This window comes from Poecilia mexicana, unplaced genomic scaffold (genome assembly GCF_051168715.1).
Source record: "Poecilia mexicana isolate PSO_F unplaced genomic scaffold, ASM5116871v1 scaffold_9, whole genome shotgun sequence".
Taxonomy (NCBI): Eukaryota; Metazoa; Chordata; class Actinopteri; order Cyprinodontiformes; family Poeciliidae; genus Poecilia; species Poecilia mexicana.
In genome coordinates, this window is record NW_028263378.1 from 6,082,364 (window position 1) to 6,154,452 (window position 72,089).

The 72,089-nt window shown below is 38.4% G+C and overlaps 1 protein-coding gene and 1 long non-coding RNA gene across 2 annotated transcripts; both read left to right on the plus strand.

Moving 5' to 3' along the window:
* Positions 1-2,280: 2,280 nt before the first annotated feature.
* Positions 2,281-18,309, plus strand: prodhb (proline dehydrogenase (oxidase) 1b). Its single transcript, XM_014985699.2, has 14 exons — positions 2,281-2,744; positions 4,602-4,807; positions 7,651-7,685; positions 7,774-7,923; positions 8,099-8,163; positions 8,269-8,379; positions 10,089-10,162; positions 10,339-10,420; positions 11,834-11,926; positions 12,589-12,735; positions 12,904-13,079; positions 13,659-13,757; positions 13,879-13,967; positions 16,202-18,309. The coding sequence occupies exons 1-14, from the start codon at positions 2,379-2,381 to the stop codon at positions 16,390-16,392; spliced, it is 1,884 nt and encodes a 627-aa protein (XP_014841185.2). The 5' UTR covers positions 2,281-2,378; the 3' UTR covers positions 16,393-18,309.
* A 38,504-nt stretch (positions 18,310-56,813) lies between these two features.
* Positions 56,814-68,448, plus strand: LOC148157626 (uncharacterized). The gene is made up of 2 exons (XR_015764241.1): positions 56,814-57,516; positions 65,654-68,448. It is a non-coding gene; the product is annotated as an uncharacterized LOC148157626 (long non-coding RNA).
* Positions 68,449-72,089: the final 3,641 nt, after the last annotated feature.

Below are 72,089 nucleotides of genomic sequence, written 5' to 3' on the forward strand. Positions count from 1 at the left end.
TATAACAAATTTATATCAGTAATGATTTCTTGGTTAATGTCAAGTTGTCATAACAAAGACATTTTGAATAATGTCAACTTTGTATTAAAAGTGTCATAATTTACCGAATGACGCTTTATGACAACAGTCATAAATATTCATGAAGGCTTATTCATGTTCATGACAGGTGTTATGTCATGTTTATGACAGTGTCATGACAGTCTTATTCACCCACCTTCAAATAAAGTGTTACCCATATGTTTAATCCCACAACCCACAAAACACTTACATATAATTCAATGGGTCCATGAAGATACTGGTCTCCTCATGACAGTTAAAAGATTTTAATACCTGCTTAAAGGTTTATATTTGGGCAAACGACTATTATCAGAACACATATATCAATTTATTCAATGTGGATAATTGTGCCCAAGTTGCACAACTTTCCTGCAACTTTTAGACGCACAATTTCACCAATATTCAGAGGATGCAGGCCAGAATCATTAAGGGATAATTAAACTTGCACGTGATCATCATATGACATGTGTTGAGTTACTTACTGACCCTTCTTATGCACAATGAGCGGGTCAGGATGTGGACTAATTACGAATGCATTTGTCATGTTTGTGGTTAGTAAAGGACCCAAACGCAGAGACTGATTGACAAAAAGAGCAGAGATATAACAATAAAGAACAAGAAGAACTTACAAAGTTTCCCAAAATGAGTAGGATGTGGAGCACTGGCAGTATAATGGAAGGAACTATTACTAAACAATAAAAATCAGCGATAACGATAATGAATGCAGAGAAAAGAACTGAATACACCAAGACGTTTCCAACATAAATAAACAAAATGATCGGAAAAACAAACCAAATAAAAAACAAAACCCATATCCACAATTATCAGAACGATATAAGGGCTTCTTTTATTTTTCACTTGTTATTTTTGAGATCAGACATTTTAAGATGCTGAAAAATATTTTGTCTTATAGCCCAATTAGGGGAATTATCAGCATCTAGTAAAAACAATTATTTAAATGCCACCAAGATTTCAGCTTAATGTGTTCAACATGAAAGTCTTCTGTAATTATACCCAGTACAAAATGTACTATAGTGGAATTATTTTGCTCTAAAGTAAAGTGGAGTGGAAGTATAGGTTTGAACCAAAAGGACATGCTCAAGTGAAATTACGACCTCAACATTCTGACAAATCAATGCAAATGAGCCAATGTGTTTCATTGCTCTCTGCCATTATTTGAAACATATGCAAAAGGTATGCTATCACTATTTTCACAAAAGTTCCACAAAAAATAGCAAAAACACAAAAGGTTCTATAAAACAATATCACACAGATTTTGAATGATGCATTGTCAGTAATGCAGACGCTGTTCCTAGTCCACCGTAGTACCAAAAGCTAAGTTGAAAAGAAAAGCTCTCCACATTCCGGTGTGTTCACATTCCAGGCCAAACCTATGACAATAAGAGGTGGACCATCACTAAATGAATTCTGAATAAAAGCAGATGAAAGAGCTTCCTTCATAGAGCAGCCTGGCTCAGCCTTAGAGAGAGGCTGAGGAGTACATTGATCTGAGGAAAATTCAGAGTAGAGGTGCTGCTTCTCCACAATAAAGGGAATAAGCTGAGATAAGTTACATAGACATGGATACCTTCTGAGTTGTGCAGAAAACCCTGAGGTTGTTATTTTTCAGAGCTCATCCCAATGAAAGGAGAGTATAGTCCTAGAGCTTCCTGGAATTACTAAAATCTCTCTGGTTAATTCCTGGGATACCTCAGAATGAGCTGGACAGTCAAAGAGAATGGATGATAAAAGATTCAACCTGTGAAATGTGAAAGAAAAAATAAAATTTGAAACGCTTGAATTCAGATACAATTGCATTTTGCAGTGCTGTGAAACGGCTACTTAAGTAGAACATTTCAACAATATTAAATAAGTTTGAAGGTTGGGAGCTGGGAGCACTGGGAGAAGGCAGAAAATATGTTTTTTTTTCACAGATTTATATGTCTTACACTATGATGACACGATAAAGTGATCGATTTCACATAAACAAAAATATTTTATAAAAATCACATACTGTAGCTTTAAGGTGGTGGGAAAGCTATTCAGTTATTTTGCAGAACCAGTTAAAACTGCCTCTAGAACCACACCTGGTTATGTGATGAAAGTCTCTACAAGAGGAGTTCACTCATTGAATGCTCTTCTGAGAAGCTGGATCAGATGCATAGTTTTTGGGTGTGGGCATCGTCACGCCCTCTTTCCGCCAATCAGGTGATTCCTTTGACAAACCCACGTCCTGTTTATTTACACCGTCGCGTGCCAAGCTAAGAAGATGGTGTGCTGACTTTAAGACAATTATTTCTTATCTACGTTATCATTACCGGATGTTTTGTCTCAAAACCGTGAAAGCCCACACGTGGGTAAATGCAGAAATTCTCTTGAAGCGGTTATTATCCAACCGAAGACTGCGGTCCACCGTTACCTCCAGCTCGACGACCCGGCCGGAGAAGACGGACCATGGCAGAAACCGGAGCGGAGCTCAGCGTGCCTCTGCCCGGCTGCAGTCTCTTGGGAAGAGTGGGAGAGCAGGGAGAGACCGCACCAACTCTTCCTCCGCCGCTAACGAGATCTCCGTAGACTTTGAGCAAAGCAAGGAAGCTTACAGGAGCAAAGACTCATTAGAGCTACTCAGAAGTTTGGTGGTTTTCAAACTTTGTTCCTATGACTTCCTGGTTGATAAGAATGAAGAGGTAATGCAGACAGTAGTAAACTAACAAATAGGAATTGGAATATTTCTGGTGATGTAGTTGTTTGGGTTCAGAATTATTTAAATTAATACTATGATGTTGTAAACAGTATTTATCTATGGTAACAGGTTAGAAGAATGGCGATAAACTTAAAAGCAAGACACGCGATCCTATTAACTCTGCAGGCATTACCTTGTCACAGTAGCCTATGATTTATTAGTCAGAGCTGATAACCTTTACCCAAATATTTAGAGCTGTAAAAACCAATTAGTATCTTTACCAATTTTCATATTTATAAACCATAAACAGAAAACACAATACATTACAGACTATTGTGTTGTCCCTGACTGCTAACCAACCAAACATCCTGCAGTACACCCATGTCTCAAATTACAACCTGCTTTTGCAAGCTCTTTGCAACCTGTTGCATAATGTAAGCTAGCTACTATTTATAAAGTAGCTAAGCGGTTTTGTATGGACCAATATTTCTGTTCACATGCACAATGTTACTTTAAATGTGGCAGATTATAAATTTGCATATTAAATGTGTAGTTGGATTTAGTCATGTATATGTTCAGATATAACCACACTTTTCTAATCCACTAATTATTTAATGTTGTGACAAAGATACTTTCTCTACCTAGATGCACATCTATCTACATGCCAGAGAACTGTATCAAATCATTCTTAGGCTGTTGTCATCTTCACTCTTACTAGTCTGACTTTTGCTAAGAATATCACCTTGTGCCATTTCAATTTAGCCTGTATCATTATAAATCTTAGCAGATGTGTGAAATAAAAAAATGACCTAAGTGCTAAATCAGTACAAAAGACAGAGTAAATGCAGTTAAGTCTGCTCTGCTCAATGATAGCAAAATGTAATTTGCAATAATGTGTGTGAATGTCACAAAGTTGTTATCCATAAATTAATCCTTTATTGCATTAGATATGATGTTGTTTATGCAGCTACTGGCAAAATTTAATCTGCTTTTATTTAAGAATTATTGTTTATAGAAAATTAGTATTAACTTTATCTGTTGTTTTGGCAACAATTACCTTATTTTGAGTTTTTTATGACTTTATGAACCTACCATTCTAATAGCTTCCTAAAAGACTTTCTGCTAACAAAAATCACCTGCACAGTGTTTCTAGCTTAGAGAGTCTGAATGTATTGCACTTGTGTAATTAGCTGAAGTATTTGAAGTTATTGAAGTTATTTGCACTATTGACATTGGATGCTCTGATACTCCAGTGATAACAATATGGTGCACAAAGCTTAATTTTTAAGCATTATCTAAAATCACAAATAACTAGCAGTATAATATTTATTTCAAAACCACAGTTAAACAATACCTCTGACACCACATAAGTTCAATGACAGGGTCACGGTACAGAGATTGTACATTATGAAGTCTCTACTATTGTTAAATTAAATGTACCCAATAGAAGCAAACACATAAATACACACCTTAGCTTATTTTTCATTTACATTTTTGTACTATTAAAACCTAATTAAGGCCAAACTGCCAATTCATGGTAGTTTACGTTTATTTAAGCATTAGGATAAAAGCATACCTGCTACATTGCAGTGGTAATCTTTTACACTTTTTTGCATGCAGGTATCATGCACAATCCTGACCTTTACAGTAATTCACTGATGTTTCATTTTATTTTCTTGTTTTCTTTGCTGCTTTTATGTTTTTACATTGTCATGTACATTTAGAACATGCCAAGTAATTGTTTGTCATTGGGTGCTGTGAGTCATGTAGATTCAGTCCTTTTATGACCCAAATGAAGAGCCAAACTGTCATTGTCTCTTATACTCCAACAATATATCAATGTTTTCTCTTTTTTGCCTAGATAATGGATCTTGGTAAGACTATTCTAGGCCAGAAGGTTTTTGATCAGCTCATGAAGATGACCTTCTATGGCCAGTTTGTTGCTGGGGAGGATCATATATCCATTAAACCTCTGATCCAGAAGAACCAGGCTTTTGGCGTTGGCTCTGTCCTGGACTACAGTGTCGAGGAGGACATCAGCCAGAAGGAGGAAAACCAGAAAGAGAGGTAGTATAACATTTATTGCTTTTTATTTAACTTTAGAATTGATGCTGCATAAGACATGAATAATCATGTCTCTGATTTTGTGTTTTAGATGTTATTTCCATCAACTTTTATCAAATATATGGCAAATTACAAACAGTGCATTTTATTATTTGCAACTATTCATCTAAATTGGAAAAATTAGGATAAAAACTGTGAAAAAAATAAGATTAAGATAAAAACTGTGATTTTTTTTTTTTGGCATCTATTTTGATTGGCAGTATTTTGTCACTTGCCTGGCATCCAGTCACATGGACAGCACAAGGCAGCAGCTATCTGATCTGCCTCCTGATGTAAAGTAGGATGACAGTAAAATCCTTGTGCAACCACTGTCTCTAGACAGCAGCGATGTTACTTCACTCTCAGCTCTGGGCGTTCATGCATATGTGGAATAATTAGAACATTTTCACAGTCCAAGATTAAATATAGACAGCCCGGCCTGCTTCACAGTTACTTGAGTCAGTTGAGTGAATAAAAGGGAACATTTTGATGAGAATTTCTTAGAAGCAAAATAGAAAAATCAACTTGTCAGATTTATTCAGCATATTGTACTAAGTACAAAGACCCTTTATATCTTGTATGACATCTCAGATTTTCAAAAGGTCAAAAATGGTGAATGAAGTGTAAGGTTTTCAGGCAGTATAATTCTAGGTTGATGTAGAGTGACAGCTGACTACTGTGTCAAATCGTGCCACAAAGAAGTTCCTTAGTTTTTTATGTTTTGTCGAATGGCATTACCTTCATTATGACCTACTTATTCTATTTTACAGTGTTGAGAAAAAGCACATGGCTCTTACAGATTTTGTTTTGTTGTTTTTGTCACAGTTAAATGTTCTAGGTCTGAATAAAAACTAAATAAAAAAAGAAATGTGGGTAATTATAGTTAATTCAGTTATATTTTTACAGGACAAGGCTAGTTTTGATAGAATTTATTATTTAGATTTTGCATTTTGTATTATTCATTTTTGTCTGATATTAAAATTTATTTGATGATTTGAAACATTTTAAGTTTGACAGTTGCTCATTTTTAGACCAGGGGACAAAATTACACCAACTCCAGCTGATATGCTCTGCAGTGAGCTGGAAAAGCCAGACTACAAGGAAGAGAAACAAACACTGGATTAGTTTTAAGAGGGAGATGCCTACAGTAATCGCCAAGTGGCTTTGTCAGTGTTGTCATTGTTTTTTTGTTTTTTTTTTATTGCCTAATATAGATTATTAAAAGCAAATATTTAAAGCCTTATAGTTTGTAAGTGATAAAACAACAAATCTAATCTTGGTTTTAATGCTAGAAGTCATTACTCACTCATAATAAGTCTGAGTGGGTACTTATATCTTATTGTTAGTATTACTTAGTACTAACTAATACTAATGAATATTAGTTAATTTTATGAAACTGATGTCTGTTCCCATGTGACGTGGTTCTCTTATGACTTGGACAAACAAAAAAAAATGACTGCCCAAGGCCAGACATCACTTTAGTGAAATTTATTTAGCTTTTCTTCAGGTGAACAAAGATGGCAGGTGCAGGATATACTGTATACTAGGACGTCCAAGGTATATTAAAATCAGACAAACAGCAGTACCTTCAACGTAAGAGTCCATCACCTTCCATGTGACCTCTCAGGAGTCTAGCCACAGACTGACTCCCTGTGGAGCAGAGCCCTGCTTTTAAAGCCACAGGCTCCACCCACAGGAAGACCAAACAAGCAAACAAAAACAATTAAACAATTACTTCTAACTCAAGTAAACTCTTAAAGGATACAAAATAATAATAATAAGAGGAAAAAAATAAACTTGTAATCAAAAATACAATAATCAATTTAATAGAAAACACTCAATATGCTCCGATGACGTCATCGCATGACTCCCCCCCCCGTCGCGCCACAATCCGGAAATAACCCTGCTTGAAAACAAAACCGGGAAAATGTTTGGAAGTGAAAACAGGTCAGGATGGTATGCTAACTGAAGCAGGAACACCGCGTGTGCACCCATGATGAACCGCGTCAGTTTAAGCTGCAACAGAAGTAAGTTAGCGATTGTGTGTGCGGGCGTGCTGCCATGTTGACACGGACTTATAATTAAGTCCCGGCTCGTGACGGCTCCTCCGTCACATCCCATAACATGGGAAAATGTCTTGTTATAAATGAAATAATCTTCCAATGCAACTAGTACTTTTTCATCAGAATTAAGAAAGTATTTACTTAAAACAAGCTCCTGTATGACTGAAAAGTTAACTGTAAGTTACTTTTAATATTTGCACTAAGAACTAGATTGAAATTACAAAGACGTTGTGCTTTTACAGTGCAAACAATTCAAAATTTAGGGAACTGAGCTTACAAACTAAAACATCATGTAAAATTAGTTTTTTAAAAACGCTTTTAGTTCTATATGAATTGTATTGCAGCGTGATCCAATTTTCAACTCCTTCATTCTGTCAAAATGTTGCAGTGGTAAAAGGACACAACTCCCATCAGCTCTCCTGAATCTCTGATGACTGACTTGCTCGCTGTTAAGTCAGATGTTTGTTTACATGAACTTTGTCTGATACCTTATGATGAGAAGGGCGAATAGGTCAAGTGAAAAGTGACGCTTCAAGACCCCATGAGGGAGTCAGCATCAAACATCAAGGATGTTTCAGCATACAGTGTTTAAGGTCATCAAACACAATGACACTCTACGGCATGCCACAAGGCCAAAATGTCCTCAAAGAAATGTCAATTCGCAAAGTCTGATGCAACTCGCTTTTCTAACGTTGCCCCAATCCTGAGCAAATTAACTGCCTTTTCTCAACACTCCTATTTCAGCTCAAGCGTTTCCGCTGAAGGGAAAGGGAGCCTAGGTAAGCTGCCTTGTTTCGTTCTCATTTGTGTATACAGCACATGACGCAATTAGAAGAAATAGGCATGTAAATTTGTTTTCATCCCCAGGCGAGGGCTACAGAGAGAAAAACTATGAAGCAGGCAAGCAATTAGGTGACAGTCAGAGGGAAGTGATTGGAACCTGCACATATTTCTATGCTGATGAGGCCAAATGTGACCAGCATATGGAGACCTTTATGAAGTGTATCAAAGCATCTGGTGGGTAACCTAAATAAGTGATACATTTTGAAAATAAGCTGGTTTCATGCATTTTATTGAAGTCATGAATTTAAATAGGACCCCAGTAGTTATGCAATATGCTTTATTTACTTCTTTCTAAATTGTTACAAAGCAAATGTCTTTGCATCATAATCAAACAGTTTCCTATCCATAGGTGGGAGTTCTATAGATGGCTTTTCTGCAATCAAAATGACTGCACTTGGACGACCCCAGCTTCTGGTAAGATGTAAATGGTAATGTAAAGCTCAGTGTGACAATCTAGCTCGAGGAATAGCAGCAGGAGAGAAGAAGAATAAGATCTTTTGTTCTCTTTGTTCCGATAAGCTCCGGTTCTCAGAGGTCCTCGTGACATGGCAGCGATTTTTCACATTCCTGGCATCACAGCAGGATGGCATGGAGGCCTCAGAGCAGAGGCTGGAGCTGACACAACTGCAGGTAGGTTTTTTTCCTTCTTCTTTGAGTCCAGAGATCTTTTAATTCAATCTCATATGGGTAAATTTATCTCTCACAAACACTGCATAGACAGCAACAGGATATTCCTACATGTTGTAATGCAGGAGCTTATTTTTTAACCTTATACTACATGCCCAAAATAATGGGACTTGAAAGAAGCTCTGAAGTGGAGTCTGTAGCTGTATACAGATTGACTCATGTTTGAACATTAAGGACATTGAGAAAATTTGCAATTCTAACAGTGAGGAGATAAACTGGTGAACTGATGTGCAGCTTGTCTGCATGTTACAGTTGGTCTTGGCTTTTCTTGCAGAGTATGCAGGTCCTCTTTACAATCAATAGTCACCATCAGCATGTGAATGTGTGCATGAATAGGTGAACCAGTGGATGTAATGTGAAGGACTTTGGAGACTTTGTGAAGCACTATACAAGTACAGACTATTACTATAACCTAAAGACCAAACTTAGATGTTTGCTCACCTAGTGAGATGCTGTTTACATTGGAATTAAAAACATAAGACAACGAATTAGACAGTAAGAGAATACAAATAAAACAGGACATGTAACAATAAGATAAATTAATGTACAATAAATCAAACTAAGGTAAGATAAATTAGGCTAATCTAAGACAAGTTAAAAATCTCAGATAAGAGAAGATAAATTATTTTAAACTCAATTTCACTGGACACGGATAGACAATAAGCTACAATTATTTTATCCTACTCAAAGTAAAACAAGTAAAGATAAGATAAGGTAAAGTAAATTAAGATTGAAGGGAAGCTTGGTTAAACCAAACTAAGTTAAAAAGGCAGACATTAGAAAAGTCAAGTTTTAATCTTATCTGAATTATAATAAGCTAAACTAAGGTAACCTGACATAAACTATGTTAAGATAATATAAGCTGAAGTAAGATAAATTATCTTAAACCAAGATAAATGGTAGAAATAAGGTAAAAGGAACAGTTACTTTACCTAAAGATAAATCAGGTTTAGCAAAGTAAAGGTCAGCTGAATAAAGCTGATCTAAGGTAAGCCAAAGCTTGAGCTTATTAAAGCTAAGTTAGACATTTTATTGATTCCTACATGGTAAAATCTTACTGTCAACACAGCGACAAAAAGCAGAAGCAGTCAAAGCATAGCATAGCATATTGTCTGTTTAATCCAATTAAGCTAAAGTGAATAAGTTGTGTTAGTTGTTGAACATACATCTGTACAAGATATTGCTATTTAGCGTTCTGCAAGTTTAAGTATCATTTATCTTCTTTTAGACTTCTTCACAAATAAATACTCCTATTAGCTACTGCTAGAAAACAACATAAATAGAAGAATCAGAATTAAATAGCTTTTGACATATAGCAAATACTTGCCTGTTAGCACCTGAAATACATTTTTTGGTCTTCCTCTCAGCTTCTCTGTGCAGTCAGAAATCTGCAGGCACATTACTTCTCATTAGCATTCTTGAGCCGCTTTGCATTGATCATTAATTGGATATAAAGCCTAATCCAAGTGTGCTCATTTCCACAAGCACTGTGATTTATAAGGGGAGGATGTGCATATTTATTACATCTGCTTATTATGTCCTTCTGATGCTCAGCACATCTATGGATTTTGCGGAGTCACAATTTTATTAAGTATCCTCCACACAGATTTATTGAGAAGGCCCTAGAAATGTAGTTGTTTTTGTGATTACAGGAATTGATGATCAAACTGGGTGCGGAAGGTGACTTCCATGGCTGGTTTACTAGAAAGAAAGGAGAATCAGCAGGGTAGGCACAAACACATAATACTGCATGTCCATTGTACATCTACAATCTACTTTGTCTTTACATAACGTGTGTTTTGTTAAATTATTGACATTAATGAGAAATTATGCACATTGTTGCAAACCTTTATCATACTTTAGTGCACTTATGTAATGTCTTTCCATTTTTATCCCTAACAGATGCATTGACATCCTTGATTGGAACAGTCTAATAGATGACAGAGTGAACACATCAGACCTGCTTTTAGCTCCAAACGTAAAGGTGAGAAGAGCATAGTTCTTTAAAACATAACACAATTCAAATACAATTTAATGCATTTTATAAGTTACTGTTGAAATATTTGTTTTCATTAGCACCTGATGAATAATTTTAGGCCTGTTGCTGCTCGCATTTGGATTTATTTATAATTCCAAAGTCTTCAAAGAATGTACTTAAAATTAGCAAAACAATTGAAGTGATGCGATATAATTTTGCAGCTCTGAAAACAACTTGCTGCAGTTAATTTATTTAACATCTATGGACTTGAAATTCTATGAAAACCATCAATACACCATATTTTAAAGGTTAAGCACTGACTTTTATTTTACTTTTTCTTTATTTCACCATATGCAATATTCCACTAGACCAGTGGTTCCCAAACTTTTTCTCCTGGGCCCCCCAAGCGGTTTCCAAACATTTTCATGTTTTAGCTAACTTTACCTGCATCCAACAGCTTTACTCAACTCAGTCTGGGGGAAAAAACTGTGAAAAGTTCTTTGCGTTTTGCTGGTTTGCTGCCGTGATTCTAACACAAACCTACGTAGCTCCGCCCAGCAGCAGCAGGTCTCCTTCACAGGTGGAAACCCAGCGCGAGCGTCGTAGCGCTCATGTTGCGTTTAAAGGCGGCTCGGAAAAACAGGTTACGACATGTTAACAACGGATTAAACAGTTTTAACTGCTGATAAAAGTGACAGAGGACACAAATATGGGAAGTGTGGAAGCCTCTACTGTGTCAAATTGACATAGGAATAACAGAGTTGGCCATTCTAAGGTAAAAACCCAGCGCATACAGCGTTTTTTTTTTTTTTTTTCCCATCCAGACGGCTTCCCGCGCCCCCCCTGCAATGGCACGGCGCCCCCCTGTAGGGGGCGAGCCCCACAGTTTGGGAACCTCTGCACTAGACAATCACTCAATCTCATTTAGAAATTTTTAAGACCATTCTGATCAATAGTGATATAAAAAACAGAACTACAAAACACCCTAATAAAGAGTAGGGCTCATCAGAAGTTAAGTAAATAGCTTTTGTATTTTTTTTAAAAACCAGTGAAAGTTTATATGAGGCAGTAATTTAATGTGACATTATGTACAATTAAAACATTAAATAAAAAGTGACAAAGGATGAAAATAATTTACTGGAAGATTTATTTATTTATTTTTATCAAACCAAACCCTTTATATTTTTATATTTATAGAATTCCTAGAAATTGAAAATACATTTAAATTGTTTTAATGTATGAGTTCACAATTGAAAGCTTCCTGCAGGTATTCATAGAGCTACTAGTAGTAGCTCTATGAATACCTGAGCTACATAGAGCTCAGGTATAGATAGAGGTAAGGTAAAACGTATCTTACCTTCCCTTACCTTTTAGATCTGTTTTGGTCTGTAGTTTACTCTGTGCTTGTTGTTTCTATAGCTGGATAAACTGGAGCCTCTGCTGAAAAACTTCACCATAGAGGATGAGAATCAGATAAAGAGGACATTGGAGCGCCTTGATGTATTGGCAAAGGTAATCAGAAATCACATGGAACCACTAAATGTTTATTATGGAGTAGCTATGAACACAGTTTTAGCATAGTTGACATTTTTGACCAATATCAATGTGTAAAATTTTTTTGTGCCTTTTCTTACAATGTTTCTGTTTGTAATGCCTATATTGTACACATGTTACTGTATGGACAAATGAATACACATTAGTTAAGCAGCTCTGAAAACAACTTACTTTAGTTTTTTTATAATCACCTTATATTCCAGAAATGGAAATTGGTAGTCTAAATACTGCATCCAGCTGTGTCCATCCTTCCATCCACTCATTAATTCATCGGTCCATTAGTCCTTTCATTTCTTTGTCCATCCATCACCTTCCATCAATCCGTTTATTTATTTGCTGTCCTCCCATTCGTTTTTCCATCTCCTGTCCTTCCATCCATCTTTCTCCATTGCGTTATGTTTATTTAGTCTCTGTATTCAAACTTACATCGCCTTCGATATTTGGAGTAAATTGATAGTGAATTATTTTTGGTCTAGAAATGTATGGCATTTTGTATCAGAGAAATGTGCATTACCCGTTGTATTTAACAGTCTATATGTTAAATATGATTAATTCTAGAAAAAAAAAATTCTTCATTAGTACATCATTAAGTAATTTTAATTAAAAATATCATTTCACAGTGTGCCTTAGAAAACGGTGTTCGCTTAATGGTGGATGCAGAGCAAACCTATTTCCAGCCAGCCATCAGTAAACTTACACTGGATTCACAGAGGATCTACAACAGGGAGAAGCCTGTTGTTTTCAACACCTACCAGTGCTACCTAAAGGTTAGAACCAACAAAACCAAACAATCAAACTTATAAATTACCTGAGAATTGCAGAAATACATCAACTTTAAAGAATTTTATGTTGAAACGGCTAAAATATTAGATGTAGAGCTCCAGAGGTAAAGATGAATGAGAACATAAACGTGCTCTTTTCTTTTTATTTTGCAGGAAGCCTATAAAAATGTAACTATGGACGTAGAACTGTCCAGAAGGGAGGGTTGGTGTTTTGCTGCTAAGCTGGTACGTGGAGCATACATGTATCAGGAGCGAGAGAGAGCGAAGGAGTTCCGATATGAAGACCCTATAAACCCCAACTATGAGTCTACTAGCACAATGTACCACAGGTTTGAACCATGGCTTGTTTCTTCATTTATTATAATCTGACTAAATCTGATACGTTGGAACTGAATTCGTTATATCAAAACTAAGTTCACATTTTGCATTTTCATAAAAAGCTGACTATATGTGTTGCATGTTGTTGCCACCCCCCAATTTAAAAATAGCAAGCAATTTTTCTTTGGGTCCCAAAGCTATCATCTCTAAATCAATAAAACCTGTCTAATCACAAACATAGACTTGGAGAGCTTGGATGCGATAAGCTATTATATTTCTAGTGCTTTGCATTTAAACTGTGCTGTCAAATAAGATACAATAAATAATTACCCATCTAGTTGGACTCTCCCTACCTTTTGTGCCCACACCTGGTGTAGATGTTGGTGGATAACATGCAGAGGCTCAAGGAATCGGTAGGGCCATTGTGATGATGGAAAAGAACTAGGAGAGTGAGGAAAAAGTAGCTTAAACTCAATGGATATTGACATATTTACAATAAAAGACCCAACTAATACAATTTCACTTTTTCCTTGTATTGTGCAACCCTAACTGTGACCATATCTGCTTATTTTCATTTGTTCTTTGGAAAGGTGTTTGGACTTTGTGCTGGACGAGATTGCTCTTAACAGAAAGGCCAATGTTATGGTCGCTTCTCATAATGAGGACACAATAAAATACACCCTGAAAAGGTAAGATTAGATTTCTCACCAATGCACTATTTAAAGTAATAAAAAAAAAAAAAAACATTTCCCTCAGCCGCATGTGTCTCAGAAACTGAGCTAATGTTATTTGTTTGTCTCAATCACTCAGAATGAATGAGCTCGGTCTCTTACCAGCAGAGAACAAGGTGTTCTTCGGTCAACTACTGGGCATGTGTGATCAGATCAGCTTCCCACTGGGTGAGGAAAACACACAAAACACCCTGCCCACTCTCCTCCACAGTCACACAGGGACAAGGCAACAATCCTTCCTGCCTTACGTAACAATGATTTGAGAGTTCAGTCCAGCCTCTGCAGGATGTGCATTATCCGTCCTCCCCCCCGTAGCTCTCAGCTGCATCCCACGAGGCCTTCAAGCGACACTCAGGAACCTTACGGGCTATACAGACAAACATTTCACATGTCAAAGCCGGCCTCCAGCCTGCAAGGTGACATATGAACTGAGACACCTCAGTATTGACCACCTGTCTTAACGAAGCATCACCGTTGCTTCTCACCACTTTGTTTGTCAGTCAAAGACAGACACACTGGTGAAAGACAGCTGTCTGTCAACATGGGGCTCAGGATGAAATGGCCTGAACTGTTATGGAGGTAAACAGAGATACACCAGGTCTGTTTGTTGCTTTCTGAATAGAGAAAGAGGAGGCGCAGCCATACTGGAGTCACTGCCTTCCAAAATTATATTGGAGATGAGCTGAGATTTTTATTATTTGTCAGTCACCCAGAAAGTCAAAATGTACATATTTCTATGATATTGTCTTTTAGGAAAACTGTTAGCCAGGAGGCTTTTGTAGAAACTTTGTTTTTCTGCAACGTGTTTAGTTTGATGGATGTTTCTGGATGAAACATTTATCTGAAAGGTAAACACCAAGACAATCATAGTTGTTATGCTTAGCAGATAACCTGACAACTTCAAAGTCAGTGCAGCTGAGCAACAACAAGAGTCTTTCTGTAAAATGTCCTTTTGGGTCAATCTGACATAACGTAAAACTCATGTACTGTGGAAATAGCCATGGGCTATAAGATTCTCATGGTTTAATAACCTAAAGCAAAAATACAATTCTTATAAATATTGACTGACAAAACATATAAAATTAAAGTGAAGAATACTTTCCAATATTGACTTTTCATCTGCAAAGCCCGTTGCTTTGCTTTTCTTCCCAGTTTAGCTGGCCAGTTAGATTTTATGATTTAGTCAAAATGAACCCATAATTAATTAATTAGAGCTGCTATGTAAAAATAATAAGTTAGATTATCAAAATAATAATTTTTTTAACCTGCCCAACAGTTTTTTGTTCATTAAAATAAAAAGAGCATCATTATTTTGAAGATGCTTATTTTGATTATGAGCATCAGCATGACACTTAGTATGACACTTATTATGGCAAATGTTCCTGTCAGGAAACGGGGTGGTCAGACTGTCAGTTCCCATAACCACACTCACACAAAAAATCCTTTTTGAAGACAGGGTCACAGGGTCAGCGCGACCCTGCCGGACTGCGCACAGACTAAAAAGTTTGTGGGGTCCAAATGGCCTCATCTCTTAAGACTTAATGATGTCAGTCAAAGACAGACACACTGGGTTAGGATTGTTGTTGATGCTCTTTTTTTTTTTTTTTTTAAAGATGCAGTAAGGTCTATATTTGGTAATACACAAGAAACTGTTTGTTCTGAGAGAGGCTTGACTGTCCAAATAAACATGTGTTACGACTGGCTCAGGGTCGTAACAAAAACATGAAACCATGCCATGGTTAAAGTGCACAAACATAAGTCTTTATTAACAAAACAACAATGGATTGTGGAAATCAGCATCAGTGGTGTAATGTGAATGCTTGGATGTGTTGTATGAATGCATATGGAGATGTTGAAGTGCCAAAACAAAGACAAAATCAAAGGTGCAACAAAAGGGAAACTGAGGACTGGCCACCAAACATCTCCAGCGGCAGAGTGGACGCTGCGGAAAGCCAGCGACACTGAAGTCGGGGACAGCCAGGTTAAAATACTCTGCACGCCCAATCACCAGATCCGAGTCACCTGCAAAGGGGAGGAGCATAAAGACAGACACCAAGACACCTGCAAAACAGCCCACAAGGCCCAGGGCCGTAACACATGTCTTTGATTTGATCATAGTGGATGTTTTATGGCAAACGAACAAATTATCTCGTTTACTCAGAAAATTAAGTTTTGTTTATTATTTGTTTTCTCCTTTTCTTTCTTTCTGAGATTAAAGTGAGATTAGAACCGATTATTTTTTGAACTCATAGGTTTTTACTTACTTTTGTGAGCAAACATTGATTGATTAGCCTTCAAAAACATTGGTACCCCTTGAGACTTGTAATAGGCCCACAAGGGAAGGTGTAGTCAAATAATTTCGTCTAATGGTAGAATACCTTGTTTCCTTTGTCTTATCTCAGGCCAGGCAGGTTTTCCTGTCTACAAGTACGTCCCCTACGGGCCGGTGAGTGAGGTGATGCCCTACTTGTCCCGACGGGCACAGGAGAACCGCGGCTTCATGAAGGGCGCCCAAAAAGAGAGAGAGCTGCTGTGGAAGGAGTTGAAACGTCGACTTGTCTCTGGGGAGCTTCTCTACAGACCAGTGTACTGAAAACACAGAAGCAGAAACCGAGAGGAGAGTTTGTCAGCTCCTTGAGGGATGTTTTTTTTTAGCAGCAGTCGCCATCAAACTTTCTCTCTAGCTTGATGGCTACTGCTGCAGCTGTCTGCTCCAACTCTCTCCCTGTGCATGTCCTGTTTTATCATGTTCTGTAGTTTTTCCTTTTTTTTTTTTTTTTTTGCAGATGAACTGGATGGAGCTTTATTATTTTCACCCACCTTCAACACATCCAAGTCCTGCTACAGATCCCTATTTCTTTTTTTATCCGCCACCACAACTAACAGCTTTCCTCATATTTTGTCGTTGTGGTATCTGTAGAGCTCTGGTATCCATCAAGTGGGCATCTTTACTGCTCCAAAAGGACTCCCTAAAATGTCAACACCACTAGGGTGGGCATCCTTCGTTATTACTCCATTTATCTTGTAGAGGATAGATAATAATAAAAATAACAGACTGGATTTAAATTGCAGCAAAGGACACATTGTATTTTTGAAGTGGTTTTCCTTTTTATCCACTCTATTCCCTGTACTGTATCTGTGTGTCGCTAAAACAAGACTTCTTCCTGAATCTTTGAGAAACCCTAAACCATATTATAACTCTCATCTCTTCATAATTTGCTGGAATCTATCGGTGAGGTGTTGCAAGTGAAAATTTTGTATTAGGTATATGAGTTTTTTTTTTCTATTTTCACATGGAGTTGCATTTTCCTTCTCATTGGGTTTTGATAACTTACACTGATGTAAATATATTGAAAGGATTTTTATTTTTTTTATGACATAACTTTGTAGCAATCCAAAAGAGTTCAGTAAACAAATAGTGTCTTACAAATAATCACAGCCCTGAAACTCTTACATTGTGTCACCAAATTCCAATGGATTTGATTTAAACCAGTTATTACCACATTATTGTGAAGTAGAAGGAAAAAGCATATGTAGTTTTCAATATTTGTGCGTGCATTTATATTAAGTTCCTTATAATCAGTACTTTGTACGCTCATCTTTCACTGCTGTTTCAATTGCAGTACTTTTGGGGTTCATCTCTGCCAGCTTTGTAGACCTAAAGACTCCAAATTTTTGTTAATTTTTCTTTGACAAATGCCTCAGACTGTATGTTTGACATGCAGTCAAATTGCACAATATATATAACATTTTGTGGTTGTAATGTGACACAAGTGGAAAAGGTCAAAGACTGCCAGGCAGTATAAAACACTAAAGGAGTAATAGAGCATTTCACATTTTCTTTTTACAGAATTAGTACAGTAAAAGGTAATTTTCACACTTTAGGTTTCACCAGGAAATACGTTTTCCTTAGTTATTGATACACAGTTCATATTTACGTCAGGGGGAAACTAAGCTTCATAGTAATTATGGCCTTGTCATTTTGTGCGAGGAGTCGGTGCTCTGTAGACCATCCTCATTTAATTACCCCTGATACTTCACTCAGTGCAGATCACAGAAATTGGATGCATTAATCATTACTCAAAAGAAATGTTAGCGGCTGGTGAGTTTTACTGCAGCAGAGCACCGCAGAGCTGTCACTGTTGCTCCGTTCTATTGGTTTAATTAAGAATCAAGATGCCTTTGATTTTAGGAACACCTTCTGGGTATACATTTGCCAACAGAATCCCTTCTCACTGGTTGCCTGGAAGTTTTTGGGTTTGCTTCACAGATTACAAAACGAAGAATTTGCACAGCTTCCAAATCAGCTAAACCGGTCATCCACTTAGCATATTATTAACCAAGACAGCATTGAAGGACACAGTAAGTAAGCTTAGGAAAATATGACTGATGTAATGCTGACTTTTCTTGGTATCATTGATTAGGCTATTTTTGTTATTTTAAAGAGTGGAAGTTTAGTGTCTTCCAAAGCACTGCTCATCTAAATAAAAAACATGATTTTTCAGGGAAACGTCTCAAACTTTTTTTTTTTTAAATAGATGGATTGGCTCATTGCTGCATCCCAGCTGCTGCTTTAGCCATAATCAGGGATTGTGTGCCAGTACATGAAGTGACAGTAACAAATATAGTAGCTTTGAGCTGCTGTGGAGTATCATGTATTTTTATCTGTTGACAGCGAACTGAGAGATTACAGGAAACCATCCGCATTCGGTTTAAAAGCCGCACTCATATCCACAGTGGGGGGATAATGCTAAAGCTTTATTTCTCTCCATGAGATCGCAGGGGGAGTTATCAAAAATAATTTTGTAAAATACAGTTGAAGGCTGATGCATTATGCTTTCTGAATGCAGGGGGAGAGTTTTCAGTCCTCACCCTACTGGGTTTTATATCACTGGAACCACTTTTTATTATTACAAACATTATCATTTTAGGTTGAACTATAAATTATATAAACTGCTGTGGAAGTATTGCTTCATCCCTAATCGTAAACTGATTGGCCTTTTGATTATGACCTTACTAGAACTACAGAAAAATCCAGCTGCTTGCTTAATCAATCATCTGTAGTATTCCTATAGTTCTACATAATTAAACAAAATACACTTTTCATTGGCATAAAAGACAAATATCAGAATTCTATGAATAGACAGCACACTCTGTTTCCTGACATTGCACCATAATCACAAAATTATTTGCACATGGTCAGCCAGAATCCTGAGGGCAGTCTAGAGCAGGTCTGTCAAAGTGCTACATGACATGTTGTCAATATTTAACAGCAACATCTGACACTAGCATGACTCAAATGTCAAGCCAGGAGGAAGAGTTGTTAACATTCAGCAAGGCAGTGACATTTCTCCATAAAATAATTGGCGACACATAAGAAGGTGTACACAAAGTCCAATGTGATTACAGAAGAACGGGTAAACAAAGCTGACAATTGGCTGGTACCACTAATTACTGGCTACATACACCTGTCATGTTGTTGAATATATGTAACATTTGAAATAAAAAAAAATAAACTTTGAAGAAGACCAGATAACCAACTATAACACTAATAAAACAAAAACACACATGCACTCTGACTTTAAAATATTTTTTTGCTAAAGATCCTGTTATATTTTTTTTGTGATTTTCTGATGATCTTCATGAATCAAATAATAAATGACATTGTTTAGTGCAGTGGTTCCCAAACTTTTTCTCCTGGCGAAGCTCTTACAAGTAAAACAAAAATACAGGCAATTAGTATTTACATTCTGATTGGCTGATTGGTATGAGAAAACAGTTTGCGTGTGTAGTTATAATTTTTCATTTTTGTTTAGAACAAAAAACACAAATAATGAATTTTACCATGTGACAATTGAGGATTTAACACTGATTTTTTTTTTTTTTACTTAAAGAACTGAGTTTCAAGAGAGTAACTATTGAAGTACTGAGCTTCCTCTGCACTCCTTATCTGCTTCATCTCATTCTTTCCAACATTATCACCAAGACTGGAGGAGATGAGAGGGAGTCTTGTGTTAGATCAAACCTTTCAAGCTTTGACCATGTATCGAGCTATTTATTTGTCTAATCACGGACAATCTGTGTGTGATCATGCAAAACTTCTTTGATTCATCTTTCAGTGATATAAAATGTTTTTTTTGTTAGTGTTAGCGTTCAAGCCTCTAGCTGATGAACATTTTACACATTTTTACATTTAAATTAGAGACGTGTGAAAGATAAAGCATGGAATAATGCTGTTGGATAGTGATGACATTATTATTGGATCATTTCAGTCTGGGCATCAGTGCATAAAACAATAGTTCACCCAAAACAAAAAAAGTGCCATCAAAAAGTGCAGCTCAAAATTGAGTTCATAAAGAGAAGCTTTACACTGTGTTTTATCTAGTGTGCATAAAGAAATAAGAAAGATGAGACAGATTGGTACCAGTGGAGGTCTTTAAAATGTCTCTGTGGTAATCAGAAAAACCACTACGGGAAGATAAACTGAAAAATTACAAAATGTTCTGCTCTGGTTCTAAACAGCGCCGTAGCTCTCCTGCTCAGTATTACTTTCCTTCAAGCAATTGTTCCATTTTTACTGAGAGTTTAACTTCACAATATTAATGTATTTGTTAAAGTGTTGCTTGGCTCTATAAATCCACTTCAGAATAATGCTACACAAGTTAAAATGCTCCAATGGCAGTCTCTGTCAACCCATCTCTTTTCTTCTTAGTTCAGATTTTGTTTAAAAAAACTTTAAAAAAGCAGCTTATGATTGTAAATAATCATAGAGGCGGGACTTTTGGACACAACACCAAATTGATCTTTTGAAAAAGATGATACATAATACGAGCTGATGCTATGTACTGATGTATGTCACATAAACTCCAATAAAAATATTTTCATACCTGGTAAAATTTAAGCTTACAAACAGCACACACTAGTGCCTTAATCAGCTGCCTGTTGACTCTTTGCTAGAGCTGTCTGTAGTAGCAATGACATGAACTGTGTTGTACACTCTACCATCAGCTAAGGCTTTTTCCTGGCCTTATTTATAAGACTCCAGATGTCAAACACAGAGAATGGTTTTGGTCAGAGAGGATAAATCTGTATACCTGAGTTTACTTCCACGAAGCTCACATGTTTCCGGTATTGATGGCATTTTCACTCCATTCATTTTCTGTGATGCTACACATCTACTCCAGGATGAATTTTTAATACAGATATAGAAAGTGAAAAGTACTGTTGGATAATATATCATCATGAATAGCATATACTTCCTGTTTCAGAGGGGAAATCAAATGGCTTTCTCATGTGATAAACCTATATGGTTTGGAAAAAAAACAATGCATCAGCTGCCTCATTTGTCATGTTTCATACTTTAGCTTTAAAATGATAACAGTTGGCTTTTAAATTCACAAATGCAGAGGGTAATATAATAGTGCACAAGGTCAAATCTGATCTCCAGGTTTTTGTTCCAACAAAGTTTTACTTGGGATTTCTAAATATTGGCTCTGTAACTTTCATTCAACCATGAATGGAATATCCTTTACCAACACTTCACATTTACCGTCACTTAATTGAAAATGTGATGAATCATTGGGTAAAATTAACCCTGTACCCCAGACCTAGTCCCAGAGCTGCAGAAGCCCCTTGGCTGCAGTAAAGCCCTGATGTGAATCAGTGAGTAAACAAATGAGTCGTAAAGATAGCAGATGGGATCTGCGATCACTAATCTCATCGCCCTATATAGAGTGGCAGAAGCCCAGATAATCAAGGGAGCAGGAATGAAGAGAGAGCGTGTTATGTTTTATGTCGTGCACACTGGCAAGTTTGCATGACGTGACACACTTTTATTTCACACATCAAAGCTTCACATTGTGCCACCTCCATCAGTGTCATCACTGAGCCATCAAACGGAGATCACTGCAAAACCTCCTGAGTGGATTCCTCAGGCACAATGTTGACATTTCTTACAGTTCTTGCAAAAAAAAAAATGAGCTGGAAGAAAAATGCAAATAAATAACACATCACATGCCTCTCACATTCCCTTTTTTTCTTTTCGCTCAGTCTACGAACTGGTTTGTGTTTTTAGTTATCTCGTTTGAAAGTGCGCACAGCCGCCAATGGAGAATCCAAAACACAATGACTGCGGCCTGTCATTCCTTTCACTGTAAATAACAGTTTTACCTGAACAAACAAACAATTTGCTCCGTGCCAATGAGCGCCACCCACATATTATAGATCATTAAACCACTTTCATCTCCTCTCTTTGAGATGCATGCTGCTTTTCCTTTGAAAGTACCCAGCATTGTGCTGCACCAACGGGCCATGCATGGATCAAACAAAGAAAAAAAAAAAAGGGTGAGGAAGATGAGATGAGGCTTTTCTGTATGTGTGTTAAAGAGGAAAAGGAAAACTGCTCAGAGAATGCCGTCAGAGAAGGAAAGGAAGCGATCCATCACAGCGTCTCCCCACGTATCCATGTTTAATTTATTTCCCTGGAGCTCGAGGATTCCCAACTTTCCCTTAACGCACATCTGACGCTTAAAGACACACAAGTCTGTCCAAGTGTGCATAAGAACACCAAGAAAAATAAATAAATAAGAAAACGCTATGTGGAACCAATCATTTACTGACTCACACAGACACTCCTGGTGGCTCATGCTCACATTCCCCCCCCGCATCAGATCCTACATCTATCAGCGAGAGGTGAGAGATGATTTTGAGCGGCTCAGTGTTTTGATCATTAGTTTGGTCTCATGGAGTGCAGTAGCAGTGAAAAATGAGACCACTATCTCATGGCCACCTGTTCTTTCAATAAGAAAAAGAACAATTCCCAATCATCTGATAGATTGGACTTGATGTATGGAGGTCAAAACATGTTGGTGTGTTTCTCCAGTTGAGTGTTTATTTGTGCCTGCCTGCCTCTGAGCTCCATTCAGCCAATACAGAATATAATAACCACTACAGAGCTTGGTGGAAAATACTAGATGTTTACAGGGCGCAATGAATGTACTCTACCTGTCAGGTCACAAGAGCAAAATGTTATCATTTTACGTTTTTTTCTTCTCAGATACGTGTAATGTCAACATTTCCGACTCCCTTGTCTTATAACTCACAGTATTATCAAAGGCAGTTTTCCATTGCATCAAATCAGAATCTTTCCCCATCCTTAAGTCCAGGAAAACTTAAGAGGAGATGTCAGGGATGGAGGCTTACAGAGCTGACTGAGCTTTTTAAACTTTCAAAATAGAGTTATTCTACATCCTGCAGCGTCTTGGAAGAGCAGGTAGTGTAACTCTGGACATCACTCACATGGTTCTTCACTGCACCGAAGTGTTGCTATGAATTTGTGTCCATGTTGTCACCTTCTTACGCCTGCTAAAGCGACATTATCAGCTTTGTTCTTGAGATGCCACCAACGCCACAGCTCTGCATATAAAGACTTATGTGAACGATTCTCACTACAACATATGCACTCTCTTAATGCTGGTTTAATTGTTCTATGATGATTTTAAAAATAATTAATAATAAAAAGAATTAATAATCAAAAAGATTTTTCCTAAAAACTATATTATCAGATGGACTTATCTCAAACAAAGGCAAAGCTAGGAAGTGATTCACATTTCTTGTTTGCCTTATAGCTTCCATCTGAGATGGAAATAAAATAAAATAAAATAAAATAAAATAAAATAAAATAAAATGGTGCTTCAGTTCTCAGTTAAATGAGTATCTTAAATCTGACGAGCAGTGGACGTATGCAGACATACAGTTGTCTCTCTTTATGAACTTTCTCACAATGTATGCACTAATTTTTATTGGCTGTTTTTCCCCCCAAACATAATGACCCCCGAAACATTTTGTTCCCTTACAGATGAACTGGCAAACCATCTAATCTCTCTCCAAGGTCAGCTGGGATCTGCTTTTCTTTTTTAAAGATGACAAATGGAGGCTGTGCTTTTGTTGAGACAGCAGAAGTAAGCCAAGGTAAATCCTGTTAAACTGAAACTTTATGGTGTAACCAGGTAGTTAAATGCCCTTATTTTTGCTGTTTAGAAAAAAACTTTACATTTATAAGAGGCTTACAATGCTTTAAATGGTTTAAGATAAGCTGCTGATGTCTAAAGATATGGTGCATGCATTACTTCATGTGAGCCTTTTCAGGGTTAAAGTGGGGTACTGTTTCTCTCCTAACTGTCATCTTGCAAAGAATAGAATAGACTATGAGCATATCAATGATTATCCCATTACCATGAGATAATCACATTTTCCATAGGTCATAGTTATTATTTCTGATCTGCTGCTTGTCCAGTCTTTTAAACTTTTTGGGGGCCTAGTCTTAGTTTTGTATGTGAATGCACAAGAGGGGGGTCCTTGTAAGAAACTGCATGTCTGCTTTTGACATTTTGTCCTTGCTCTGAATAAAAGCGATTAATAGGAAAACATCAAAGTTATTGTCTGACCAAGTGAACCATAACAACAGTCTCTGATCCATGCCTTGGATTTGCCAGAGCAAGCAATTTGCTGGAATAAAATGTTGCCTGACTATATTTCTGCAAACAATATATCCACATAATACCAATGCTTTTCATGTTGCCATTTCATGTTCCCAGAAGTGAATGTCTTATCAGCCATCTAGTAACTCCATATTGAAAGGATATGAAGGAACCTTCACTCAAGTAAGCAATCTTTTTCATACGGTTTGAGGCCGGACTGAGTGCCCTCTGAGTCCTCTATCAAACATTTGTTTTAGCAGTAAAATGACACGTGGATTAGCTATCTGTTTCAATCAGCAGAAGACCAAAGTACTTCTTTTTCTCCCATTATTTTGACAAGGATTATGGATTGTGTGCCCCATTGCCAGACACAGGATATCTGCAAATGTAACATGAGGTGAAAGATAAAGGTTTTTTAAGCATTAGTAAAAATTAACATTGACTTATTCATGACAAAGTGCTATAACATTAGAGCCAAACTGATTAGTTTTTGTGTTTTGTTACCAGATCCTTTATACTGTTGTGTACATCTGAATATTTAACACCACTTTATATGATAAGAGCAGGTAACTTAGTCAAATTACATCCTGCTGCTGCAGAAACAATGCCAGTGGCTCAATTTCAGCTTTTTTCTGACTGAGAAAATCTCTTAGCAGTGGAGCTTTTACTGCCATGTGGAGCAGCCAAACCTCTGGTGGAAGAGGTTGTTGTATTGGCATGTGTGATCTGTAATATATATACCATGACTTTGCCAGGCAACGTGATTCAAAGAAAACATGTTCATTTTATGCATTTCTAAGCCCAGTCATGATGTTCAGATTTGTTTCTAGTTTTCAAATAATCAAGTCTCGGTTTGGGCGCTGACAGAAGCATACTTTTGAATATTATGCTGCACTGATATTTGTATTTCCTGATAATTATACACAATGGAACCTCTTGTATATACACAGTTAAACTGTACTTAAAACTGCAGTAACTTTGAAAAAAAAAAAGATTTTTACATATTTGTTAAAAACGTCACTATGTCGTGACTTGTGACAGTGCAGCAGGTGGCAGATAAAAATCCTTCCTGTCAGCCTACAGAGATGCATCGCTCTGGGAAAGAAATAATCAATCGGAACCTGGAAGAAGGTCTCAGTACAGTCAATCTTGCTTGTGTATGCGCTGCTCAAGATTGTTGGGTTTCTGCAGCTGTTAATGGCAGAGAACGACTTTATCTGCCTTCATCAGTGGCCATGGTTATTAGCCTGCACATTCATGGCAGGTTCTGCTGTGGCGAAGGAGCTGCAGCGTAGCAGAGAGCAAAGGGGTGGGCATGATGGAAATCTCCCCTCGAGGACAAATAAAGTCATTTGAATTTGGATAAAGCCCTCCTTCTTGCTTTGGTTGTTTCTGACCAAGCGGCGTATCTCTGCAGATGGCGGTAGGACCACAAGCAGGAGACAGAGGAGTTAGATACTTTCACAGATTATCTAAATGAGGTTATAGTGTCACTACATAGTGAAAGTTTTAAATCATGTATTTTCTATAAACGTTACATTCTGCACCTTTAAGACACATAAAGAGAAATTCAGTTTTCTTTCTTGAATGAAAATTATATAATTTGTCAAGTAAAATATCTTGAACAGTGAACAGATTTTGACACAGGTCAGTGTGCCATACATTGAATGTACAGGACACACATTTAATAGAAATGACAGGAACATCAAACGGAGGGTTAGCTGAGAATCCTGTCAGCACTATTAACTTATTCAATCCTTTTCCAAGCAGGATATGAATAATTGCTTGTTTTATTTCAGGGTGATGAGTCAGAGATTGCCTCTCTATTGTTATACAACCTCAGGCGGAACGTGAGGTGGCAAGCAGGGAGAGCTGTGATTCTGTGGATAAGAGAGCCTAGTCTGGCGCATCCACATTGATTTCTCCCTCCCTCTCATGCTTGTGTAAGCTTCGCCACAGAAGACAGTGCAGGAAGGTGGTGGTGGAAGGGGGGGAGGGACATCCTATGGGTTCTCATTCCGTGTTTGACTCCCACAGCTTCCTGAAAGCCGTGATCAGGATGCCTACATGAGGAAGCTAATCCTACACATTTTTGCAAGTCCAAACACTCAGTAGAGGTGAGCCTCTCCATTTAGGGAAAAAAAAAGAAAAAAAAAACTTATTCCAGACGTAAACACCAGGGGGCAGTAGTATTCTTTACGGCCCTGCCTTGAACCTGAACCCAGTAGAGTGTGTGTGTAAAAAAAAAAAAAAAACACATTCTCAACTGCATCTTCTCCTCTGAAATCCTCACTCCTAAAAATCCTTTTTAAAAGGCTGGATGAAAATTCATTGTGCTTTCAAACTGACCTATTTTGGAAGATTGGTTAGCTTCTCAGAAAATTTCATTTTTTTTTTCCTCACCCATATAGTATGTTTGAATTATGAGGATTTTTAAAAGGTGGGCAAAATATGAGGAAAATATTTGGGGCAGATTAAATACAGACAACCAATTGCAATGATTTTCACACACTCTGAACTAAAAATAGATCTGCCATCTCTAATAAGTCTCTTATTTTCTCCAAATAACCTAAAGAACATATATGGCAGCCACGCGTGATCATCCATGTGTGAGCCAACGTGGATATATAACACTTTTTCCTCCTGCTTTTGTTCAGTTTCATAGAGTTTTTAGGACGTTTAAAGACACAACCATCCCGGGGTTAGAGCTGCAGACATGCCCTTTAGTAAACACAGTAATCCCCTCCTCCATGTTTTTAGGATTAATATCATCTTTATTCATAAGCATAGCAGGAAGACTACTTGCAAAGGGACACCACACAAACTACACACACTTCAACTGAAAGAAATGTGCACGCAACCATTAGGTGTCATGTGGTCCGGCTCAGACACACGTGTCCTTGTCTTCTTTGCATGATGACATGATATGTGGGTGGCAGATTGCTTTGGTCTGACGAGAGAGAAAAACAATCACATCGAAGATGGGGAGGAAGTTGTTGGGAGAGATTGAGCTGGGGTGGTAGAAGGTGGGAGTGGGCTGGGTGGGGGTGAGAGCAAGTCCTCTTGCCTTTTGACTTGATGGATTTAGTCTTCATTCAAAGAGACAGACTTAAACACACAGGAAAGACAGTTATCTCCCCTTAAGCAGTCTCTTCTAAGCTGCTGGTCATTCCTCAACAAACCTACTTTTCTAGGTTTGTTCATTTCTACCCCAACTTTTCCAGGTATGTAATGGTGCCATGTACCGCAGGATGCTCTGCACTGACCATGTGTATTTTAGTACCTGGCAGCTGATGATTCAAAGTAATTATCTTTTCTACTCATAATCCACTGTAAAAAAAAAAACGTGATGATGAAATGTGATGGGAGATTAATATGTACCAGCAGGAAGTCACTTAGTTATTAAAATCGGCCATATTATATAGGAGACAACTGATCTAAACATGGATCAGAACCAAAATGTTTTGGAATAGAGTGTAACACACAATTTCCATATAATATATATTAAAATATGCACTAAATTTAAGAAATGGTAAGTCAGTTTATCCGCATTTATCGTGAAAATAATGCCAAACAAAAATAAATTATTTCACAATGGATAAGGCAAAGTTGTGTTTAACTAAGCTCAGTCAGAAATCACTAACCAGATCAAGGAAAGAGGGAAATCGAGATTACAGTTTGTCAGAATGTACTGATTGTTCTAAAAAGAAAATGCATTGCATTTTCCTTCTTGGACAGATGGAAGCAAAATATTAGTCAGATAAAGACAAAACACTGAATTGAAACCACTATCCAGACACAAGCATGGTGTAGTTCTCATAATGTGTGGAGACTTCTCATACTATGGCATCGATCCAGGAATAATCTATATGATTGAATTCAGTTTGAACAGGCGAAGACCTCGAAATGTGTTTCAACAAGACAGCCACCCTAAAAACACCAGCATGAGTGGTTTAAATGGTGAACCTTACGGAAGTGCCAGTCTAATCCTCATTAGAAAACGAGTGGGGTGACGTCAAACATGCAGTTTTTGAGGCAGAACCAAGAAATGTAGTCCAAACATCCTGGACTGGAGCACCTATCCACTGTGGGTCGGCACCATGCAACACAGATCTGAAGCAACTCTCTAAAACAGTTAATAAACATCTATGTAGTAGTTCACCTATCCCCAAAAAAGCTTTATCGTCAGAGTATTTTCTTAGGCTATGTAGTAAATATTTGAGTTTGAGTACTAATGTTTTGAAGTGACTTTTGTTTGTTTCCTGTTTTCTTTAGATTGGGAAAGACATTTTTTTGACAGGACGTATGGTGTTTCCCATGTAATGGAGATAAAAACTAACAATGTTGAGTTTTTGTCACTTTTTAAAACTGTTATTTTAACCACAGCTGTGTAAGGCACGAAAAAGTCTCGTTTATGTTTACAAAATAGAAGTAGTTAGGGATGAAAAGGCATTGTGTTGATACAAAATGGGGGTAGGAAGTGGAAAATGGACAAATTGACTCTGAACAGGAGCGAAACGCACACATTGACGTGGTTGTAAAAACATTTCCAACTCTGCCCTCTTTCCTGCCTCTCTCACATGGACCTCCAGTGATCATCTATCCTCACTTACCTAACACTCTGCTATCTACCCTTTCGTTTTCTTTCAGGGATGACTCCTGCTAAGCGGGGCCGGGGCTCAGGGGCTGCATTAGCGAGGCCCACAGTCTGCAATACCCATTACAGGGCCAGAAGGGTTTCAGGACTGTCCGATTGCCTGTGTGATAAAGCATAAAAGCTGTTAGGAGAGGAAAAGGAGGAGGAGAAAGGGGAGTATCGCTTTAACAACCTTTGCAGTGCCATACGTTTGGCAAGATGGGGACATGATTGTGCTCCTCTGATTTCCCTGTTTGCTCAAGTCCAACGCTGATAAGACTAAGGCAAAGTCGTCAGGGCTTGTGTTTTTGCATGGTGTCTTAGTTGGTGGCATTTTGTTCTTTTAATATGTGCCAGACTTATATTATGTTAGCTTGTGCATTCGATAGTGGTTCCAGGTGGGGATTACCTGAACACTCATTATCACTCATGGCGAAGATCGTCATTGCAGACTTGCCTGCTCCACACGGCTCCCTCAAGTCTCTGGCAAAATACTGCTAATACCCACATTTCACTGATATACTGTAAGCTCCAGTGAGCAGCAAAGGGTACACACTGCACATAAAATGAACCTGTCTGGGAGGAATGTTTCACTTCCATCAGGGAAGAAAAAAGCACGGCAACTTCGAAATATTAGTTGTAAGTTCACCAAACTCTTCTGCTGAAAGCTCTTCTAAGCTGGCAGATGTATGACTCTGTCGTTCTTGTCGACTGTGTCTCATCTGAGTGAAAGCTGCTTACAAGCTGCTCCAGCAGTTTACAAATCTGTCCCCGGAAAACAATTTCACTTTCACAGATCTGCCTCACACCCATTGTTTTCTGTCTTCCATGTCCCAAGTAGGCATTATAGCCAGCTCACTCCTTCTTTGATCCCACACTCTGTCACATTTATTGCTACTTGATTGGAGGTTTGTAGTAGATTCACTGCTTTGTGTTTTCTAATAGTCGTGATAACAATTCAACTGTATTATTGCTGTTTTATCGCATTTAAGACAAAAGTTCAAATGAAAATGTTCCATCTGTGCCTCAAAGGTTTAGACTTAGCAGGCAGTTTGCAAATGTTTTTAACCACACAAAAGAACATTGACCCTATGATATTAGATATGGCCACTGTGGAGACTGTGATTTTTTTTTTCACTTTTACAGAGTCTTGTATCTAGAGAAATGTTTGTGTCATTTCAAAACTGAAACAAACGTCCTTGTTACATTAAAATAACTTTAAGTCTAAACCTGTCAGGGTTATGAAGGATTCTGAATCTCTCTGTCCATACTGTGGGATTGCTTTGCAGGCTTTGAAAGCCATTTTCTAATGAGATTTTTCAACATTGATAAGGATTTAGACTATTTCTCTGCATTCTTATGAGTACCGGGATGTTTTTTTTTTTAATTATTTGGAAGAAAAACTTTGGCACACCATATTCTTCTTAGGCCAGGCATAAGGAGAAAGCAGGAGATTAATGTCGCATTTGGACACACACCCGTACACAACAGTTGGCAGAAATTAGTTTAACTCCTTCCATGTAGCCATCAGCCTATTGGCAGACTCCATGTTTAGTTTCCTTCTTATCTTTCCATCAGTGTTGGAGAAATATCTATATGCTGTAAAATACACATTTTTAACAAGGGTATATGGGAGGCACTGAAGTCTTCAAGAGACATTTGTTCAGAGATGAATCTGCTCCTCCTTGGTTTTTAAATGGTAATCTGCGGTGTTTGGTGTAAGCCAACAAGCAGAGGGGACACAGCAGCAACAGTTTTATGCTTGTTTGACAGCGATATAAAGGGAAGATCATTAATAGAATAAGCTTAAACACTTTGTATTTCTCCTCGACAAAGAAGCTGTGCAGGGAACCTCTCTCGATGGCCCCGCAGCTTCATTCGCAAGACGCAATGAGGTGTGGCTGAGGTGAACGCGACTGTCTCTAAAAGCAAACACAATGCACTCACAAACCATCAAGGCGCATCTGCCTTTGTCTGCGGATCTGCCTCGCCGTCTTTTTCCTCTCACAACCCCAAAATATTCTCCGACACGCAGGCTCACATATAAATTCCTGTCATTCTCAATCCTATCATCCCAATTCACGCTCCCTTTCAGCTGTTTAATCACTGCAGAGGATTGTGGGACACAGTGCTTGATAGACAATAATAACAAAACAAAAGATATTAGTTGGGCAGCCGTCAACACAGATTCCAGTCTCAGCAGCACAAAGCACTTCTGACCTTGAGCTGTGTTAGAGGAAGATATAGAAAGCTGTTTGTTGGTCTTCCTCGGCGATCGGCCCCTCTGTCGCCTTTCCCCCACAAACAAGCACACGCACATACACACACACACACACACACACGCGTCCCCTCACCTATGCTCCCTCTTAACCCCAGACTCACATAAAACTGATGCAGTGTCTCCACTAATCCCCGCAGCTTTTATAGTTCTGTCCCACTTCCTACCCCGTCATTCACACACAATCATACAAGACTAATCTCTTTTATTCTAACACCTAGCGGAAATGAGTGTTGCCGACATCACTGAAAGCCACGTGCAGCACAGTTTCATATACTGTATGTAAGTCAGCAAGTATTTATGCATATCTCTACCCTTGAATCATTGTGTTCTCCGTTCCCTGTTGATATTGAATCGACTTTCTACGTTTCCTGTAGACGCAGGAATTTTGATTTCCGAATGAAATGGTACAAAGCAGCAGGGAAAACAAAACCTAATCCTAATTTAATAAGGTTTGAAAAATAACTTGCTGAATTAGAAATAAGTTATCTTTTCCATTGTGTTAACCAGATATCACAGAAGACAAAAGGTAGGATAATGATGTCATATCAGGTGTTTGTGGTTCAGCTTAACAACAAAGTAAGTTGTAGTTTCATCACAATTTGGCAACCCTTTTAGGTCCTACATGTACCTTCCCATTAATACCAATATTAATGTGTTTATGAGTGTTGGCACTGATCTAAGGCCAGTCGCTATATGAACAGAATGGGTTGTGTAGTAAGAAAATTTAGCATCAGAACTAATGGTGAAACTAAATGAACATCTGCAACTCAGATAATGGAGACACCATTTAGCATTTTTATATGCCGACAGGTTTTGTGCTGGCTATGGTGAGGAGATGAAGGGAAACACCAATAAAATAAAATTAGCTCATGTTGCTGGAGTAAAGTGACTTTTTCTCAGTCATCAACTTCACAAAACTTTTACATCAGGGTCAGCGGCCTTTTAGCACTCAAGCAATTAAGCATCACAAAACCAAGCACAATAAAATGTGGTCCAGTGTTTTTGCAGGTCGGTTGAACTGCTTATTTTCAGCTGGGTTACAGGCTCTGGATACACAAACACCAGACTGTAATTTAGCTAAGATCCAAGGCTTCTTTGAAGATGCAGTCCTTTACACGGCTGGTGAGATCCAGACGTTCATGTGTGCGTCCTCACCACTGCAGCCTTTGAAGCTGTGGGCAAAGAGGAAGAAAACTGCTAGGGATATGCCTCTGTGATATCACAGGCATTCCAGCTGTGACTCCACCTCCCTGGGAGTTGAGCATGAATTCTGGGATTCAGAGTTTTTCCCAGTCACTTTTGTTCTCTGTGTGTAGTCCAGGCCTTTGTTTCCCTTCCATGTCTGGGCCTAACATATGCTCCTTTTGTCTCTTGTTCAGGAATTACTTGACAAAACTGCACCTTGTCCTGAATATGTTTGCTTGTGCTGGCTCTTGTACTAACATCCTCTGGATTTCAAGCCTTCTGAATCTCCCCAAAGCTCTTGAATATGCTTTGCCTCCTTTTTGTGACACACTTTTTGATTTTGCTTAACTTTTAATTAATATGCGTGGATACAACTCTAATTCAGCAATGACCTTTTGTGGCTTACCCTCCCCACTGAGGGTGTCAATGAGTGTCTGTGGGACAACCTTTGTGTCAACAGTCCCCACCTCAATTGTGCAGGTCATACAGGGTCAAAACTTAACATTTCTGTGTTTAAGAATTCATTTAAATCTCATCTAACGTTTTAATTTTGTGAGAACACAAATTTGGGATTTTCATCAGCTGCGGCCCAAAGAAAATAATTGCTTAATTTCTATAATCTTTGTGTATGTAGGGATGAAAGTTATGTGAGTTTCCCTTTTACAACTTTTTGAGATAATTTAATTTATTCTGATGCACCTGTACAGCTTTCTTTAAAGACTGAACCACTGTATCTCATGGGATTAAGACATAATAGGTGGAAATAAACCTTATTCAGTTTGGTGATAATAATCACTTTTGGATGTGCATTAAAATAAAAACATTTTATGTATTCCCCAGCTGTTGTAAAATAATCCCTTTTTTCCCCAAGACTACAAGCCACTTTCACATTTCTTGTGTTTCATCATACTTCCTAATAAAAGATTAAGAAGATTATATCAATGTCATTTAATTGAGTAATGTGTAACTTTCTTGTGTGCCATGATATTTGTTTATACTTCAAAACAGCACGATTCTATATGAAGAAAGGTTCTTTCATGATGTAAAAGATGGATTTAGAGTTTTGTACGTTCAGTTTATTCAACCTGTTTATAATTTCCTTTATCCTTGTTTTCCCAGTTCAGTCAGTCGACCTGACTCAGAGCTGGTTCCCTCTCAGTTGTTCCACCTGACCTTCATTTCTGTACACACACCCAGCATAAACGCCTCCTGCTTTTTTCAGATCCTCCGGAAAAAAGCAGGAGGCCAGCGCTCAATATTTGGTTCTGTATTGTTGTTCCGTTGTTCAGCCGAATGCTTAGTCCTCTTACTTTCTTGTTTGGGATTAAGTGTTCCCATGAGATATGATTCAATTTGACTAAAACCACTCTCCACATCGTCCACCTGCCTTCAGCCTGCCCGTCATTCCTCACCACACCGCCACCAACATATGAAAGGACCAAAGTAACTGACATCAGCCATAAATTATACTTCCAGAATTGCAAGTATGCCTAAGTCTGTGAATAATTTTCAAAGTATATGGTTTTTATTTTTGATTGAATAATAATTAAATAAGAAGGAGAAACTATGTTATTTGATGAATACGCCAGGAACATGTAGATCAGCATGAAACTCTTAAAATCACTTTTAACTGCTAGTGCGTGTCAGCTTATACATGACAAAAGTCAAGCACTTTAAATACCACAAAGAACAGTCCACCATCCACCCGATGTTTTCTAGATGTCTTCATTGTCAAAGTCAAGATTAGATTACTTGGTAGCCTGTTAAGGATGAAAACCCAGACAATAGACAATTTGCTGGGTCTATATTGCCGCCTTTACATCACTACAAGAAAGTTACTAGTTACAATATTAGCTGAGATTTGTCTGTGTAGAGTTTTCAGTTTCTTTCCATGCATGCTTCAGTTTTCCCCAGGTACTCCTTCTTCCCACAGTCCCAGAGCATGCATGTTCATTTAAATGGCATCCTTAAATTACCATTAGCTACGAATGTGCTTGCACGGTTGTTTGTCTCAGTTCTCTGTGTTGGCTCTGAGACACAGAAGCTCATCATTTAGAAGCTCACACAGCTTCTAAATGATTATTTTTTTTAGTGTGACTGTTTTTAGAATGACCTCAAGCCTCATATTTATCCTATTATGAATGGTTTGTGTGACGCATGAAGGTTACATTCTGTTTTCATGAAATGCTGCAACAATATGCATTCACATCTCTGAATAAACAAACGTTTTCATTCAAATGTGTATATATATATATATATTTTTTTTTTAAATCAAATAAATAAAGGCCAAAGTCCATCCATCCAACTTTGCTAATGTCTTTGCTTTTTCCCACTGAGCTCTCTGGCTCTCTGTCCAGTTCTGCACCTGACCTGTACTCACTGTAAAACCCCATCGCTTCCTTGTTTGACATAATGATGTGATGCTAGATTGCAGCAGTAGATTTGATATTCCATGACAAAAGTGGGCTCACCTTGTCCTCTCTAATGAGTTGGATCACTCACAAATGACAGATCACAGTACTGTGATAGACTAGTGATTTGTCCAGGGTGTTCCATTCCTTTTATGTGCTCGTTGCAAGGACAGACTCCAGCTCTTTCATGGCCCAAAGGCAATCTGTGGGTACAGAAATTTGATGGAAATTTTATTTTCAGGCTACAACTTTTCTTGTCTTTTGCTCATTCGCTGCATATCAGTGCATCGAAATTGAAAATTCATGTTAAGCCATGAAAAAAACCAGTGACCAGTATGTATAACAATTTTTTTCTAGATGAATACATCATTCATTATTTTATACAGTATAAAATAGGCTTTTAAAATGAAATAAAATAAAATAAACCCTTCACCATTTAACAAGTCAGAGTCTGGAAAATGAATAAAATTGCTTCAACCTCATGAAAACCAGCTCTGGAGAAATGTTAACAATGGGTCTAACGTTGTGGCACGTAGGAGTAATGTTAAAAAGGTCAGCCATTGCTTGGAGAAAATGAAGTTGGAGCTAAGGAACAGGTTTGAGACGTGGAGAGCAAAGAGAACGACAACAAGCAGCATGTCCGTTCCCACAAATGTGTGGAATAGCATTTTTGTATTCCTCTGGCTTTCTCTGTGCACAGAGGAGGGGGGGAGGGGGCTCCGCAGTCAGTAGGTGGAAGGTGGTCTGGCATTTAGGCGCTTGACAGTATCAGTAGTGTGTGAGCGAATGTCAGGAGCGCGTGGGTGTGCAAGCTTAGCGGAGGGGTGATGAGGAGATGCTGGGGTGTTGTGGGGTTTTGCAGCAGTTGGGAGGGGGGGGGCTCTGACTGAGCCATGAAGCAGATGTTGCAGATGTGAGTGGGTGTTCTCAGTCTGGAAGTCCGGGAATTCATCTCCATCTTAGTCTCCATTGAGGATTCCACTGCTTACTAGCTCATTAGCAGCCCCAGGCTTCGCTGTGAACATTTATAACGCCTGACTGGCACATTGCCAGGCTACATATAGAGCAAAGTTTAGCATGGTGAAAGTACAAGCTTTGAATTCTGAGAGGTGCCGAAGCGATGCATCATCATTTTGCATTGCTCATCACACAGTAGAGGACAGGGGTTAGGTGTGGGAGAGAAAGAAGAAACGTTTGTCAGAGTGCAGCTATTTCTGAAAAAAGGTATGGCATGTGAAGGTGCTCTGTGCTGACACCACCAAACCTGCTTTCATCTCATTTCTACAGATTCACATACAGTACCCAGGAGCTGGTGCCACAATTCTGAGTAAACATCTCAAAGACTTCCCCCAGGGTCATTGTTGACTTGCTTTATAGTGGCAAAAATTCCCATCATTAATACATGCATGCACCAATTACTCTACAAATCAATTATTTAATCTTCCCATGAATTAACCATCCAAGCAATCAGCCACTTATGAGAAAGTCAATCACCGTTGATCTAAAAAAAGGAACCAACAGATGCCAGTATGTCCTTCTTCTACCTCAACAGGCAAACATGATGGAGGGAACACAATCGATGCTACATTTGATCTTTTTGCTAGCAGGGTAGCCCACGTCAATCTGGTATTAGTATTTCCATTATTTTACCCAAATGTGGGCATTTTTTGGCATATGGTTGGTCATTTTAGCTTGAAAAGTATGGACCTATATGCACAAGTTTAAATTAGTTCTGTACTAAACATTCTGTCTTTGTGGAGGTTTAAATGTTGTATCCTCAGATCAAGATTTGATTACATTGAACTTTCTGACATCTTCAAAAAAAAAAAAAAAAACTGAACGTTTTTTATTTAATCGAATCATTCTTGTTCACAAGTTCCATAAAGTTTTGAATGAGATTTGCTTTCAAGTCTTGAACAAATCTTGAAAAAAATTTTTTTGAATCAATGTGATGTGTTAAATATAAAAGGATTACTTAATTAAAAATGTAGATGATACACCTGCACTCAGGGCCGAGTTGAAATTGCAGAGGCTCCTGGTGTTGAACGAAATCCCTCCTTGACATTTGAACTCAAAGTTTTTTACTTTCATAATTTTACATTTACACTGGTCATTAATTGATTAAAATATCAATAAAAGAGGTTAACAAGGACACTATGCCATTTAGTTTTTTATGCCAACATCTGATATAATAATACACTGATATAGAGGTTTGTGTTTATACTTGCTTTGAGATGAAACCAGGAGAAAACTGGAATCAGAAATAAATATTTATTTTAAAAATACTGTGATTAACACTTCTGCATGTGCTAAGCAAGTGTATAAATGTTTTACACTGCACATTTCATTTCTTTATCTGGTACATGTGATTTTGCACACAGCAGACAGGAAGCAGAGACACCAGTAGATGCAATCATTATTTTTCCTTGGGGTATTAACATGACCTGCTTTATTTTGAGTCATCAGATCACTTACATTTTCATGAACATGATCTCAGATGGTGCCTAATTAGCCACATAAACCAAAAGGTTCCTTGTTAGTACAGATTGATTTGCTATCACAGCCCAATGCTGCTCCACACCTCAGTAAGTTGGTCTGAAGAGTTAATTAGAAATAATTTTTACCTGTAGATGCTTTTCAAGACAAACAGAGAACTAGTATTGGTTGCTCCTCTTGCATGTGGAGCTACAGCTTCATCTGCCTAAAGCTGAGCAAGCATTTAGCTGCAGCTAACAGGATTTATAACTACTATACATGTCACCGGAAATTATTGAAAACTGTTCTAAATAAAAATGAGCATAATCAATCACATTTGCTTGTTTTTTTTTTTTTTTTTTTTTTTTAGCTGTTTCTTCAAAACATGCCTTGCAGATGATGCTCAGCTGCTGTACATTATGATTTAACCTTGACTTTTCTCTATTACACTTGTTTAACTTTTCTGAAGCTTGTTCTGCACTTTGTATTTATAGGGTTCAAGGACTAGCCAGAATTGAATCAGAAAGCAGCTGAAGTTGAAATGAAAATGTTTGAAGACGCTGAGCCTTGGGAACTACTGATCAATTTCAAAATATTGGAAGAGAAGCTGGTTCCTCAGGAGCAAAGTAAAAATGAATGATTTAAAAGTCTTGAGCAGAACAGAATGTGATAGCGAGGAATCTGAGAAAGCATCATTATCTTCAGCCTCCATTTCCATTAAAAATGAGTAAACAAATGTGAAAAGAGAATTTGGTTGTCAGAAAATCCAAAGCCACTTTATTAGAGCCATGCATACATTTCAGATCTGCAGGTCAACTCTAACTTTATAATGCCTTTTTCTTTAATTGTTTGAAATAAACGATTTTTATCAGGAGTTTTTGAAGGTCAATGCATTTTTTAGGTCTGGATACATTCTGCTGGACCCTTGTACTCATACAGTGCTGTCCCAACAGATTTCTTTTTTGCTTCTTTTTTTTGAATATTTTAGGACTTAAAAAAACATTTTGAGATCAGACAATCATCCTAATACAAAGGCCCATTTTGAACTGTGACTCAGTTTATTGAGGGGTAAAAAAAAAAAAAAACTATCCAAACCAACCTGGAGATGCCAGAAAAGGAATCTCATGAAATTATTGATTAATCTGACAGTTTTGTGGTTGAGCTGAATTTCACCATTAATCGGGCCTTGGTTGGTCTGATTTTTTATTTTTTTTTATCTTTAAAATAAGGAAAACACCTGGATAGAATATGTCTGATAACATGAAGTAGGCTAAAACACCTAAACTGATAGATATTCTACAGAACCAAAGTGAAAGCCAAAATTAAAATTGCTCTACAACCATCTCCATGGTACAACCAGGAGGGAACCATGGAACCCACTCAAAAGTTTCAGTGTTAACTGAGTTTCAGTGGCTTCAAATGGGACAGTCTGTGGTAAACTGAATGAGAAACATGAGGGGGGGTGGGCATTCAGAAAAAGAGATAAAAGGAGGGGTAAAAAATAAGTCAAAACATGTCTGTGCAGGATCATTTTAAAATGTCAAACACAAAACAGCAGAGCTTTGGACTTGATGGAGGGAGAGCAGATCAACATCCATTAAGCCCCCATGTGGGTGTTTTTTTTTTTTTTTTTTCTTTGATCGGCATGCCATTTGTCAATAAGCTGCTTCATTTGCTGGCCTCTGGCAGGGTGTGCATGTGTGTGCATGTATGTGTGTGTGTGTGTATAATGCTGGGCATTGTCTGTTAATCAGTTTGAAATAATCAGGCCTCTGTTCCTGCCCTATTGAACCACAGGGGGAAACCGAGAGTTTGCTGTCATTCGACACTAAAAAGTGACACAAAGTGGGAGCTTATCTGAGAACAGGGAGGAACGGATGGACACAGATATAAAAAGTCCAGTAAAGTTTTTTGTACAGCACATTTCAGAAAGAAAGCAGGGCAAAAAGGCACCAGACCAGGTGACATCCTTATAAATGTTCTTCCACTTACATAGACTATTGAATCCTTTACAAAAAAATGTTTTAATGGGAAAATGCAGATGTGCAGTGCTTTCTAACTTCCTACTGATGTCTGTGAAAGATCTGAGAAGAGCTAAAGGATATGGGCTGTATGCATACTGTGTAGACTAATCACTGGATGGGGAAGAAGAGGATTACTGATGAACTGCAGGTGAACAGGTAGCAAGGTTTGATGCATTTTTGGGACAAAAATGGCTGACCACAGAAAAATAAAAGTGAAAAAATAGGTAATCACTTAAAACGACATACGGTTGGTGAAACATATCAATGAAAATACTAAAAAAACACACACATATAATAGAGGTAAGTACATATACCAAATGCAAGAAACACCAAAAGCAACAAATCCACCATTAATACTCCAAATTTATGCCAAAGACTAACACAATTGCACAATATGCATCTATAAAGAAAAAAGAAAAACCTGTGGTGGTTTCACATTCACTATGTGCAGTGAATGTGAGACTGGTGAATGTGTACAGCCTTACATCACATCTCCATTCAATCATCTTTTTATTGTTCATCATAAACTCTGCGATGACATCGTCTCTCGTGGCAGCCATGTCGAATGTGTTAAGAATTCTCAGCCTTTAAAACTGCAACAAAATGTCAATGTTCACTGTTTTTATTTGACTTCTACGCAGTTAGAGATTATAAGGCGGTTTAAACCTGCAGGTACACATGAATGTGAATCTTACAGGTGAAGGAAATGGTGTTATAGATTATTGTTTTCAAATCAATTTAACTCTCCAGAAAAATAAACAAACAAAAACATGTCAACAAGAAATAACCAGATTTTGAGTGGCTAACTTTCTTTTTTATTTTGTTGCAACACAAAATGTCATAATTTCAAAAGCAAACAGAACAATGCTGGCATACTATGAAAATAGCCTCTGTTACATAAGAGCAAGTAGGACAAGTAGGACTCTCCATGGTTGTCACTTCCACAGCACATCAAATAGTGGCTTTATTGAATTCAATGCAACAGTGGCCAAATCTATTGCCAAATATTGTTGAATGAATACAATAATTAATTCAACAATATTTAAATATTGAGAGGTGGGATATAAAAAGATGATGACACACTGATGTCACTGCCCGTTTTTACATGCATTTCACACATGTGTCCAATTTAGAAAAGTTAATCCTTGAGCTTATCCAACACATGTCTGCAGAGCAATCTTCTAATGAATAATTAGGCCCCAACTGCAACTGATAAGCATGTCTGCTCGCGTAGATAATATTTTAGTCCCCGGGTGTTACGAGAACAGACTACTAACATGCTCTAAAAGTACCCCGTTTCTGTGCAGCAAAGCATCATGGTACGTTTAAAAGGTAGTTAACATTTCAGATGTGCTCACAGGCTCATCCGTTCTCTGTCACTACAAACAGGTGGTGACTTCACTGTTGAAAGGAGCTTTCATTCCAGACGACTAGCAGCAAACAATATCACCCGCCTGTGCAGCCATAGAGGCCCGCCATAAATGCCACCACAGGTGAAATAGAATGTGCTAACATGCATAATTTCCTACTGCAATGTAAATATTGCACTATAAAACCCGGTCAATACAGAGAGGGGGGAGTATGTCTGGGTCCTCCTGTCCTAAATCACCCAATTAAGTGCTCAGTATGGTGTGAACAGTTCAATTAAATTCAGTTTATCTGTGTAGCACCACTTCATAACAAAACGTAATCCTGGAGAAGGAAAAACTACAGGCTCAGTTAAAATGCAGTTGCATTTAAAACGGTACAACTGGAAAACATGTCAATGTAGCTTCATTGTTAAGATATCAGCTTGTGATTAAACTGTATTTTATTCACTCTGTTCCATCCCATTGTCAGCATCGCTCACTGTGAGGTTTAGCTTCATAGCTGATGTTAAATTATGCTGCTGCATAGAGTATCAAACAGTCCCTTATATTTGCCCATCAGCCCGTCTATGTACATTTTTTTACTTTCTCAAGGAAGGAATACTATTATACATTCAAAAAGAGCACTAGCTTGAAATGTCACATAACTGTGCTTCATTTTCAGTAATAGGGAAAACATTATCAAAAGAAAGAGCAATTAAAGGAATAAAATATTTACTTTATTTACTGACCATAAAAAATAAACTACATGAACACAAGCTATTCTGGTGGAGATAAAAGGGCTGCTAAAGTAATACAATGTTTGCCAGCCTATAATGACATTTATGGTTACAAAGACATCACCATCTTGAAACCTTGTAGGAAGAACTACAAGGTTCTTCTCCTGGTTATTTTTTTTATCCCGTCTAAGGAGGAAACAGGAGGAAGAGTTTGACTTTCTTCTTCCATATCTATGCAGCATTATTTTTACCTTTTGACTGTTATTTTCTTGCTCTCTGGACATCAGCAATCAAGCAGGATAACAGTTCAGCTCTTCATCATCAGCCTGTTTCCCTTGCGATGAGTTTGAGTTGCTCTGAGCAATGAGAGGAGGCAACAAGTTTGACATGTTTGGCTCAAAAAAGTGTTTGCTTTCTCTGCCCACCACCATGTACTAACAGAAAAGAAACGGGGTTACTTGGTGGGCTGAGTCAAAGGTGGTTTTACAAGTGGATGACAAGGGACCAGATGTTTTTTTTGCAAAAATTGCATAAAAATTGCCTGAGGAATATTGACAGAGAAAAAAAAAAGTCTCAAATGTTAGTCAGACAAACAGGGAGCATAGATGAAACAAAAATCTTCCCAGGAGTCATTCTGTGCACAACTGAAACTGGAGCATGATGATGACATATCTGTTGGCTTGAAGCCTCACACATGTTTTGTTCTTTTTCTGAAATGCTGAGGATCCCAGCTTTAAAATCCTACTTCCATATCCGAGATGTTTCTCCAGTGAGGTTAGAAACCTGAAAGGCAGCTCAAGTGCTGGATCAGAACATTTTCCAGGCTGATCTGTTTGCAAATGATACTTAAACCTTGAGCTCAACAAGCCTGGAACAGATTACTTTCACACACGACGTCAGAAAATCTGCCGAGATTCTCTGTTCCTCCAAACAAAATGTTGAAATGTCATAAACATGAAAATTATCATTGCAATCCTGTAATAAGCCAGTCAAAAAACCCTGGAAATTCAGCCAGACAGAGTATGTTTAAAAAAGATTTATTTTAAATCTAAAATCGGCAGACATAAGGAAACCTTTGCAGAAGCACACCAGAAACTCTGGAAGGGGAGAGAACAAGTTAGAGACTGCTAAAGAGTAAGTGCATTTCAGAGGACTCAAAATGAAATACACCAACTTTTTTATGACTAGCATGAGGTCTTTGATCCTGATTGGATGCTCCTCAAGAAACTCGTCAGCGCCAGGAATCCTAAAGAGTGTGTCGGTCTCCAGACAGATCCTCTTCAGCCTGCATGCTGTGAAGTTCCTCTCCAGAGAGAAACCGGGATCAGCACGGTGGGGTGATGACGTCGTAACACGTCATATGGAAACCGAGTCATGTCCAGGCTTTTTTTAGGTCCACACACCTCGTGAAACCTGTCAGCAATGTCTTTGGAATCCAGAGGGTGAAACAGGAGAAGGCAAAGATCTGATTATGTATCCAAGAGAAAGGCAGAGCTCAGATGTCAGGACATAAAAACAAGGTCAGTGTCCGGAGATCAGTGTGGTTTGGTAGGAGTCAGATGAGGGCAAGGCAGAGAAATCTAGGACAAAAAATCTAGGTCGCAATGAGGAGATCAGATGAGGGCAAGAAAAACCACTGAATGTCCTGACAGAAGTGTTTCATAACCTGGCAGACTAGAAGGCTGGAGAGCATTTAAACAGAGCAGGTCACAGGTGAGTGGATTTGTGCTGATTGCAGCAGAGGAGGAAGGCATGGCTGAGTGGAGAGAAGATGCTATTTTAAAGCATTAAATTCATAATCATTGTCATAATGATAATCATTCATAAAATGATCACAGAGATGATGCAGCTGTCTAGTTTTGTCTATTAGAAATAATTCCAGTGTTTGTAAGAGAAATTCTAGATGCACCGTTTATCAGGCTCTCACGGTCTGATTTCTGCCCACACTGAATGATGACTATAACATCGTCTTTGACACTGCAGCTGTAGAGGACCGTCTGTGTGACCTGTCACAGAGGTGAGAGTGGCGCACAGCAGCGATCCTCAAACCCAGGCCTCAACCTTTAGGACTGGTTCAGCACACCTGAGTCAAACGGCTGCATCTCCTCCTCAGTACATCATCAAGTTCTTCGGAGTCCTGCTGATGACCTCGTTATTTGACCCGGGTGTGTTGAAGTAGAGAAACATCACTTTCTTCTTCTACTGCTCCCCAATTTGCGTTATTTGCTGTTATTTCAATTTAAAGGGGAGTTTCAGCTGCACTACAGCATCTCGGCCACTAAATTATGTATCTGTGGGGATTAAGGTCAATCCAGCTGGCTAAATATAATATCTGTATGAAAAGTGTGACTGCAAGCCCCTTGAAAACATTTGTATTCTCAAGTTTACACAACAGCAGTTCTGTGCAATTGCAAGAATTCACACCTTGATATCATGAAGATTATAGAGATTTTTTTTTTTTTTTTAAAAAGACCTCCTTGTGTGGGTTGTGCTTAACCACTGCGCCACCACACCACCCCGTATATTGGCAACATTTTTAACAGTAACATTAAATTCTTACCTTTTTTGGAGTTTATAAATGTTGTTTACTATGAATGAGTAAGGCAGTTTGAGAGTAAGAAAGATCGGGATATTTAATTTGATCAGACAGATAAAAATATTCCTCTCTGGGGTTTTTTGGCCCCACAATCCAAAATAAATGAAAGCTACAACCACAGCTAATGCTAATGTTTTCACAATACAGCTGATTACTAGTCTGTGCAGTCAGTTTGAATAAGGTAATGTGGAATGAGTTGAACATATTGAAGTTCGGGGTCATTAAGCGTTGTGTCAAGGAGTTATATAGACAGCTTGGGCGTTACTGTCTTCATGCCTACACATGTGAGATGTGCAGAGTGATGATTAATAGCATCTGTGTTTTTCCAGATTTCCAAATTGTTACCACTAGCAGCTTAACAGACAGAGGTTAGTACAATTTAACCCCTGCTCACTGCCTCTCTCTCCAGGCCACATCCAGCCTCACTGAGTCTGATTAGACTCAGAAACGTGCATAAATCATACTTTGTCAATTATTTTGCCAATTCATTACATATTGCACCCTGTTTTGCTCAGCTATCACAGTGATTTACAAAGGACAGGTCAATGCACAACGGGTCTGTTTGCCCTCAACATTTTCCATGTAAATACCAGTTTACTGGGCTGGATGTTGCCAGGTGTGTTTGTTAGCAAACCCCTGTCCATACATCATGTATCGTCACATCAGTTTGTACGTGTTTACACTTGTATTTGTTTCCTTCCATCTACGTCTCACTAATGTCGGAATACACCTTTCGCACTTTTCCCCTCCATGCACCCCTCCTCCTCCGGAGAGGACCAACGAGGGCTAAAATTTCACATCGAGCCAATTAAGCTGACAGGAAGCTGCTGTGCTGGCACGAGCATATGTTTACGATCTCATTATAAACAGTCTTCCTTGTCCTGATAGGGACCGCCTCATCATTATTCGGTGCCATGAGTAATTCCCAGGTCCTTAATTTGGCAAGGCTCTGAGTCGGCCCACCAAGATTGGAAAGCTTTGCTGAGATTGTTATTACCTGTGACTCAAAGGTGGAGATTGCTGTTTTTTTTTTTCTACTGCTGGTGCAGAAAGGGGGAACCAGGTAAACCCATGCAGAGTGGGTTTACCTTTAAAAACTTGCATTTTTGTTCAAATCATACCTTTAGTGCTGAAGGTTTTATGCACAGCAATCTGTGAATGAGTAATTCATAGCTTTTAGAAGCCTGTCTTTTTCATTATGACCTTTTGTCACATTTACAAAACTACTGAATTTTTTACTCAAGACTAGACCTTTCAAAAATGCTGAGAAAAGCACTGGTTTGTAGCAAAAACCCAACTAAGACATGTTCTCAAATTAGATATTTTTTGGAGATTAACGTAGAGGTAAAATCCATCGTAACTAAAATTACGTTAACTAAATTTGAAACTTTTTTGTTCTCAAATACCAGTTTTAAATAATACTATCTAAAGTTTCGACCAGAATCTTACATGCTACAAGTAAAAAAGTCATAACTTCTGTCTGAAGTGAAAATCAGATCAAACTTCTCTTTTTTATATCAGCAGAATCACCTGTATATTTATATTTGCCACATTAATGAAAGAAAAAAAAAGTTTTTTTTTTATTATTGTCTTCAAAATCAAATCAGACTTATTACTGCCTCCTTGAACAATTGAGTCATGACAAATGATGATGATGTCATGACTCTGGAAATTTCTAATATGCTAACTGACACATTTTAGTCAAGTGGAGGCACATGTATGGATGTATATAAGGTCACATCTGGAACACACTGCTTTCTTGTTCGACGAGATTTGAAAATCAAAAGGAATCAGCCAAGATATCCAGGAGAGAACTGTGAAACTGAAAACATATGGTACATTCTTGTGAACATGTTTTCATAAACTTGATGTGTATCACATGCCTAGAACATAAAATCATCAGAAAATTTACTGCAGTTTGTCACAAAGTGGAAAAGCTCAAAATGTATGCAAGTTGACTTCACATTTATGTCGTGCAGATGGATGCTCTCCCCTTGCAGCATGCAATATACAGCAATGAACTGCATGTTCCATAAAGAAAGCCACTTCCGTGCTTTCAGCTTGCAGTCGTTCTGACATTCCCCTGCAGGTTTTACACCTGTATGGATAAGTCACATTGGGAATGTTTTCATGAATTAAAAGTGGTTAGAACTGGTACATATTTTCATGCTCTGGTGCACAGGGAACTCTCAGGCTTGTGAATGGGCACCACATGATGGTAGCTGCAGCTGTGATGCCGCTGGTCATTTCAGTGTTCACACAAAAAGAAAAGACATAATCAGTCAGTGAAGCATTTAGAGCACAAATACAGTGATGGAAGAATGTTTTAAAGCACTGTTTAAATAGCTTGAAGGGTTAATAAAAATAAAATCCTGACTAAATCATGAATATTAATGAGCAGCACTAACATAACAACACCAGCAGAGAGGAACATCCCTGTAAAAATCCATGATTTATTCAAATTTTCTCATGGAGATTGTTTCTCTTCTCGTTACCCGGAGGAAAAGGCAAACTTAAAAACACTTGGAGTTTTACTGCAGAACAGAAATAACCCCAAAAAACGAACCGTCTCCGGTGGTGTTAAAGTTAACTCAACCGGAAGTGATTTCACACTGTTGTGACAGAGTTTAATATAAACATATGGCTTTGAAGTGGAAGGGAGGATGAGTGTGGAGGAAGGAGACCAACTTTCACCAGAGACTCCACAAGGCGACTGGTGGCACCTGACAGGGGCATTTATACCATCACCTCCACTGGTTCAATGGGCCATGAAAATCCGCCAGCAGCGCATCTAATGCAGTGCTCCACTTCTGAGCATCAGCAGTCGGCCAGCTATCCGGCTGCTAAGTGAAAGTGAATCTACATCAATAATAATTAGTCCATGCCGAGCACTTTGCCCCACTTATTATCTGCAGCTGTTTGGATATAGATGGTTTCTTTTGTTTTTTTGTTTTTTTCCTAGCAGTACACAGCATAATTAATTCATGTTACCAGTCAGGTAAAGGGGAGGAAGTACAGTGCTGCCCCTCATCAGAATGCCCCAGGGCAACAGTTTTTGCAAGGAATGGGAGCTTGTATCAAATGTGCATTCTTTGTGGACCCAAGAGAGTGACTAGAGTTTTGTTTTCTATTGCCCTCTGCCCCTGCATGGAAATTGCCAGTTTATTTTCCAGCGTGTTTTTGTCACACAGGCTGGCTAAAATTTTCACGGAAACCCAAGAGAGCAAATGTTGCTTCTGCGCGTCTTTTGTCAGAATTAAATCCTGCCTTCGCTTGCCTCTAAGTTATGCAAGTCCCAAAAGAGTTGATGGAAAGTAAGCAGATATCACCCAGTGTGAGTTCAGCTTATTGCTTCCTAGAAGCTCAGCAGGGTGCAACATGCATAGTTTTCAGGATGGCAGCAGCAAATACCACAGCAAAGCCCACTGAATGTGAAGGTCAAGGTAAATACACAAAAACGAACCAGTTTTACCAAACTACCCTGGCAATATATATGTTTTATTTATTAGATAAATAACATGTGCACTGCTCAATATTACCTGGGGCTGGACAATATCTATTTTTTTATGCTGTTAAATTATTGTTGTTAAAATTTTGAGATGTACCATATTACTGTCCACATGGACAATAAGGGTTTAAACAATATATTTTTTGAATGATTACATTAATTGGAATCATTAATTTGAAAATGTAACGATGCCAAATGAATACCTTGGCAGAATGGAAGGGTTTGATCCTATTTAGCCCTATAGAATAGCATTAATTCATCATTTCATAGATTCAACACAAGCATTCATTTAAGATTTTGGTCAAAATTTGTTTAATAGCATCGTGCGTTTTTGTCACATCCATGGTACCAACCTCTAAAAGAAGGTGTAAGAGTAAGCAGTCATAATATACAGTGTGAAAATCTGTGTTTTAGTTCTAACCTTTCCACTTTTCTTATTTGGAGTGAGATTTTTTCTGGTCAAAAACAGTTCAAGTTTAACTTCAAAAGAGTGAGAGTTGGTAACCCTGCTTGTAAGCTTTGATCTGTCCCAAAAAAAACAAAAACAAAAAAACAAACAAAAAAAACAAAACAATGCAATGCCAAATGTAGCCATGAATGCAGCAAACAAATTGTGGCATCATGAGGTCTGAATTATTGCAACCACACTCCTGAACACAAGGCACCTCTGTTAAGAAAAAACATACACTAAACATCAGGAATTAAAGAACAAGAACACATAAGTATATTTTTTACAGAAAAACCACGTCATCTTTTTTCAACTGATGCAAGATATGGTGGTTATTACTTTTGATACACCTGTCTGTGTCTTTGCCCTGTCTACATTACCAACACTCGATGTTGGATGTTATGAACAGAACATTTTCAAGTCAGTAATAACATCAAATCATCTTACATATCTAACAGACACTTTTTCCCTCTCAATTATCTCAAGACGTAGCACAGAAAAAGCTTTTTTTTTCACTTAATTTGTTTGAATGTCATTTTTGCCGTGTAGTGTTAAACATCTGCAAATGCACTTCATGATTCAAGTGAATAGAACCAATTTCCCTACTGCCCCCTAACTAAAAGCTCTAGGAGAAAATAGAAAATGGATTATACTAATGTGCTGCGCAAACGGCATGGCAGAAAGCATATTGAATCATTCCTGTGGTCTGCTAAGAGCTGAGGGGAAAAATGAACTCAGCCAAGTAGTAAGTATAATGACACTCATGAGAGCTGCATCAAAAACCCACAGTGCTAACGTGTCCCCCGACAGGATGCTGTGGCCAGCGGAGGGAAATCAAATGTGATGATCATCCTAAGGGTATAAGACATATTTATCAGTTTATCCGCCACCTGTTGTGTGTGGATTTATTAGGTGCAATTACATAGCTCTCTGCTGACACCTCAGAGGGCAAAGGTCCTGAGAAGGAATTCATCCTTTAATTCCTCTAAATAAATAGATGGCGGGTTAACCGCAGCGGCAGTGCGGTGGCACAGGACCAGCAACACACAGCAGTCTGCCTGACTGCAACAATTTGCCTCCAAGACATGCTCAGGAGGATAGAGATCAGAACGAGAAACAGAAAGAGACAGACAGATAGGGAACACTGTGAGCGCTACAAAGTAAGAGAGAGGCAGGCTGTATGTGAGGAAGGAGAGGTAGCAGAGATGAACAGAGAGCAGCAAGGCAACCTGAAGGACACAGAGAAAATGATGGGGGCTGGGTGGTGGGGACGGGCGGAGGAGGGGGGCTTGTGTGAAAGAAATTTAGCTGATATGGGCCTATGCCGGCTTGTAAAATTGAAATTCATCCAAGGCAGAATGCACAATCCATCATATTTCTATTCTTGACTTTTGGAAACAGAATTAGATTTAGATAAATAAAGCTGCTTTTCATCACATGCAACACATTGGCTCCCTAATCTCCTCCATAATCTTAACGTACAGGACCATTTCTTAAATGTGCTTCTCATCCATCAATAAATGATTCTTTTAAATGCATTTTATCTGGTACAAAAAAAAAAAGAAACCAGCTTGCAAAAAGCTTGTGAAACTTACAAAGTTATAGAGCTGATGCATCTAAAAGCTCAGCATAATCACAATTAGATTTAATGATCAAAGTAAAACAGGCGTTGAAATGTAGAAGGTGGGAAAATAGCTTTATTTAAACTACTGAGAGTACACAACACTGGGAGTTTGAAAGCAATGTTTAGCTGTAACCTTTGCAGATGTTTGGTAAAACAGAACAGAATTAACATTATAATTTCTTAAAATGTCAAAAACACATTTTTCAGCTGAAAATAAAACCATTTGTACAACAAAATCCCAATTTATTATTGAAAACTAAAGAAAAACACAACATACACCACAAATAAAGTAGTGATAAAGTTTCCAGCTTCAACTCATCAAGTTAAGACTCAAATTATAATTTGTCCACTGTGATGGGCAGATGCTTGGAGATTTAATAGACCATGCTAGTTGGGATGTGACCAACCATAATAATTACTGCTTATGAACAAATAAACAAAAAATACAAGCTGGGTCGATGTTTTTTTTTTTTTCATTTCTGCTCTGGTTTGAAAAGCGTTATTAATTCCTTTGGCAAGAGATGGTCATTTAAAACATACTGCAGTTTCTGGACTGTTGAACGCACCAGAAAATAAGTCGCATCCACTTACATTGAAAAGAGAGAAAGACGGCACTTTACCATAATCTGCAGGTGACCTCATTGTAGCAAGAGATATTTATACAGACAGATTTTTTTAACAAAATTTGTGCGGGTAACATATGTGCCATAAATCCTTTTGCCGAACTGACACAGCTGTCCTCTTCATCACGCAGCAGTCCAGCCTTTCAAAACCCATTGATAAAGAGCTACACACAAGCCCCATCCCTTTGTTCACAGTGCGTGACAAAAGTGGTAGCTCATAGTCCGGAAATTATACCAGTAGAGAATGGAGCTGGCTGAAAGACTCGGCATGTTTTACTTGTGAAGATTTAATTGCTGTATAGAAATGTGATTCTTAACACATTAGTTCAAGGACAGTAAATGGTAAATGGCTTTCACCACTATGGATACACACAACAACCTATGATTCTTTTATGCTACACCTTTTTACATGTCATTTTTGACAGGTTTAAAAACATGTCATGCTTTAAATCCTGATTCAAGTTAAAATTAGTGACTTAATTTTTTGTAAATTCTTTTGTATCTTTTTTTTTCTAATTGACAAGAAATCAGAATTTCAAAACATTTGAAATTTGAAATTGAATATAAAGATTGCAAGCTACAGTTGTGTAGCTTGCAATCCAGTGGTGTTGGACATTTATGTTCAGTGGTCACTTCAGGATAGTTAATCCATCTGGTTTGAATAACGCAGATGTTTCAATTATTTTGGATAAAATTTTTGTTCTTTTTATCAGGCATGTTTACATTTTTGGCCCTTTGACAGCATGCATTCTCCTGATGGAAGACATGCTATCTGGTGCCACTGCGTTCATTTTTTTTTCCCTTCATGCAACGTTCAAAGATCAATATTATATTGTGTGGCTCAACAAAAATTGCACTTTGATACCAGGGGGAAATGTTGCCAAAGCCCAATCTCCACTATTGATGTTGCATTTCCAATAAGCTCTACCTCAGGTTTCAGTGACATGGTTTTTGACATCACTGGTTATGCCTTCTGCAAAAAAAAAAAATAATAACACAGGACTAGATAAGAAAATAGATCAAAAAGTTTAAGCTCCAATGCCAACAGCTGTATTTTACCAGTGTAAAATGTTTCACAGCAGATTGTTAAAATAACCCAAGGGAAGGGCAAACGAGAAGTGTGTTTGCGTGTGTGTGAGTGTATTTGTTGTGTCTGGCTGGTAGGAGAGGTTGCGTAACAAACACACAAGCGGGTGATGGTGTCCAGCCGCGAGCGCGTACGGATTAGGAGGAAACTCACCCTGTGGATATCTGGGTTAATTAAAATTGTTTTGGTAAGCTTGGTGACCTACCCAGCAAGATGTAAAGAAATGCAGGCTCCATCTGTTTAAGCGATGATAAAACTCTAGTGCTTAGTCAATCACTTTTTTGCGTAATTAATGCACTATAAATATATCCCCAATTCTCTCAATTTGAACAATAATATTGGATCTTCCATCTAAAAAAAGGAACATTACAGTACAAACCATAGTGCTACGATTTTAAGAGCAAAAACATTCTTCAGCAGCCAATAATGAATCAAAAATTGTGCCATATTTGACACTAAATAAATACATTTCTCAGGTTGTTTAACTGTCGTAGAGTGTTTCCATTCTATGAAAACATAAAAACTGTCAGACTAAATAACAGCTATGATCATTCATGGAAACACAGCTAACCATTTAGTTTTTAATCTAAAACAATCCCACTAATTTAGTCCCGCTAAATTATTACGCAGAGCAACTTTACAATCCCCAACAAATGGTAAATGAATTATTAGTTCTAAGCATAACCCAAAAGTGAATGTGTACCTGGGCAGCCTTACCTTGTAAGCATTTGAAAGTCTGAGGGGAAAAAGTTTCACCAACTTTAAGCCCATCTTATTCAGCTATTTAAGGAAAGTACAAGTTGGCAATAACGCCATCTGACGTTCATCAATAAATCATGAAACTATTTGAATGTCTTGTGTTTGTTGATTAAAATTACCAATGAAAGTGTAATTCTTTACTCTGAGGAGTTTCTAAAGCACACTTTGGTCCATAGGAGATCACTTACACAGAGAGGACATGTTTTCCTGCCACAGCTTAGTACTGGAACCAACTAGAACTGCTGTTAAAATATGTCTCATCACAAATGGTAATCATTTCATAACTCATCAATAAAATCTAAGAATGCATTATTACATGAGAACGTCTAATTCTCCACTTTAAAAATAACACCTTTCCATTCCCTGTGCATTAACTACAGGCTCCGTAATTGAAACTTATCGCATGACATACAAGGAATAACTTTGAGAGCCTGTAATTTCTGCTGTCACTACTGGGGAAAGGATAAGGTGCAACACATCGAGACTCAACACTATATCCGACAAAATGAAGAAGTCATAACCTACCTGTTAAGAAGACATTTGTCTCTCTTGCACATTTAACCTGATAAGTTGGACACAAGCTCTATGTCTAGCATGCCCTCCATTTGTGGTGACCTGTTCTGCGATACATTTTCTGTAGACTTTTGTGTAAGTGATAACTAAGCACCCACAAAGCACCGAACTGAGCGTAACATGACAAGTGGTTAAAATAAAGAAATGGAGCAGCAGGAGTAGTAGCTGATGGTATCAGTGGAGACACAGGGCAGGTGGCAGAGCTTCAAAGCAGCTTAGACAGATAGCAGATATTGTCTCGAGAAAGATTTGATACAAATCAGTGTAGCTATATTGATAATGCGATTTGCATGTTCCAATTTGTGGATTCCTAATGTGGACGTCTGCAACAGACGCTTTGCTCATCTTATGCAAGAAAGAACCCCAAACTTGTTTTTTTTTTTGTTTTTCCTACCTGTTCACATTGCAAATTAACCATCATAGTGTATTTCTTGACTTTATTTGAGTTGAGTTGAACTGCACTACATGAAACTAATACCTCTGCTCTATTCTGGAAACCCACTTAAATGGTGATTTCCACAGCTTGGCTCTGGTTTATTGCTCGCCCTCCTGCACACTCCACTGTGTTTCAGCATTTAGAAATGCTGTAAATGACACAGCAGAGCTTAATTTACTTGAGCTTGTCAGCCATATTCAGTATGTCCTACCACGTGTAAGCACAACGGGAAGCGATTTGCCAAACCCCTACGAGTGTTCAACACTGACAGCGACTGTGAACACTTTATGGGTTTAGCAAAAAGCAGTAAACAAGCTACAGTCAACCCCATGTCAGTCCCTCAAGGAAGCTCTTTCATTTAATCCCAGATTCAAAGACCCTGGAGGGGAATGGAGAATTAATTTAACCAAATTGAATCCCTTCATTTCTACAATCTGTTGTTCCCCCTCACTCCAGAGATTTCCTGTTAAACTTTTCTATCATGCATATCTGGTGGTAAGTTTGAGGGTGAAACATATTACTTTGTCACTAAAATGAGAAGCCATCACTTTGCTTCATTAAACCTCAGATATAGCAAGGATAACAGTTTGTTAATCTTATAGTTTGCTACTTTAATCTGCCTCACATATGGTCTACCAGATAAATCAGTGCTGCTCCTCACATCACCACCACACTGGGGTTATCAACACCTCTTGCCCTCAGCTATAACCAGAGCTACAATAAGCCAAAGCCAAGTTTCATCTACAGTCTCTACTCTGCTATACCTGCCTGCCACCCTCACATATATACACTTTTTTGTCACAGATAGTTGGGAAAGAGAGTCTGTGCTATCTGGCGCAGATAAAGTTTTATAAAATGTGACAAGCACTTTTCTGCACCGACAGAATATTTTAAAGCACTGTAAAGCTCTAGGCTAAATGTGTTAATCTTTTGCGAAAGACACCTTCAACTCTGCATGCTCCCCATCAACTTGAATGATCTGAGCTGAACGTGACACTTTTTCACTTTAACCAAGTTCACAATAACTATTTTAATGCAAACCCAGGTTAGGGGTTTTGTTTTGCCAGTTGTCAAACTTGAGTTCTTATTCAACAGTGCTGAGCTATGGTAATGTCAAACTATTGAGATTGGAGTTTAATCCAACTGTTATTCCGTTAAAGTTATTGCTAATCTCCAGAAAATGTAGCATGTTCTACCAGGAAAAAAAAAAAAAAGAGAGCGAAATCCTTGGTCTTTTTCTGGATGCTACTCTGTGGACTTGCTAGACAAACAAACACAGTGTCAGTGTGTGTGCAGGTTCCAGAAAACTAACAATGAAATTGTTATCTCCATAAAGCTTGTCAGTGGAGGGAAGCACTTTCTGCCACTAACTTTGGATTTGATAAAACACTGTGGACCAACACCAGTAGACAACTTGGCTCCCCAAATTATGACTGACTGTGAAAACTTCACACTGAACCTCAAGAAACTAAGATTCTGCACCTTTCCATTTTTTCTCCAGACCCTGGGATATTGTTTTCCAAGTGCAATGCAACATTTACGTCCAGGTGAAGAGAAACGTTGAATAACTAAGCATCAGTCCAGTCCTGTTACACCTTAGCTCAGGTTAGATGCTAATGATTTATGTGCCTCAGGAGCACCTTAAAGTTGTACTATGCAACTTTTATATAAAATGTTTTTTTTTTTTTTACACATTTGTTAAAACTATCTCTAAGTCCTGACAGTATGGTGTGACAAATAATCTGAACTACAAGGCCAGAAAATATTGAAAGAAAAAGGTTGGAAGAATGATAAAAAAAACTGTTAAATTAACACTTTTTCTGCACAAACTTGCAAATGTGCTGTTCCTGTTCATGTCTGCATTTTCACTACAAAACATTGCTACTTGTGCGATCTTACCAACAGGATATCTCAGGAATAAATAAGTTTTAATACGCTGCTGCTGAACATGTTGCATGTCATCATAAGTAGGCATCCAAACATCCTTTGTCCAAAATTAAACAAAATAACGGATCTTTCATAATCCTCCGCTACAATTTACTTCAAAAATATTTGCTCATTACAAAGTAATTATTTCCAAAGGGTAATTGTGCTATTTCTGCCCTAACCCAACCAACATACACACAGAAGGCAATCGTAATACTAGCAAGCAGGATGCAGAGAGAGGTCCGTTCATGCCTTGGACATGCTTGAAAAAAGTATTCGGCTTGATGCACACTTTGAATGGGATGCACATCAAAGGGGGACAGAACTGCAAACTCAGTGCTGACAGAATAGTAAGTGAGTATGTTCTGTATGCCCTGCACTGCACCACCGGCCATGTGTGTGGATGATTACAAGGAATAACAACCTTTGACAGTTTCCCAGTGAAGTTCACCTGGTCAGATCAGTACAACACAGAGGTCACCGTGATAAAAAGGAAAATAATTTTACATCTTATTGAACTGTTGGTTGCCTGCCGTTCAAGTGTTTACTTGGGTAAAATAACATGACATTTTTGAGATTCAAGCTCTGGTCGGTTTGACCTTATTGGAGACATTTTTAATTACTTACTGGCCAATCTAGATAATTGCAACCTGAATCTAATAGAATGATGTTTCTATACTTGCTCTTAGTGATTCCCAGCAAATATTAAAATACTAGAAATTGTTTTTTTAAATAAATTCAAACATCAAATAAATGAGACTAGGTTTAATAGATTATGATTGACCACTTCTACAAATCTCTCCTTGGTAATTCAAAAATAAAACCTTAGAGTTTATCACAGGTTTCTCTGGCATCACTGCTATTGAGGGAAATATTATTTATTGAACATTCTTATGAGAAAGCACAATTATATTTCAGTGAAATTAAAGATGTTAAACACAGCAGCAGGCTCATGTTGATTGAGTAACTAACTATGACTGTTTAGCTTAACAGATAAAATATAGACAACAGTGCCAGTAAATAGAAACTCTTTGGACATATTGCTACTACAATGTTCAGTGTCTTATTTGGATTTGAAAACAATTTGTGGTTTTCAAAATTGGAACAGTAAAACAGTAACCTGAAAGCAGCCAAAAGGCCCATAGTGATTCCAGAGCAGATGCAGAGTTCCTCAACTCAGGTTGGTGGATCTCTTGATTAGACAACTACTAGTTGTGCACTCAAAAAATCTTGTCTTTATGAAAAACTGGCAAGAAAAATAAAAATAGAATGTGGAATACACATTTTCTTGTGTATTCCAAAAGAAAATTGAATTACTTTTAATTACTTTTTAGTGACTTTTAATGGCCTGTGTGCAACACCATATTCACTTTTCTGCTAGTTATCCTCGAATGCGTTCCCTCTGCAAATAAAGCTTGGCGCAGATTCTTCTGAAAATAAAATAACAACTGCAGTGTACCTATAAAATTGTTTTAGGAACCCATTCAAATTGCATAATTAGTTTTAATGTACTGTGAAAAAATGGGAAGTCAACCTCACATGGTAAAGTGCAACGTATGCATCTGTGAAACTTTAAACAGTGAGGATTCGCCTCATTTAACTCTTTGCATGGTTGACTCCATACCGCTTGAATCAGTATCATTAATTTAAATATCCCCTTCTAAATGTCTTTACCTTCTCCATATGCGGCTATGAAAACCCATCAATCACGCCTTGAGCATTTGTGAGGTTTTGCCTTGTTTGTGAGTACACCAGCTTCACTGTGAAGCTCATTACTTAGCGGTGTGCCTTCTAGTTTGTAAACCTTGAGATGACATTTATAAGGGACAGTAAATGTCTCCATTATTTTGGCATAAGAATTGTAAGAGCGGAAATACTATCTAAGGAGTTGTTTGGCGGAAAAATGACACTGGCGCCTCGGCGAAGACTTTGGCTTCGCACTAGGTCAACCTGACCGAATTCTTTCCTTCCATTTGCGTGCAAAGCGCAAATGGAGCCAGAATTTACTGGAAAGGATGTCTGTTTGTGCAAGATAAAATCAACAATTTGAGATAAATTGTCCTATTCAGCAATTCTGAAATGGAGCAGATGTTGAGTTCGTGAGGTCCAAAATATTTTAAAGGTCGTCCAATACACACTCAGTATAAAGCGTGCCAGAATCTTTCTGCAAAACAACAGTTGCACGCCATTGGTTGAAACTTTCCAACACACACTGATGAAGATGAGAAGGTATAAAATAGGTTGATGTTAAGACTTCGAGGAGATTTTTTGTGACAAGACGATGATGATGAAGATTTTGTATTGAACTGAAGAAACTGTAAAGAGGAAGCCGTGGAAGTGTAATAAATCTCCAGCTCGTCTATGGCCTAGCAGCAAGAACTACGTCTCTGTGCGTTATTTCTTTTACTTAGATATTTAAGAGTATAGCCACCTTTCTAATCCTCAATAAAAGTGGTGACACCCGACGTTTGAATGAACAATTGAACAACCAGGAGAAGGAAGGTGACTCGCTTCAGCCTGACTGCGGACGGGAGCCGTCTGGGCCCAATCACAGGAAAGAGGTAAGCTTTTATCTCTTTTACTTGTTAAAAACAGAACGGTTTCCTGTCTGCTGGCGGTCTGAAGTGCTAAAAAGAGTGATTAAGTTCTTTCTGCTTACCATAGGCGAGTAATTTCTTTGCGCAAAGAACGAGCTGCCAAAAATCTGAGACTCATAGGTATCTCGTACATTCTGGAAACATGCAGCTCGGAAAATAAGCACTTTTTCAGTCTGGTCTCACCCGTTTTGGTGACGGTAACAAGGAATTTCTTCCATTATAAGTTACCATATATCAGCCAATCTGGTGTAGTTCTTCTGAGCAGGCACTTTCATTGAGCTGACTAATAAATAATATATCACGATTTGTTAAATTTGGCAGGAGGCCAAGAAGCTTAACTTTAACATTAAACCAGCTGAGCCACGAAGAGAGATTGGGATCTCTGTGAAAAGCGCTATAAAAATAAAGAATAAGAATAAGAAGAGGCCAGGAGAGGACAGTTCTTTTTTCTCTGTGGGACCACCGAATGTCTCCATGAGAGAGACAGCGGAGTTTCCTTAGCGGAGGGAACGTGTTTTTCTCCGTGGAGTGACCACGGCATATCCCATCCACGAAGAGAGCAAAAAGCTCGTCTGGTGGGAGAAACCAAAGTCCTCCATGAGATGATGTGTGGCCTGAAATAGAGTTGAAAATGAGTAAAAAGTGAATAAAGAAGTTCAAGTGAAGAAAATAGAGTTTTACAGATTACTTTGTGAGTTAAACTGCAGTAAATGTTCTTTAATTTCATTCCTTTGAGTTTTTGGTGAGGAGTTTAAGTGTTTCTGTCAGCCTTGGCTAAAATAACTGAAGTCCTAATATAATTAATTGTGTGCACACATTAAAATTGGACAGCGGCTAAACAGCCAACTAAATTTATATATTTATAATAAATATATTAATAAATATAATTACACTAACTAGAATCCCCGGGGAGGAGAAGGAGTAAGGAAAGAATAAGGAGTAGAAATGCAAATGGAATGATTGTTGCTGAGATGAATGCTGAATAATTGGGAATGTATGTTGTCTATTGTGTAAGTATTTGATTGGCATGCCTGTATATATTGTAAAAATCTGAAATGTGCATGTTTTTGGCTTATTGAATGACTGACTGCTTTCAAAGTAATGTTGAGCATTAGAAGCCGCCGTGCTCTGTATTAAAGTTGAAATTTGGTCTTCATTTTGACTGCAATTGTTTAACGCTGTTTGTAACGTCTAATTTTATGCTGTGCAATATAGATAGGAAATATCCATATCTCGCTGCTATATTTCAGAAAAGTTGGGAGAAAGAAAAGAGTTTCTTGGCTGAATCCCCAGAAACACACACACGAACCTTCCCTCCCACCCCTTCCCTCCCTATCCCTTGACCTCCCTTCCTCCCTCCTCACTCTCTTTCCTCTCTCACTTTTTCTCTCTTGCCCTGCCCCTATCCTATCCTCTCTCTCTCTCTCTTTTACTCTCTCTCTCTCCACAACACGTCATTTGGTCCCGGATCTGTCGTGAACTGAGACCATTCTTTGTTAACACCCATTTGTAGTCCATAGTATTTAAGACAGCCCACTTCCTATTACGCAAAGTTGGCCCCCACCTTTGCTCATTTCGGACTGAAACAGACTGAAGTTTAGTTTTTCTTTTTTTTCTCTCCTCTGCTTATAACGGTGAAGAGGTCTAAGCCTAAAGCCTTGAGTTAACTCACATAATGCAGACTTTTATCCAAATAATCATTGTTTCTGTGACACTGAACTATGTTAAACATTTTTCAAATGTATATTTTACTGTAAATAGAGTTGAATAACTGTAAAAAACTTGGTTAACAGTTACACTTATTGAAGAATACTTAACACATGTAACAATATATAGCAACTATAAGCAATAATACTACAAGGAAAAAATATTATAAGAATAACTAACTAAAAATCAACTTATTTTTTACTAAATTGGAAAAATTAAAAAGTTAAAGGACAACAAAACTGCAAAAGACAGAATTCTAACAGACAACTGCTAAATAAGCAAGATGAGCAACATACCTATTGTCATTATTGGTTCAAAAAACCCAGAATATGCTTCTCAAATTCCAAAAATTTCTAAGAAGTGGCAAAAGAGAACGCAAGGACTTCCATGCCCATGGCCAGAAAATGGGAGCTTTGACTTATCTCTTTGTGAACAGATGGAAACTCGGATTGCAGACTACAAAGCAAAAAACAAAGGAAAGAAAAGACAAGCCAAAAGAGAACTAGAATTAAACATTTTACAACTATTCAAGGAAGAAGGTGAAAAATACCGGAAAAACTTAAAGCAGCAGGTAATTGAGCTAAAAAATAATTATGAAAAACCAGACGATGATCAAATGAACCCTGCTGGGTTGTATCCAGCCCTGACAGGAGTTCTGAATATCACAGGTGATTTTGGATACAGGAATGATGATCAAATTAGGGACATTAAACAAGGTAAAAACAATGAGATGGAAACTCAATTAGACAGACCCTCTACAGGGCACACACCACGATCAACAGTGGTTCAAACACCAGCTCCACCCAGAGGTGCACCACAGACGAGCACAAGTGCTACAGACAGTAGCACAAATAATAAGCACTCAAAAAGCATGGAACTACCAACGTCATATGCAAATGCAGATGGCTATAAGCCAGCTGGCAGATATGACACATCGTTACCGCCAATCCAAACCAGAAGTCAAACCTCTGGTGCCGGATGCTCCACAACACGGACAGTTGGAAATATTAAAATTCTTGACTGCTATGCTGGAAGTAATAATAATAAATTTTTTGATGGCTACGCGGGTCATCTGAAAAGACGCAGAAGCGGAGATGCTTATTGGTTAAAGTTAGGCCCAGAAGTCTTTAATATAGAACGTAAAGCAAACCAAACACAGATACAGGAAATAGAGGAAGAAATTGATGAAGGCCTTGTACGATTAGCTGAAACAGAGTCAAGATGTGATAATGGTGAAGACGGAGCAATGGCTGGTCCAAGTACAAGCACTCCGGTCAAAGAACAAAAAGCCCCAAACCAAAAAGAATACGATTTGAGATCCAGACCTGACATACGCAAACCTGATCGTTATGACCCCTCAAAACAATTACCAATCATATTAAAAGGAGATATTGCTCAATATTTGCCATTTGCCTCGATGGATCTGGTAGGGTTAGTCTCGCGGTTGCCGGACATTCATAATGGTGCAGGAAGATGGATAAGAGCACTTGAAGAAGAGACAGTTGGCAAAATGTTGGCACTTGGAGACATCAAAGCCATTCTAGCAAAAGTTGTTGGAATTCCCACCATGCAGAACATTTTGAAGGATCATCCCTGGATGCTACAAGAAAGAGCAGACGGGATTGAACTAAATGCATGCCGGACAATGATCTGGGCAGCCTTGAGGGCAGAATTTCCAAACAAAGTGGACCCTAAGAACATGAAAGCGGAACCAATTGGTGACTCGGAGAATCCAGCATCCTACGTCGCCAGGCAGTTGAGAAGGTGGAACGAAATAATGGAGTTTGATGTTGACGAGTACCCAATGATTGCAGGTGTGTTTCGAAAGTCATTGGTGGATGTAATGCCTGAGCCAGTGCGCACCAAACTTGAAGAGGTGGTGGCTCTGATGTCTATGCCACACAAAGAATTTCGTGATCATGTGGTACACACAATAGAAAAATACCGAAAAGATGAACAAAAACGCACTGACCAAGACAAAAACATCCAAAGGAAATTGGCTCAATTACAGCTTGGAGAACTTCAAGGAAAAAACAAGACTAAGACCCAAGCTGCAGTGGTAAGGGGGGACCAGCATCCCGCCCCAAATGTAGCCAACCTTCCTAATTCTGTGAATTCAGCGCCACAGATGTTTACTCCAACTTCGCAAATGACTCAGCCTTCTCAACCAGTGGTGAATATTTATTCACAACCATGGAACTCACGTCCATTTGTGCCTCGAGGAAGGCAGCAAAGAAGCCCTTCATGGCCTAACAGGGGACGAGGCGGTCCGCCCAGAACACCCGGAGCATGCTGGACATGTGGTTGTTTTGGACATCGTGCTGACCAGTGCCGAAATGGTGACAACTCTTTCCAAAGACGGCCGCGTGGCAGAGCCAGACCAGGTCCACCGACAGCCCCATACAATCACCAAGCAGTTCCATACAATCAACAGGGAACTCCATACGATCCTCAAGGAGTCCCATACGATCCACCAGTTCAACAAAATTCACCAGCTCAATACAATCCACCAAATTTTGGATACTAGGGATGCCCAGAGGACCCTAGGGGAGAGAGTCAGTACCCAATTCTAACTACAGGTGCTGACGATGAACCAATATTGAAAATTCAAATTGAAAACAGAGAAACTCCAATGTTGGTCGATACAGGAGCAGCTTACACTTGTGTAAGTCCAAACTATGCAACGCATCTCCCCATGTCTGATAAATTTGTATCAACAGTAGGGTTCTCGGGAACAAGACAATTAATCCAAATGACAGCTCCTGTTCGACTTACAACAGATGACAATGAAATAAAAATACCAATTTTGGTATCTGATCAAACCCCAATAAACCTGTTGGGAAGAGACGCTCTATGCAAATTAAAAATAAAAATCTGGTGTTCTCCTCAAGGTGTGTATGTTGAAAAAGAAGGTGTGGATCTTCAAATGTTCATGCAACAACATGAAGCCAAAGTTTATTGGCTTGGAGACATTAATAACTCTATTGAAGAGGTAATTTCCAAATGGGGACAGTACATTCAAATTCAAATTCCAGAAGCTAAGAAACCATTTCTAGACTATCATTGCACAATGTACTATGACATTTCAAAAAGTACAGAGTTTGAAGAACAATGGGACAAAGAAACACAAGGTGAAGCGGTGAACCTTGAGTCCCAATATATCATTGTTGGGAAACAAGGAGCAGCGCTAAATGTAGAAATTAATGATTTCATTTCACAATGGTACAACGTTGCAGAATCTGTACCCCACATAACCTTGTTTGTAAATAAAAACTTTCATGCCAAAGATCTTGGACCAATGATGAAAATTGCAACACAGATTAAATGGGAACAGACAGAAAGCCCATTAATTTTCCAATCAGAAGATGCAACAATGATTAAAATAATAAGTGAAACTACTATGACAGCAAAACCACAGGTGGTAACAGTACCGATTAATGACACAAAACAAACAGAAGAAAAAGATGAGTCAGTTGAAAACCCATTAATGCAGGACATGTTAAAGCTAGTTCCTGAATCAGTATGGTCAAAACATGAAACAGATGTGGGATTAGTGAAATCAGCTAACCCATTTAAAGTTGAACTGAAACCAAATGCTAAACTTCCATTTCGTCCTCAATATCCATTAAAACCAGAAGCAGAAGAAGGAATCAGCAAAACCATTGAAGGATTGTTAACAGCAGGAGTGTTGGTGGAAATTGAAAGTCCATGCAATACGCCAATTTTTCCAGTTCTGAAAGCAGATAAGTCAAAGTATCGCCTGGTACATGACCTTCGCACAATAAACGATGTAGTAGAAGACAGATCATCGGCAGAAATGCCCAACCCACACACACTTTTAACCGCAATCCCTGCTGAAGCAAAATTTTTCACGGTGATTGATCTTTGTTCAGCATTTTTCACCATTCCCTTAGCGGAACAATCTCAATACTTGTTCGCATTTACCTACAGAGGTAAGAAGTACAGCTACACTCGATTACCCCAAGGCTTCAAACACAGCCCTCATTTGTTCAATCAAGCACTCAGACAGGACTTAGAAGGATTGGAAATAAATAGCACATTGCTACAGTTTGTTGACGACATTCTAATTGCGTCACCTACATTGGATGATTGCCATCAGGATTCGATAAAAGTCCTTGAAAGACTGGCTGAAGGAGGGTACAAAGCCTCCAAAGACAAATTACGGTATTGTCAGACACAGGTAGAATACCTGGGTAGACAACTCTCAGAAGGGAGCATTGGCATATCACCTTCTCAACTAGAGGGTGTCAGCAAAGCTCCATGTCCACGAACAGTTGGAGAAATGATGACATTTCTCGGTATGACAGGTTTCAATGCTGATTGGATAGAAAGTTATGCAGAAAAAACAGCACCACTCAGAGAACTCATGAAAGAACCAGGTCATCAAAACCAAAAGAATCTGCTAAATTGGACTATAGAAGCAAAAGTAGCATTTGAATCTCTAAAATGTGAAATGCAGAGTGCACCAGCACTAGCAGTTCCAAACTATGACAAACCATTCTACCTATATGTTGCGAACAAAAAAGACATGTATGTCACAGCAGTTTTGATGCAAGAAACATGTACAGGTAGAAGGAAACAACCAATTGCTTATTACAGCACAAAGTTGGACAATGTAGCACAAGGCTGGCCACCATGTTATCAGGGGCTAGCAGCAGTCTACCATGCTTATGAAAAAGCTTCAACCATAACAATGGGTTATCCAGTTACAATATTAACTCACCACAAAATCGCAGAGTTAATAAATCTAGGAAAGTTTGTCGTAACACAAGCAAGAAGTTTGCAGTATATGCTACTTCTGATATATCCTGACATAACTATTCAAAGATGTATCACCAACAATCCAGCAAATGTGATTCCTTTGGATTGTGACGGAGAACCACATGAGTGTGTAGCAGAAACAATGAAATACACAAGACTCAGACCTGATTTGGAATCCACTCCATTGCCTGACGCAGAAGTCACATACTTTGTTGATGGGTCATGTTTCAGAGACCACCTAGGAAACCACGCAGGTTTTGCAGTGGTACAACAAATAGGTGAACATTTTGTAACCATCAAAGCTGAAAGATGTGACCAACCATGTTCTGCACAACTTGCGGAACTTAAAGCATTAACTGAAGCCTGTAAAATGGCTAGGTCAAAAGTCGCAAATGTGTTCACTGATTCAGCCTATGCCCACGGCGTATGCTTTTTATTTGCCGCAATTTGGAAACAAAGAGGTTTCAAAAGAGCAGACGGAACCCCAGTGCAGCACGAAGCACAACTGAAAGAATTAATTGCTGCCATGATGCTTCCTTCGAAGCTGGCAGTGATCAAGTGTCAAGCACATCGCAAAGGCAATGACATCGTTGTGAGAGGTAACAACATGGCTGATGAATCAGCAAAAATGGCGTCCAGGAGCCAAATGGCTATCTTGGCACCTGTGATAGCTTTAGAACCAGCTGTAACACCGGAAGATGTCATTTTGATGCAACAACAAGCAAGTAACAGTGAACGTGATCTTTGGGCACGAAGAGGTGCTACGATGAGTGAAAATGGCTTATGGAGGTCACACCAAGGCCTACTAATAGCACCAGTAGCATTATTAACATTATTGGTCTCAGAAGCCCATGGCTTAGACCACTGTGCCCGAGGAAAAGTCATGGAAAAATTGAAAGAACAAGGTTTCTGGTCTCCATACATGCAAGACATGGTGGATGAAATTCTAAGCCAGTGTGAAATATGTGCCGAAAACAATGCTCGGAAAGGCATAAAACCAGGTATTGGACACATTCCAGTTCCAGACGGACCTTTCAAACACCTGGTGATAGATTATGTAGACATGCTCAAACCAGTTCAAGGTAAAAGGTACATGTTGGTGATAATTGATCGTTTCAGTCGATGGGTCGAAGCAGTACCATCAAAAACCTTAGGAGCAGACACAGTTATCAAATTTTTGACAAGAGAAGTAATTCCAAGATTTGGAATTCCATCTGAAATCAGTTCAGACAATGGTTCAGCTTTTGTACAAAAAGTTGTTAAAGGCATTTTGCAAAAGCTACAGATCAAACAACGTTTTGGCGCAGTCTACCACCCTCAGAGCCAGGGGATGGTGGAACGCATCAACGCCACGTTGAAAGCAAAGCTTCGGAAAATTTGTGCATCAACTAAACTAAACTGGGTAGATGCTTTGCCACTAGCATTAATGAGCTATCGCATGCAAATGCACAGAAGCACGCATTTAACACCGCATGAAATGCTGACTGGCAGACCTATGCCTGTGCCGCAATGGAGGTTACCTTTCAAGGGACCTCCCCTTGAGCAATTGCAAACTGAGTTGAAAGACTATGTTGAACAACTAACTGCTATCCATAGAGCTATCTATTTGCAGGAAAAATCCAGAAGTCCAGAGTCGACGGTGTGGGAACCACCGGTGAAACCTGGAGATTTGGTGTACATCAAGGTGTACAGACGGAGATGGCATGAGGCCCGATGGGAAGGACCTTATGAAGTCAAGAGAGCAACCCCAACGGCTGTCCAAGTAGAAGGAAGTACCACTTGGCATCATTTGACTCATTGCACTAAAGTTCAAAATAAAGACAAACTGAGACTTGAGTTTCACAAAGAAAATGAGCAGAAGCCTCACAGCGATGAGACTGATACTGATAACTGTCCAACTGTGGATATTGACAGAAGTGGTGAACCAAGCAGCAGTGACGGCAGAGACGAACTTACACAATCTGCAGCCGACACTATGGACCAAACCAACCACGACGAACCACAGTGACAGAGAATGGACTCAAAGACAGCCTCCAGGGGGGACAAACGGTGATTCAACGATGACTGTTCACAACACAAGATCCATCCCCAATGACAAAGATAAGTATCACACAACTTATAGAAATCCAGACAAGTACATACCAGTGTTCTTTCCAGCAAGTGTCAATTTAAATGTACCCACAAAATTGATTCGTAAAACTAGATATGTGCACTTACAATGGAAATGGACAGCAAGTTTAACAGATACCGAATTTCTAACTAATTCATAAAATTAAATTACCAGTAACCCTAGTGTATGAAGGAGTTAAAGACTTAGTAGGAATGCACAACAATAAAACAAGGCTTCGTAGAAGCCTGGGGGATTATGGGTTGAATGAAGGAGTATATTTAAATCTTATAGGTCAACCAAGAGGAATTCCAGATGAATTCAAAGCGCAGCATGAACTCCGCGCAGGTTTTGAATCTATCTTACCTTGGATCACAATTAACAAAAATGTTGAATGGATTAACTATGTTTATTACAATCAACAGAGAATGATCAACTTTACAGTTGAAGGATTTATGGCCCTAGGAGAACAACTCCATGAAACCAGTAGAATGGCAAAACAAAACAGACAAGCATTAGATTGGATCTTAGCCAATATGGGAGGAGTTTGCCATATGTTTGCTAATGAATGCTGTACTTATATCCCTATGAATACCTCACCAAAAGGTACATTTAGAGCAGTAATGACTAAGTTGAAGAAACTGAAATCGGAATTCAAAGAAAATGCAGGAAAGAACACTTGGTCATGGAAAAGTCTGGAGGAAATTTTAGGTGAATGGGGAGCCTTTGTAGTTAAAATAGGAATAACTCTGGTAGTAATACTAATTGTTATTTTTCTGCTTGTGTGTTGTGTGATCCCTATCATGAGGAAATGGATTGTAGGGACTGTATACAGATGGATGACCAAGGACGGTAAACATCAGACGGACTAAGCACAAGGCCGCCCGGACCAGTGAACCTATGACCGATTCGAAGGACTGCTGAGCTCAAGGACAATTGATGCCTGAATTAAAATGGCTTATGGAATGTTGAAAGATCAAAAAGGTTCAAGGGAAATGAAGTCGAACTTGGGTTGGAATAAACGGACTCATGGGAAAGACACTGTTTGCATACACCATTACACATACTTATTACACATATTATATACACATTAAATACAATACAACACGGGTGGCCCACACATAGTTAACACACTAGGAACACGTGTGAATGAGAATGAATGTGAGACAGTATGAACAAGAATGTGAGTATGAATGATAATGTAAGAGAGCGTGGATGAGCACAAGCATTCAGCGACCAATACTTTGATCATTATGATTAGCATTTAAATCACACAATCACTCAGATTATATGTGCGTCATGGACACTTCTTCATAATTGTCATCAAGATTATGTATCAATGTTGAAGTACTATTGTTACCATGTATATCTATGATTTTGGTCACTGTGGATCCATGATTGTGTTACATTTGTGCCAGATTATGGAATACTGGTGGTCGCCCATGGCGAGCGGGGGCCATAAGGTAATTTTTTCCCTGGAAAGCAACAAAAGGCCAACAGGGTTTTTCGACCTTATACAGATGGAAGAACAATCATGGAAGCAATGACCAAGCAATGTTTAAGCAATGTATTGGAATTGTTGTATTAGTTACAGTAACTCATGAAACAATGTTGCCCCCACTATTCATTTTATTTCACTTTTAAGTGACTTCTATATATATTTCTAAGGTTTATATACAGAGTTGTACTCACAGGTAGATATGTAAACTTAGTATAGCAATTAACCAAACAACTGCTAAGGTTAATTAGGATTCCACTTGAAAGCGGAATAGGGGGGATTATGTAAGAGCGGAAATACTATCTAAGGAGTTGTTTGGCGGAAAAATGACACTGGCGCCTCGGCGAAGACTTTGGCTTCGCACTAGGTCAACCTGACCGAATTCTTTCCTTCCATTTGCGTGCAAAGCGCAAATGGAGCCAGAATTTACTGGAAAGGATGTCTGTTTGTGCAAGATAAAATCAACAATTTGAGATAAATTGTCCTATTCAGCAATTCTGAAATGGAGCAGATGTTGAGTTCGTGAGGTCCAAAATATTTTAAAGGTCGTCCAATACACACTCAGTATAAAGCGTGCCAGAATCTTTCTGCAAAACAACAGTTGCACGCCATTGGTTGAAACTTTCCAACACACACTGATGAAGATGAGAAGGTATAAAATAGGTTGATGTTAAGACTTCGAGGAGATTTTTTGTGACAAGACGATGATGATGAAGATTTTGTATTGAACTGAAGAAACTGTAAAGAGGAAGCCGTGGAAGTGTAATAAATCTCCAGCTCGTCTATGGCCTAGCAGCAAGAACTACGTCTCTGTGCGTTATTTCTTTTACTTAGATATTTAAGAGTATAGCCACCTTTCTAATCCTCAATAGAATCTAAAGAAATATGAGGTTTCAACTGTGCTAACTTATAAAGACTCAAATTTGTTTCGTATGACATGTGAAGAGATCAAATGCCAAACATTTAATGTCTAATTTTAATTTCAGTGCTTCACAATGTAGCTCTGAATATTGTGACAGTAAAGCCAGAGGCCTCTAACTGGATGTAGATGGGATTAAAAAGCAGAATGATGGTTTGTGGTTAAAAGGTGGGCTGGATATCCTCTCTGCTGGCACATATTTTCAAATGTGATAGATGATGTGGGTTCACTGAGAAAGCACTTTTTTTCTGTCAAAAGCAGGGATTAACCTCCATTGGTTGTAATTAGATGGAGGAGGCACTTCCACTCGACTACCACAGATTTGCATACTAGTGTGACTGACATGCTAGTGCTCCATTTTCTTCTGTGATTCTTTGTCATTTCCTGGTGTTGCCTGTTAGCATTGGGGAGTTTAAGCAGGAAAACAGGCCATGTGCCAGAGCATTTAAGATTTGACACAGGCATGACATTCCCAATAAGTAAAACCACATATTCAATGATGTGGTTTTAAGGCTTCTTGGAAAAGACAAAATGTATGACAGCACAAATATTCATTTGTAAATATGTACACTGACCCCAAATATACTGTTGTTTTCACAAATTAATATTTGTCCATATCTATGGTGTATCAAAAAGCATCTTAACCTCTTATTTGTAGAAAATGCTGATCACTCATAGTTCTAAATGTTTTCTTTTTTTTTTGTTTTGTTAGATATCCGTTTTCTGGGTCATACATGTCTGAGAAGTCCTTAAATCTGCCATGACAGCCATTCAGAGGTGCCTGCTCATACACTGTGCCAGATATTTACCCAAAGTTTGCCTTGGAGTTTCAGTTTGTTATTATCCAGTCTTTATGAGCATGTGTGAATGTAGCCTCAGTTTGGTGGTGTTAGCTGACAATGATGGCACCCAGCATGGCCTTCTGCTGCTGTAGTCCATCTGCTTCAATGTTCCACCTGTTGTGCATTCAAAGATTTTATTCTACATGCCTTGGTTTTAAGTGGGCATGTAAAGTAATGTCAACTAACTATCATTCTGTTTTGACATCAACAACATTTTTTTTAATGAAAATGTTCTGTAGATCAGCAGCTTCTGAAATACCTAGACCAGGCTGTCTGGGACCAAAGTTACTCTGGATCTACTTTCTTCCCCATTTTGATGGTTACTTTGAACTTCAGCAAGTCATTTCCACAGTGAATCATCTAATCATGAATAAATTTTACTGAGTTTTCACTGGGATTTTGGCTCGTATGTTATACTCATGACAAAATATTTGGAACAAATTTAGGATTTAGAATACTGAAGACACCAGTGACATAATATCAAAACAACAATCAGCAAAACAATGGAGTCATTCGGTTTATTCTCCAACAGCTTTGCCATGAGGGTGCTCTATGATTCATTTGCCATTTGTCTGGATTAAGCTCTGTTTGAGCGCAGATTTGAGGAGGTAAATAGTTTCTGTTGTGGTGACATTAGGATTTGGCACTGATATGTCATTGCACCCTTACTAACCAGATTGCAAAAATTCACACATCTTTTTTTCTCTCTTGGACAGCTTTGAATAAATTTGCAGATGACGCATTTCTTCTAGACGGAGTTAAAGCAGAACAGCTAATACACTTATGCTGATGAGTCAGAGCTACTCCATAGACGAGATTCAAGTCCAATTTCTATGATGTTGAAATTTAATTATAAAGATGGAAATTGATAATGACAAAATGAGCCTGTCATTTTGTCATACCTACGACTGAGCAGAGCATTGGATGGAAACAGCTTGATCAACAACAAACATTCATGCTTGTCAGTACCAGGGTTCAATAGATAATCAGTTGGCAGCATCAAAAAGCAGGTGGGACCATTAGCTTGAACCACCTTATATAATTTACCAGCATGAAAATTTAAATACCCAAATAAAATATGCACATCTCTACACAATCAGTCAATTTCATAGAAATGGGTAATATAAAGCATCCAAAAGCCATAGCTCTTTTCCTGAAAAGAAATCCCAACAACATGGAGGATCATCTGTTCAGCAAATTAGGCCAAAGAAAAACAGCTAATCTGTTGAAAGGTTGAAGGAAAAAAGGGAAGAAGAAAAATCTTTATGGCTGTAACGAGATCCAAACAGGCCAATAATCCGCTTTTAACAAGATAAGTGATCATGGCCTTTTGTCAGTACGTTGAAGCTGCGCAATCAATGGTGGTGATTTAGCCCCCCCATGAGCTGCAGGCCCCCCTCTGTAGCACAAGTCTGGATCTTCATTTATCAGGCGCATGTCTTGCACAAGACTGTGCCCTTGCCTGCAGGGTGGTTGATCAGCGATAGTGACAGAAGGGCGGAGAGGTGTGGGGTGGGTGGAGGTGGGGGGCAGAAAGCAAAGACAGAAAGGACAAGAAGGAAGGAGGGCAGGGGGTGAATGTGAAGGACAGAGATCTGAAGGCACAAAAAGGACTCTACTTGTCCAGTGCCCTGCTGTCAGGTAAATACCATCTGGGTGTTTTACAGATGAGGCCACAGCTGCTGGCATTTTCAACGCACCTCCTTCACTTTGTCCTTCTCTTTTCCTCACTTACTCTGTGCCGGCTGATTTTAATGTTTGTTAGATTTGACTTTGTATAAATCATGAAATCACACAAGTTTACTGTTTTACGTGCAATTACTGACCAAGAAGTTTAAGAATTTAAACAGTTTTCATAGCTGATGGTCATTTTTGGTGTCTTGTCTTTTGTTTCAGACTGTATTATTAATTGCTTTGTTTGAAAGTCATCTAAACAACTGGAGCATCCTGATACAGCTATTGCTACTTTTTAACCAAGACAAGTTTGTTTGGCACCATTCTGAATGGGTTTTTTAATACAAATAATAAAAAAAACACCTAGGAAAAAAAAAACAAAACAACTGTTTAGGTCTTTGTGGGACAACTGTGTTAAATAATATTGTCTATGAAATTGTGGTTTAGCCGGTCATGAATTTATTTATTACTGACTTGTAGATGCAATTTGTCTACATAAGTGGATTCAAATACTTAAGGAATCCTATACATGTTCATGTCATACCTTCATCAAGCTCATGCCTTGATGATCACACAAACAATTCATGATTGAGATTTCTGAAAGAGGAACATGCTTTGACTTTATTCAATAAAATCCGATGTAGTGAATGGCATTCAGAAAAAAGATATTCACTGAATGCTTTGAGCATTTTCAGTTAATGGCAGCCTGAACTACTTTCAGAATAATTGAGTTAAGATTTGATTGACCACTCGCAAGCATCCACTGATTATGTGCAGACTTTAGATCTTTATCTCCGGACAGTGAAACATTCATTAATTATAAAATGTTGAGGGGAAAAATAGACCTCAAGGTGTTTTGTGTTTGTTTCAGGGACCTCAGAGATTCATTCAGAGTGTATCTGGGCTGGAAGTATGTCTGGGTTTCCCTCCTTGACCTTTCACTTTCTGTCTTGGATTACTATGGATTAAATAATTTTAATCTTAAATATAACGCCACAGACTCTATCA

What these genes read in the sequence shown, in the direction of transcription:
- prodhb (XM_014985699.2), top strand. Translation starts at nt 2,379, where the DNA reads ATGTTTTGTCTCAAAACCGTGAAAGCCCACACGTGGGTAAATGCAGAA. An exon ending in TGGTTGATAAGAATGAAGAG is followed by an intron (nt 2,745 to 4,601) that starts GTAATGCAGACA and finishes TTTTTTGCCTAG; the next exon opens with ATAATGGATCTTGGTAAGAC. An exon ending in ACTAGCACAATGTACCACAG is followed by an intron (nt 13,080 to 13,658) that starts GTTTGAACCATG and finishes TTCTTTGGAAAG; the next exon opens with GTGTTTGGACTTTGTGCTGG.